The sequence below is a fragment of the Oryx dammah genome, unplaced genomic scaffold (genome assembly GCF_014754425.2).
Source record: "Oryx dammah isolate SB20612 unplaced genomic scaffold, SCBI_Odam_1.1 HiC_scaffold_5, whole genome shotgun sequence".
NCBI lineage: Eukaryota > Metazoa > Chordata > Mammalia > Artiodactyla > Bovidae > Oryx > Oryx dammah.
In genome coordinates, this window is record NW_024070189.1 from 103,985,993 (window position 1) to 104,056,934 (window position 70,942).

The 70,942-nt window shown below is 40.6% G+C and overlaps 1 protein-coding gene across 3 annotated transcripts; it reads right to left on the reverse strand.

Annotated features, from left to right (window-relative positions):
• Positions 1–19,943: 19,943 nt before the first annotated feature.
• Positions 19,944–46,550, reverse strand: LOC120864313 (zinc finger protein 354B). Of its 3 annotated transcripts, none has more exons than XM_040241300.1 (5): positions 46,343–46,550; positions 45,230–45,317; positions 42,018–42,144; positions 41,181–41,276; positions 19,944–22,061 (listed from the first exon to the last, which is right to left on the reverse strand). In XM_040241300.1, exons 2-5 carry the CDS (start codon positions 45,260–45,262, stop codon positions 20,482–20,484), a joined length of 1,836 nt encoding a protein of 611 aa, XP_040097234.1. In that variant the 5' UTR covers positions 45,263–45,317; positions 46,343–46,550; the 3' UTR covers positions 19,944–20,481. The 3 variants fall into 3 exon arrangements, with proteins under 3 accessions (XP_040097234.1, XP_040097235.1, XP_040097236.1); XM_040241301.1 differs by lacking the exon at positions 46,343–46,550 and adding an exon at positions 45,658–46,307; XM_040241302.1 differs by lacking the exons at positions 41,181–41,276; positions 42,018–42,144; positions 45,230–45,317; positions 46,343–46,550 and adding an exon at positions 28,902–29,137.
• Positions 46,551–70,942: the final 24,392 nt, after the last annotated feature.

Sequence of the window (70,942 nt, forward strand, 5' to 3'; positions counted from 1 at the left end):
TAGTCAAAGCTATGGTTTTTCCAGTAGTCATCTATGAATGTGAGAGTTGGACTATAAAGAAAGTTGAGCACCAAAGAATTGATGCTTTTGAACTGGAGTTAGAGAAGATTCTTGAGAGTTCCTTGGACAGCAAGGAGATCCAACTAGTCCATCCTAAAGGAAATCAGTCCTGAATATTCATTGGAAGGACTGATGCTGAACCTGAAACTCCAATCCTTTGGTCACCTGATGTGAAGAACTGTCATTTGAAAAGACCCTGCTGCTGGGAAAGATTGAAGGCAGAAGGAGAAGGGGACAACAGAGGATGAGACGGTTGGATGGCATCAGTGACTCAATGGACATGAGTTTGAGTAAACTTCAGGAGTTGGTGATGGACAGGGAGGCCTGGCGTGCTGCAGTCCATAGGGTCACAGAGTTGGACACGAGTGAGAGACTGAACTGAATATATATATTTTAATGCTACTCTCGCAATTTGTCCCACCTTCTCCTTCCCCCACTGTGTCCACAAATCTGTACTCTACATGTGCCTCTCTATTCATGTTCTACAAATAGGTTCATCAGTACCATTTTTATAGATTCTGTATATAAGCATTAATATCAGCCTGGTGCTCTGTGATGACCTAGAGTGGTGAGATGAGGGGGTGGGTGGGAGGATGGCTCAAGAGGGAGGGGACATTTGTATACTTATAGCTGATTGGCGCTGTTATATGTGGCAGAAACCAACCCAACATTATTCTCCAAATAAAAATAAAAACTTTTTAGAAAGTCATTTAAACTGGATACCAATTCTTTTTGAAAGACAAGGGTTGCATCCACTGAACTGTATAACATCAGAAGGTTAACACTATGTGTGTGTGTGTTTATATGTATCAGTTCAGTAAAATAATCCAGCCAGTCATTAACAATATAAACATGTTAATAGAAGCAACGATCTACAGGGGTTTGAAATACTCCAACAAAAGATATGAAACATACAAAGAAATAGGGAAGGAAGGCCTGTATGCTGGAAAATAAGCAGGGACCAGAAACTGCTTGTGAATAGGTGACAAATGAAACAGAAAAAGACTTCAAAATAGCTAAAAAATTACATTTAAAATGAAAAATTTACTAGAGTGTCTCAAAAAATTTGAACTAGTAGAAAAAATAATTAGCAAACTTAAATGTGGATTGATAATAAAAATTATGTAATCTGAGAGGAGAGAGGATGAAAGAAATTGAAAGGAGGCTCAGAAAACATGGGACATGGTTAAATACACAATGGGAGTATCAGGAGGATAGGAGAGAAGGGAACATAAAATCATTTTGAGGAAATCATAACTGAAAATAAGCCAAATTTATTTTTAAAAACACAATAATCTACACATTCAGGAAACTCAGCAAGTTCCAACTAAAACAAATGCAAAGAGAGCCACAGTTAGGTCCAACACACTAAAAAACTGAAAGCCAAAAGAAAAAAAAACATCCTCTTGAAAAACCACTTGTCACTTGTAGCAGCTAACTTCTCTTTTTTTAAATTAATTTTTTCTTTAATTTTTTAATGTTAAATTTTTTTTTAATGAATTAAGAAAAATGGTTTTTGACTGTACTGCTTGGCATATGGGGACTTAGTTCCACAAGCAGGGATTGAACCCACACCCCTGCAGTGGAAGTGCAGTCTCAACCAGACGACTGCCCGGGAAGCCCTGATGGTTATCTTCTTATCAGGAACAACAGAGTCTAGAAAACAGCGGGGTATTTGGAGAACTAAAGGAAACAACTGCACTCATCTCACATGATAGCAAAATAATGGTCAAAATTCTCCAAGCCAGGCTTCAACAGTATGTGAACCGTGAACTTCTAGATGTTCAAGCTGGGTTCAGAAAAGGCAGTGGAACCAGATATCAAATTGCCAACATCTGTTGGATCATTGAAAAAGCAATAGAGTTCCAGGAAAACATCTACTTTTGCTTTATTGACTACACCAAAGCCTTTGTCTGTGTGGATCACAACAAACTGCTAAAAATTCTTCAAGAGATGGGAGTACCAGACCACGTGACCTGCCTCCTGAGAAATCTGTATGCAGGTCAAGAAGCAACAGTTAGAACTGGACATGGAAAAACAGACTGGTTCCAAATTGGGAAAGGAGTAAGTCCAGCCTGTATACTGTCACCCTGCTTATTTAACTTCTATGCAGAGTACATCATGTGAATTGCTGGGATGGATGAAGAACAAGCTGGAATCAAGATTGCTGGGAGAAATATTAAGAACCTCAGATACACAGATGACACCACCTTTATGGCAGAAAGCAAAGACAAACTAAAGAGCCTCTTGAGGAAAGTGAAAGAGGAGAGTGAAAAAGTTGGCTTAAAACGCAACTTTCTGGGAAAAAGACCTACAGACATTTCTCCAAAGAAGGCATACAGGTGGATAAAAAACATGAAAAGATGCTCAATACTGCTCATTATTAGAGAAAGACAAATCAAAACAACGAGATATCACCTCACACCAGTCAGAATGACCATCATCAATAAGTTTACAAACAATAAATGTTGGAAAGGGTGTGGAGAAAAGGGAATGCTCCTGCACTCTTGGTGGGAATGTAAATTGATACAGCCATATGGAAGACGGTATGGAGATTCCTTAAAAACTAGGAATAAAACCACCATATGACCCAGCAATGCCACTCCTAGGCATATACCCTGAGGAAACCAAAATTGAAAAACACACATGTATCCCATTGTTCATTGCAGCACTGTTTACAATAGCTAGAACATGGAAGCAACCTAGATGTCCATCGACAAATGAATGGATAAAGACCTTGTGATACATATACACAATAGAATATTACTCAGCCATAAGAAGGAACGCATTAGAGTCAGTTCAAATGAGGTGGATGAACCTAGAACCTATTATACAGAGTGAAGTAAGTCAGAAAGAGAAAGAGAAATATTGTATTCTAACACATACATATGGAATCTAGAAAAATGGTACTGAAGAACTTATTTACAGGGAAGCAATGGAAGAACAGACATAGAGAATAGACTTATGGACATTGGGAGAGGGCAAGAGAAGGTGAGATGTATGGAAAGAGTAACATGGAAACTTACATTACTGTATGTAAAATAGATAGCCAATGGGAATCTGCTGTATGGCTCAGGAAACTCAAACAGGGGCTCTGTATCTACCTAGAGGGGTGGGATGGGGAGGGAGATGGGAGGGAGGTTCAAAAGGAAGGGTATAGATGTATACCTATGACTGATTCATGTTGAGGTTTTACAGAAAACAATAAAATTCTGTGAAGCAATTATCTTTCAATTAAAAAATAAATAAATTTTTAAAAAGAGAAAATAAGAAAGCTAAGATTGTGGCATCCGGTCCCATCACTTAATGGCAAGGAGATAGGGGAACAAGGGAAACAGTGAGAAACTTTATTTTAGGGGGCTCCAAAATCACTGCGGATGGTGACTGCAGCCATGAAATTAAAAGACACTGACTCCTCTTTGGAAGAAAAGTTATGACCAACCTAGATAGCATATTCAAAAGCAGAGACATTACTTTGCTGACAAAGGTCTGTCTAGTCAAAGCTATGGTTTTTCCAGTAGTCATGTATGGATATGAAGTTGGACTACAAAGAAGGCTGAGTGCTGAAGACTGATGGTTTTGAACTGGGTGTTGGAGAAGACTCTTGAGAGTCCCTTGGATTGCAAGGAGATTCAATCAGCCAACCCTAAAGGAAATCAGTCCTGAATATTCATTGGAAGGACTGATGCTGAAGCTGAAACTTCAATACTTTGGCTACCTGATGCGAAGAACTGACTCATTGGAAAAGACCCTGATGCTGGGAAAGGTTGAAGGCAGGAGAAGGGAATGACAGAGGATGAGATGGTTGGATGGCATCACTGACTCAATAGACATGAGTTTCAGGAAGCTTCAGGTGTTGGTGATGGACTGGGAAGCCTGGCATGCTGCAGTCCATGGGGATGCAAAGAGCTGGACATGACTGAGCAACTGAACTGACTGGTGGATGTTCAAAACCATCAATTCTTTGGTGCTCAGCCTTCTTTATGGCCAACTTTCATATCCATATGTAACTACTGGAAAAACCATAGCTTTGCCTAAACAGACCTTTGTCAGAAAAGTAATGTCTCTGCTTTTTGGTATGCTATCTACGTTGGTCATAGCTTTTGCTCCAAGGAGCAAGCGTCTTTTAATTTCATGACGGCTGTCACCATCTGCAGTGATTTTCGAGCCCTAGAAAATAAAATTTGTCACTGTTTCCATTGTTTCCCCAACTCTTTGCCATGAAGTAATAATCTTCGTTTGAAGGCATAATCTTCGTTTTTTGAATGTTGAGTTTTAAGCCATGTTTTTCACTCTTTTCTTTCACTTTCCTCAAGAGGCTCTTTGGTTTGTCTTTGCTTTCTGCCATAAGGGTGGTGTCATCTGCGTATCTGAGGTTATTGATATTTTCCCCAGCAATCTTCATTCCAGTTTGTGCTTCAGCCAGCCCAGCATTTCACATGATATACTCTGCATTTAAGTTAAATAAACAAGGTGACAGTATACAGCCTTGGTGTACTCCTTTCCTAATTTGGAACCAGTCTGTTGTTCCATGTCTTGTTCTTTTTTTATTTTTTTTCCATGTCTTGTTCTAACTGTTGCTTCTTGACCTGCATGCATGTTTCTCAGGAGGCAGGTTAGATGGCCTGGCATTCCCATCTCTATAAGAATTTTCCACAATTCGTTGTGATCCACGCAGTCAAAGGCTTTAGTGTAGTCAATGAAGCAGAAGTTTTTCTGGATTATGTTGCTTTTTCTATCATCCAACGGATGTTGGCAATCTGATCTCTAGTTCCTCTACCACTCTACTATTTGTATTTATCATTTCTATGTCTATATTCTTATGTATCTTTGTTTCATGTATCATTTTCTTAATATTCTTTTTATTTTGGCCATGTCAAATGGCATGTGGAATCCCAGTTCCCCAACCAGGTTCAAACTCAAGTCCCATGCATTGGAAGTACAGGATCTTAACCACTGGACTTCCAGGGAGTCCTCAGTTCAGTTCAGTTCAGTCGCCCAGTCATGTCCGACTCTTTGTGACCCCATGAATCGTAGCAAGCCAGGCCTCCCTGTCCATCACCAACTCCCGGAGTTCACTCAGAGTCACGTCCATCGAGTCAGTGATGCCATCCACCCATCTCATCCTCAGTCGTCCCCTTCTCCTCCTGCCCCCAATCCCTCCCAGCATCAGAGTCTTTTCCAATGAGTCAGCTCTTCGCATGAGGTGGCCAAAGTACTGGGGCTTCAGCTTTAGCATCATTCCTTCCAAAGAAATCTCAGGGTTGATCTCCTTGCAGTCCCAAGGGACTCTCAAGAGTCTTCTCCAATACCACAGTTCAAAAGCATCAATTCTTCGGTGCTCAGCTTTCTTCACAGTCCAACTCTCACATCCATACATGACCACAGGAAAAACCATAGCCTTGACTAGATGGACCTTAGTTGGCAGAGTAATGTCTCTGCTTTTGAATATACTATCTAGGTTGGTGATAACTTTTCTTCCAAGGAGTAAGCGTCTTTTAATTTCATGGCTGCAGTCACCATCTGCAGTGATTTTGGAGCCCCCAAAAATAAAGTCTGACACTGTTTCCACTGTTTCCCCATCTATTTGCCATGAAGTGATGGGACCAGATGCCATGATCTTCATTTTCTGAATGTTGAGCTTTAAGCCAACTTTTTCACTCTCCTCTTTCACTTTCATCAAGAGGCTTTTTAGCTCCTCTTCACTTTCTGCCATAAGAGTGGTGTCATCTGCATAGCTGAGGTTACTGATATTACTCCCGGCAATCTTGATTCCAGCTTGTGTTTCTTCCAGTCCAGCGTTTCTCATGATGTACTTTGCACAGAAGTTAAATAAGCAGGGTGACAATATACAGCCTTGATGTACTCCTTTTCCTATTTGGAACCAGTCTGTTGTTCCATGTCCAGTTCTAACTGTTGCTTCCTGGCCTGCATATAGGTTTCTCAAGAGGCAGGTCAGGTGGTCTGGTATTCCCATCTCTCAGAATTTTCCACAATTTATTGTGATCCACACAGTCAAAGGCTTTGGCATAGTCAATAAAGCAGAAATAGATGTTTTTCTGGAACTCTCTTGCTTTTTCCATGCTCCAGAGGATGTTGGCAATTTGATCTCTGGTTCCTCTGCCTTTTCTAAAACCAGCTTGAACACCAGGGAGCTCACGGTTCACGTATTGCTGAAGCCTGGCTTGGAGAATTTTGAGCATTACTTTACTAGCATGTGAGATGAGTGCAATTGTGCGGTAGTTTGAGCATTCTTTGGCATTGCCTTTCTTTGGGATTGGAATGAAAACTTCATTACTTGTCTATCTGTGCTCTCTTTTACCTCATTGAGCACCTTTAAGAAGGTCATTTTGAATTACTCTTCATATAATTCACAAATCTCTGCTTCTTAGGGCTGGTTAATGGAAATTTAGTTTATTCCTCTGGCTGTGCCATGTTTCCCGGTTCCTTTCTAGACTGTGACTTTTGTCAGATTGGTTATGGGGAAAAACAGTCCCCTCCTCAGTCTTTATGGGCTGAGAGCATATCTTCCAGTCTTTTGGGACTGGACAGGGGAACACTCTTATCAGTCAGCTGGGCCAGATATTCTGAGGGTGCCTCAAATATTTTTTAGGGACTCTTCTCTGAACTAGTGTGTATAATTTCCAAATTAAAGGAGCTTGCTGCTTCTTTTCTGGAGACCGTAATGTCTTGTTTCACCTGGTGTCTGTCTGTGGTACTTTTTTTTTTTCCCCCCTTTAGTTCAGTTCAGTTCAATCGCTCAGTGTTCCCCTTGGTTTTCAGCAATCCCAACTTGGTGTCCAAACTGCCATTCCAGTCACTGCTCTGAGCCAAGTGAGGCAGAAATCAGTCCCCTAGGCAAGACCCTGAAAAGTCAGACCACTGGATGTATAGTTTATTTTGTTTTTCTCTTTTTCATTCCTAGGGGAGAAGCTAAGAGTTGGGAATTTTTCTCCTGAATGTGTCTTGCCAATGCTTGGGGCAAAGGACATAGCTAAAGTGAGTAAAATGGCATCAATTTTATTCTCCAATACAATGTATTTCTTACTGGCTTTGTACTCACCTGGAGTGCTGCAACCTCTTAAATGCATTCTGCAGTTCTCAGAAAAGCAATTTGATCTATATCTTATTTAGTCAAAGTCTTTGTAAGAGAATGAAGGCCTGGATCTTCCTAGTTCATCATCTTACTGATGTGATTACCCTGGGCTCACAGATATTTTATTTCAGTCTTTGTACCTGTGTGGTTTCTGATGAAATATCTGCTTTCATTTGTTTGATTTTTTTCCCCTTTATAAGGGGTCATTCTTCTCCATAACCTCTTTTAAAAATTCCCCTTTCACTTCAGTTTCCAGAAGTTTAACTGTGAAGTATTGAGGTATGGATTTTTTTTTTTGGTTTAATGCTTTTAGGGGTTTATTCACCTTCCTGAGTTTGAAAGTTTACATCTCTTGCTAAACTTGGGAATTTTCAGCTATTACTGCTTCAGACTTTGCTGGCCTGTACTGTTTATTTTCCCACTTTTAAACTATGATAATATGAATGCTAGATCTTTTGCTACAGGTACAGGTACCTGAGAAGCTCTGTTCTTTCTTTTGGTTTTTTTTTTTTCTCTCTCTGCTATTAAGTTCTGCTGTTCTGTCTTCAAGTTTATAGATATTCTGTGCACTCTGTTCTGCTCTTGAGCACATGCAGTGTATTTTTAAAATTTAGGTTACTGCATGTTTTCAGTTCTAAAATTTCCATTTGTTTCTTATCTTTGCTGAGACTTAAATTTCTTCACTAAGACTCTATTTTTTTTTTTTTTGTTTCAAACATGTAAAAAATTGCTTATTGAAGAATTTTTAGGATGGCTGTTATAAAAATATTTGTTAAATTATTTTAACATCCTTGTCATCTAAGTGCTGCCTTTTTCATTTAAGTGATCTTCCTGGTTCTTGGTATGATGAAAGTTTCTTTTGTTGAATCCTTGAAATTTTGGGTATTATGTTACAAAACTCCTGATCTTATTTTAATCTTTAGCTTCAGCTGACTTGCTTTGATACCGCCATGGCAAAGGGAGAGGAAGTGCCACCTCAAAATGGCCATGTGACTCAGATCAGCTTTCCCATTTGCTCTCCCTAGAAACCTAAGGAGTTACGGGTCTCCTTTTTACTGTTATTGCTTGGTAGGGGTGGGGTTTCTGGCTCCTCACTAAGCCTTCACTGGCGTCACCTTGGCTGAGGCAGATGAGTGCCTGCTGTCTCCTATTTGTCCTCCAGCGGCGCTGTGGGGTGGGGCTGTGGCCTCATCACTGTTGGGCGGTGGGAAAAGCCCTAACCCAGCACTGGTGTGTGTGTGAGGTGGCTCAGTTCCCCAGGTAGTGTCCAATAACAGACTGCTGTGAAGATGGGTCGTTTATTACCATCCAGCATGGATGCATGTCCTAGCTCCTGGCCTTCTGTGACACCACCAGCAGAGGTTTATGGTCCCTCTTTACAGTCTTGTAAGGGTAGAAGTCTAGACTCTTCACTCAGCCATTGCTGGTGTGTGTAGTGATGCTTTTTTTTTTTGGGTGCTTTTTGGCTGGAGTAGAATGGTTATTATCTAAGAGTCATCTGTCTTGCTAGGGTATCCCTTTCCTGGTCCTTTGGCTAATGAAACTGAACACTTTGTTGGGGGTTTGTAAACTTTTTGTGTGTGCTGTATCTGGGTTCCTGATTCTTCAGCTCTAAATTTGGGATATAAGAGGCAAAACAATTGCCATATCATTCTTCTGGTCCTCCTGAGGTTCCTAGCAGGCCTATCCTCTTTTCTCCATTTTAAAGAATCTTCATATATGTATATATATAATGTACAGGGAGGTTAGGTGTACTTAGTGGGAAAATAACACAAAGTATATACCTGCCTACTCCGTCTCCCTGGAACAATTTTATTTTTAGATTGAAAAGTTGAGTTCATAATATATAAATTGATTATTTTATCCAACAATATATGCTAATACTGTTACTAATTAATGATGTTTGTGCCACAAAAATACATAGATGAATACTTAAAACTATGAGTTAATCTACACCACTCGTTGTTGTTGTTCGGTCACTAAGTTGTGTCTGACGCATTGCCACCCCATGGACACCAGGCTTCCCTGTCCTTCACTAGCTCCTGGAGTTTGCTCAAATTCATATTCATTGAGTTGGTGATGCTATCAAAGCATCTCATTCTTTGTCACTCCTTTCTCCTACTGCCCTCACTCTTTTCCAGCATCAGGATCTTTTCCAGTGAGTCGGCTCTTCACACCAGGTGGCCATAGTATTGGAGCTGCAACTTCAGCATCAGTCCTTCTAATGAATATTCAGGGTTGATTTCCTTTAGGATTGACTGGTTTGATTTCTTTGCTGTCCAATGGACTCTCGAGTCTTCTCCAGCATCACAACTCGAAGCAAATGTCTTTTAACTTCATACCTGCAGTGAATTTAGAGCCCAAGAATATAAAATATGTTACTGCTTCCACTTTTGTCCCTCCTATTTGCAGTGATGGGACCAGATACCATGATCTTAGTTTTTCAAATATTGAATCTTAAGCCAGCTTTTTCACTCTCCTCTTTTACCTTCATCAAGAGGCTCTTTAGCTCTTCTTTGCTTTCTACCATTAGAGTGGTATCATCCGTACATCTAAGGTTGTTGACATTTTTCTCAGCAATCTAGATTCCAGCTTGTGATTCATCCAGCCTGGCATTTTCTATGACATACTCTGCCTATAAGTTATATAAGTGAGTCTTCCCTGGTGGCTCAGATGGTAAAGCATCTGCCTGCAATGCAGGAAACCCAGGTTCGATCCCTAGGTTGGGAAGATCTCCTGGAGAAGGAAACGGGAACCCACTCCAGTACTCTTGCCTGGAGAATAAGTAGGGTGACAATATACAGCCTTGATGTAGTCAGTGAAACAGATGCTCTTCTGGAATTCCCTTGCTTTCTCTATGATCCAACAGATGCTGGCAATTTGATCTCTGGTTCTTCTGCCTTTTTAAATACAGTTTGTACATCTGAAAATTCTTGGTTCAGGTACTGCTGAAGCCTAGCTTGAAGGATTTTGAGTATTACCTTGCTAGTATGTAAAATAAGTGCAATTGTGTGGTAATTTGAACATTCTTTGGCATTGCCTTTCTTTGGGATTGGAATGAACACTGACTTTTCCAGTCTGTGGCACTGTGAAGTTTTCCAAATTTGATGACCTATTGAGTACAGCATTTTAACAGAATCGTCTTTTAGGATTTGAGATAGCTCAGCTGGAATTCCATCACCTCCACTAGCTTTGTTTGTAGTGATGCTTCCTAAGGTCCACTTGACTTTACATTCCAGAATGTCTGGCTCTAGGAGAGTGGTCACACCATCATGGTTATCCAGGTCATCAGACCTTTTTTGTATAGTTCTGTGAATTTTTCCCATCCATCTCTTCTTAATCTCTTCTGTTTCTGTTAGGTCCTTCTTATTTCTGTCCTTTATCGAGCCCATCTTTGCATGAAATGTTCCCTTGGTATCTCTGATTTTCTTGACAAGATCTCTAGTTTTTTTCCATTCTATTGTTTTCTTCTATTTTTGCATTGCTCACTTAAGAAAACTCTTTAAAAAAAAAAATCTCTGCTGGCTATTCTCTGGAATTCTGCATTCAGTCGGGTATATCTGTACCTTTTGTTTCTCTTCTTTTCTCAGTTATTTGTAAGGCCTCCTCAGACAACCACTTTGCCTTCTTGCATTTCTTTTTCTTTGAGATGGTTTTGGTCACCACCTCCTATACAGTGTTATGAATCTCCATCCAGAGATCTTTAAGTGCTCTGTCTACCAGATCGAATCCATTGAATCTATCAGTTCCACAGTAAAATCGTAAGTGATTTTATTGGGGTCATACCTGAATGCCCTAGTGTTTTTCTCTACTTTCTTCAATTTAAGCCTGAATTTTGCCATAGGGAGTTCATGACTTGAGACACAGTCCACTCCAGGTCTTGTTTTTGCTGATTGTATAGAGCTTCTCCATCTTCAGGTGTAAAGAATACAATCAATTCAATTTCAGTATTGACCATCTGGTTATGTCCACGTGTAGGGTTGTCTCTTGTGGTGTTGGAAGAGGGTATTTGCTATGATCAGTATGCTCTCTTGGCAATACTCTGTTAGCCTTTTTCCTGCTTCATTTTGTACTCCAAGGCCAAACTTGCCTGTTAATCCACGTATCTCTTAACTTCCTATGTTTGCATTCCAATCTCCTATGATGAAAAGGACATCTATTTTGGTGTTAGTTCTAGAAGGTCTTGTAAGTCTTCACAGAACTGCTCAACTTCATATTTCCCAGCATTAGTCATTGGAGCATAGACTTGGATTACTGTGATGTCAAATAGTTTGCCTTAGAAACAAACTGAGATCATTCTGTCATTGTTGAGTCTGTACCCAAATACTGCATTTTGGGCTCTTTTACTATGAGGGCTCCTCCATTTCTTCTAAGGGATTCTTGCCTACAGTAGTAGATATAATGGTCATCTGAATTAAATCTGCCCATTCCCATCCATTTTAGTTCACTGATTTCTAAAATTTCAATGTTCACTCTTGCTGTCTCCTGCTTGACCATGTTCAGTTTCCCTTGATTCATGGACCTAATATTCCAGGTGTCTACGCAATATTGTTCTTTACAGCATCGGACTTTACTGTCACCACCAGACTCATCCAGAACTGGGTGTGGTTTCTGCTTCAATCCAACCTCTCCATTCCTTCTGGAGCTATTTCTCCATTCTTCCCTAATAGCATATTGAACACCTATCAACCTAGGAGGCTCATCTTCTGGTGTTATATCTTTTTGCCTTTTCACACTTAATCTACACCATTAGGAACTATAAAGCAATATATGAAAAAGGTAGCATTTCTAGGATTTAAAAAGCCAGAGACTGTGTAACTTGAACCAGAATAGGGGTAGGAAAACATACAGATCTCTTCACTCTTTGTCCAATGCTCTCATGGAATGTTATCTCTCTCGAAAATAAAATATAATAAAACCTTACAAGCAGCTGTTGGAAGCTGTTTTTATAATCTGAAGAATACTGACCTACAATACAGAAATTTTATGTTATTTTGAAAGCATAGTGAAAGTTGCTCAGTCGTGTCCGACTCTTTGCACTTCCATGGACTATAGAGTCCATGGAATTCTCCAGGCCAGAATACTGGAGTGGGAAGCCTTTCCCTTCTCCAGGGGATCTTCCCAACCCAAGGATCGAACCCAAGTCTTCCACATTGCAGGTGGATTCTTTACCAGCTGAGCCACAAGGGAAGCCTAACTGCACCTTAATTTTAAAAAGTAAATTAAGTAAATTGTCAGTTTCAACAATTTTATCATCTGTGGTATTTAGCAAAATACCAGGACAATTGTCAGGCACCAAGAGTAGAGCTAGCCTCTGTTTTCTTTTTTTAACTTCTCATTAAACATTTTTTACAGACTCTCCTAAACTCATATTTCCAAAAGCTCATCTTTCAGCCAGTTTCTCAAGTCAGAAACTATCAAGTCATCTTTGAACCTTCTGCCACATCAGACATTCTTCCTAAAACAGGCTTCAAACTGGCCATTTGCTACACAGAAATATACACTGATTTAACATCTAAGGATCATATCCAAATCTTATACTCTCAGGTAGTATTTAACTTTTCTGATAACCTAACTCTAGCTTTCATTTCCAATACTACTTTTTCTTTTATTGTATCAGAAATCCTCTACATCAGCAAAGCTTGTTTCTCTGCTCGTCTCATCAAATGCTGCATTCACTCTCCTTCTCAGACTCTCGCTCTTATGGTACTCTTGTCCATGCCATCCCCTTCTTCTCTCTAGATGTTATAATTTCATCCATGCTTCAAATCTGGATGATAAAAAAATATTCTGCTCTGAGTTCTTAGAACACAATCTTGGCTTCTACTTCATTTGGCTTCTACTTATTAAAGAAGAAACCTGATCTTATAAACATGTACATGTAAATAATGATATGCCATGACCAAGTGGAATTTATTTTAGTAAAGCCAGCATTCAAGGGATTAGATCTAGTAAACAGTGTGCCTGAAGAACTATGGGTAGAGGTCCTTAATACTGTGCAGGAGGCAGTGAACAAAACCTTTCCAAAGAAAAGAAAAGCAAGAAGGTAAAGTGGTTATCTCAGGAGGCTTTACAAATAGCTGAAGAAAGAAAAGCAGCAAAAAGCAAGGAAGAAAGGGAAAGATACATCCAACTAAATGCAGAGTTCCAAAGAATAGCAACAATAGACAAGAAGCCCTTCTTCAATGAACAGTGCATAAAAATAGAGGAAAACAACAGAAGGGAAAAGACTAGAGATCTCTTCAAGAAAACTGGAACTATCAAGGGCACATTTCACCCAAAGATGGGCACAATAAAGGACAGAAATGGTAGAGATCTAATAGACACTGAAGAGATCTGATAGAACTTAATGATCTAATAGACTGAGATGAAAAAAATACATGGAAGAACTGAACAAAAAGATCTTAATGAACTGGGTAACTATGAGAGCCAGAGCCAGTATGTCACCCAGAGCCAGACATTCTGGGGTGTGAGGTCAGGAGTGCCTTAGGAACTGGTGCTGGAGAAGATTCCTGAGACTCCCTTGACCAGCAAGGAAACCAAACCAGTCAACCTTAAGGGAAATCAACCTTGAATACTCATTTGAAAAACTGATGCTGAAGTTTCAGTATTTTGGTCACCTGATGTGAACAGCCAACTCATTGGAAAAATCCCTGATGCTGGGAAAGATTGAGGGCAGAAGAAGAGGGCGTCAGAGGATGAGATGACTGGATGGCATCACTGATGTAATAGACATGAACTTGGGCAAATTTCAGGAAATGGTGAGGGACAGGGAGGCCTGGTGTGCTGCAGTCCATGGGGTCACAGAGTTGGACACAACTGGGCAACTAAATAACAATAACAGTGAAACACTGGTCAGTCAATATAATTATTTATTAAAAGTGTGAAGAGAAAAAAAATATTATCTCACTAAGTACAGAAAATAAAAATGAAAAAATACTACTCCTATTTATGATTAAAAGAAAGAGCACACTGGGAATACAGGGGTATGTTTCTATTCTGATAACAAATATATACAAAAAATTAAAAGTAACATCATTAAATGGGCATTCTTGGTGGCTCAAACGGTAAAGAGTCCACCACCAAGAGTAATGCAGGAGACTCAGGCTCATCCCTGGGTTGGGAAGACTCCCGAGGTTGGGGAGATTCCTTGGAGAACAGAATGGCTACTCATTCCAGTATTCTTGCCTGGCGGATTCCAAGGTTAGAGGAGCCTGGCAGGCTAAAGTCCATAGGGTTGCAAAGAGTTGGACACGACTGAGCGACTAACACTTTCACTACTTTTCAACATTGTACTGGTCTGTGCTATACAGTACTACCATGTAAGAATAAATTTTGATTTAAAATTAAATGTACTACAACTCAAAGAGAAAAATAAAATGGTCATTATTTACAAAAATTCAGACATAAATTGAAGAAACTAGGGAAATCCACTAGACCATTCAGGTATGACCTAAATCAAATCCCTTATGATTATACAGTGGAAGTGACAAATGGATTTAAGTGATCAGATCTGATAGAGTGCCTGAAGAGCTATGGACAGAGGTTCATAACACTGTACAGGAGGCAGTGATGAAAACCATCCCAAAGAAAAAGAAATTCAAAAGGCAAAATGGTCGTCTGAGAAGGCCTTACAAATAGCTGAGAAAAGAAGAGAAGTGAAAGGCAAGGGAGAAAAGGAATGATATACCCATCTGAATACCGAGTTTCAAACAATAGAAAGGAAAGATATGAAAGACTTCTTTTTTTTTTTTCACAGCATCATCTTTCAGGATTTGAAACAGCTCAACTGGGAAAGACTTCTTAAGTGAACAATGCAAAGACATAGAGGAAAACAATAGAATGGAAAAAACTAGAGCTCTTGTCAAGAAAATCAGAGATACCAAGGGAACATTTCATGCAAAGATGGGTACAACAAAGGACAGAAATGGTATGGACCTAACAGAAGTAGAAGAGATTAAGAAGAAGTGGCAAGAATACACAGAAGAACTATACAAAAAGAGTCTTAATGACCCAGAAAACCACAATGGTGTGATTACTCACCTAGAGTCAGACATCCTCAAGTGTGAAGTCAAGTGAACCTTAGGAAGCATCACTACAAACAAAGCTAGTAGAGGTGATGGAATTCCAACTGAGCTATTTCAAATCCTAAAAGATGATGCTGTTAAAAGTGCTGCACTCAGTATGTCATAAAATTTGAAAAACTCAGCAGTGGCCACAGGACTGGAAAAGGTCGGTTTGTATTCCAATTGCAAAGAGGGGCAATGACAAAGAATGTTCAAACTACACAATTGTGCACCACATTCAAAGCAAAATTGCACTCATTTAACATGCTAGCAAAGTAATTCTCAAAATCTGTCAAGTTAGGCTTCAGCAGTACATGAACCAAGAACTTTCAGATGTACAAGCTGGATTTAGAAAAGGCAGAGGAACCAGAGATCAAATTGCCAACATCTGTTGGATCATAGAGAAAGCAAGGGAATCCCAAAAAGTCTACTTCTGCTTCATGGATGAGACTAAAGCCTTTGACTGTGTGGATCTCAAGAGACGATGGAAAATTCTTAAAGAGAATATGGAATACCAGGTCATTTTACCTGCTTCCTGAGAAACTTGTATACAGATCAAAAGCAGTAGTTAGAACCAGACATGGAACAATGAACTGGTTCAAAATTGGGAAAGGAGTATGTCAAGGCTGTATATTGTCACCTTGCTTATTCAATCTACATGCAGATTACATCATACTATATGCTGAGCTGGATGAAGCACAAGCTGGAATCAAGATTGCCAGAAGAAATATAAATAATCTCAGATATGCAGGTGACAGCACCATAATGGCAGAAAGTGAAGAGAAACTAAAGAGCTTCCTGATGAAGGTGAAAGAGGAGAGTGAAAAAACTGGCTTAAAACTCAACATTCAGAAAATGAAGATCCTGGTATCTGGTACCATCACTTCATGGCAAATAGATGGGGAAAAAATGGAAACAGTGACAGATTTTATTTTCTTAGGCTCCAAAATCACTACAGATGGTGAGTGCAGCTATGAAATTAAAAGATGCTTGCTTCTTAGATGAAAAGCTGCAGAGACATCCCTTTGCTGACAAAGGTCCATCTAGTCAAAGCTATGTTTTTTCCAGTAGTCATGTACAGATGTGAGTGTTAAACCATAATGAAGGCTGAGTGCTGAAGAATTGATGCTTTTGAACTGTGGTGTTGGAGAAGACTCTCGAGAGTCCCTTGAACGTCAAGGATATCAAACTAGTCAATCCTAAAGGAAATCAACATTGAATATTCATTGAAAAGACTGATGGTGAAGCTGCAGCTCCAATCCTTTGCAACCTGATGTGAAGAGCTGACTCACTGCAAAAGACCTTGATGCTATGAAAGATTGAGGGCAGCAGGAAAAGGGGGTGACAGAAGATGAGATGGTTGGATAGAATCATCAACTCAATGGACATGAGTTTAAGCCAACTCCAAGCGATAGTGAAGGACAGGGAAACCCGGCATGCTGCAGTCCACGTGGTCATAAAGAGTCAGATACAATTGAGCGACTGAACAATTATGTTTGCAGAAAATTCCAAAGAACCTATAAACAAGCTACTGGATGGCATCACTGTGTCGATGGACGTGAGTCTGAGTGAACTCTGGGAATTGGTGATGGACACGGAGGCCTGGCGTGCTGCGATTCATGGGGTCGCAAAGAGTCCGACACGACTGAGCGACTGAACTGAACTGAAGAGAGAAAGTCAGTTTAGCAACATCACTGGATGTAAGGTCAATATATAAAAATCAATTGCATATTCATGTTCTAGTAATAAACAATTGGGGAATGAAGGTTAAAAATACTACTTACAATAGTACAGTGACTACGTCATGTCTCCTATGTTCTTTGCCATTACATGAAATTTTTCTCTGTGTTAATGTCATTCCATCTACTTTCACACACTTGTTGAACTCCAATTCTTTCCTGTCTCTGTTCAGGGTTAATCAGTCGTTTAAAGCATTTTTTCTTACCCTTTAAAGTACTTTTCCAACTCTATAAGCAAATTCACTTCTTAAAAAAACAAAACAAAACAAAAATTAACACAGATATCAAACATATAGAACAAATAAAAGTGGAGCTTTCTTACTGAAATGAGTACAGAGTAAACTGAGAATTATAACTTCCTAAAAAAGCTCCTAAGCACAGACTGAAACTCAAGATTTTTAAGTACCCAAAGATCCGAAAATTGCTACTATAGCCAACATCTTAAAAAGTGGAATCTTTCTCTGGCTTTATAGAAAATAAGATCAGCATATACAAATTCTTTCACTTCCAAGTCAAACAGAAACTTATTTGCATTCCTTTCTGTAGGCTTTTCTCTCCAGCCTAAGTTGAATTCTTCTACCTATGCTCTCATTCTCTCATAATATCTCAGAAAATCTGTTCCAGTGACCTCTTTAATTCACTCTCAACATGTGCATACATTGTTGCCTCAATTATTAACACAGAAATATTGTCATTTTCTCCCACTGAAATACAAACTTTTTTTAAACTTCCTGAAGTTCACATCTTCCATCTAACCTAGAATAATGTGGTGTCTGTTCACCCTGATTAACAGAAATTGTTCTTGCCAAGGTCTTCAACATGCTAGCTACTAATTCAAATTTCCTCTTTTATGTGATTTGTGGCACCCAACACTACTGAGATCCAGTTCTCCTTTGGGTTCACTGACTTCACTCCTCCAGCTTTTCTACCTCTGGGGCTATTCCTTTTCATGTTTAATTACTTTTCCTCCACCAGCTCCTTATTTATTGATATTTTTGTGGGTTTTATCTATGACCCCTGTTCCCCATTCTAATCTATACACTATGCTGGACAAATTCACACACGATGGTTTTGACTACCAATTCTGTATTTTACTCTGAATTCTAGTCTTCTGGGTCTAGACTTCTAGGCTTGTCTGTTCAGCTGTCTTCAACCTTTTAAACACAGTCTCTACACCTTATTGCTAGACCCACTTCCCTTATATAAAATCTTTCATTGGTATAGATTTCTGAATCAATTTCAAATGCTTTAGGATGGCAAGTAAGACTTTTGGTTCTGCCATCTTCTCAAGCTTCAACCTGTCATTCTCACCACTTAACAGATGTCCTACAAATGTGTCATGCTGTCACCCACCTTTATGCTTGCTTATGTGGCTCCCTCTCCTTGAAGTACTCATCTCACTCTCTGGAGAATTCTTCTTCTTCTTCCAAAACTAGGCTCAGACCTCACTGTCCCTAGTCCTTTCAGATTCCCTTGGTTAGGGCCATTCCTTCTTTATGCATCCAGCACAAAAACACAGTATTTGTGTTCTGTAACATAGTATTATTTTAACTTCTATTTCTCTGTGCAAACTACTTTAACACATTGTAATCTGCTTACTCATTTGTTATTCTCTTCAACTCCATCTTTTTGCCTGTCAAATCACGACTTCCTGAAGGCCTGTTCTTTTTCTTTTGTACGATTTCCAGTGCCTAGAATAATAGCTGGCTCACACTGGGGTTATGCATTTACTGAGTCAACTGTTTTTTAAAGGTTTAGAAAAATTTCCCATCTTTTATTTTCCTTTGGAGTCTGAGATTTTTAAAAATTAGAAAATCTTAAGTGGGGAAGACAGACTTTATTTCATGAAATTGATTCATTTTTAAGACTGCCACAAGTTCTTAGGACTTCTGCAGTGAACTAAAAAAAAAAAAAATTAATAGCTTTAAAGTGATTATCTAATCAAACTATATTTTTTCCTACTTAAATTAGCATGCTGTACAGAACAGAGCAAATACAGTTATATGATAAATATGACTTCAATGCAACAAAGAAAAATAATGCTGAAACAAAATTAGAAATTGTGTAAAAACTTGGGGACACTCTTAGGTGTAGTTTGGAAGTAACAAGAAAAATAAAGGAGGAAGAGAAAGTTATGACCAACCTAGACAGCATATTGAAAAGCAGAGACATTACTTTGTCAACAAAGGTCCATCTAGTTAAGGCTATGGTTTTTCCAGTAGTCATGTATGGATGTGAGAGTTGGACTATAAAGAAAGCTGAGTGCCGAAGAATTGATGCTTTTGAAATTTGGTGTTGGAGAAGACTCTTGAGAGTCCCTTGGACTGCAAGGAGATCCAACCAGTCCATCCTAAAGGAAATCAGTCCTGAATATTCATTGCAAGGACTGATGCTGAAGCTAAAACTCCAATTCTTTGGCCACCTGATGTGAAGCGCTGACTCATTTGAAAAGACCCTGATGCTAAGATTGAGGGCAGGAGGAGAAGGGGATGACAGAGGATGAGATGGTTGGATGGCATCACTGACTCAATGGACATGGGTTTGGGTGGACTCTGGGAGTTGGTGATGGACAGGGAGGCCTGGCACGCTTCCCTGTTCACGGGGTCGCAAAGAGTCGGACACGACTGAGCGACTGAACTGAACAGAGGGCGGGTTTTTTGGCCTCTTTTTTGATGAAAACTATGCACCAAGTTTGACAGAAATTTAGGAAAAGTAAGTTGCAGAGGCTGAGGTAGGTTGCAGTTTATTTTTATCTATTATTTGGTCCTTTGCTCTAAAAATGCATATATTTTAAGATTTTGTTTGGTATTAAAATGTTAGTTGTTAAGAGACATGGTATTAAGCTTATGCAATTGGTGTCTTTCTAATGAGAAATCCAGCACCTTTACACCCAGATTTTTTTCTGTTTACATGTTGCATATAGTGTATAACACTGTATAAAGAGACAGAAAAACCTCACATTTATCTTACAAATGGCCAAAATCAGTATTTTCAATTGTGATTTATTTGTCTCAAGATATTTTAAAAAGTGACTAACAGGTATTAAAGTATTCCACATATTTATTACACAGTCAAAGCTTTTCCTTAAAATTAAATAACTGATAATGACTAAATTAAAATTGAAGTTTTATCATATTCATTACATTTACTAAGTCATTCTCAAGTGTGTATACAGTTGTCCCATACTATCTGTAGTGGACTGATTCCAGGACCCCCCCACAGATACCAAAATCTGAGGATGATCAAGTCTTTTATGTAAAATGGCATAGAATTTGCATGTAACCTATGCACATCCTTTCATAAACTTTAAATCATCTCTATATTACTTGAAATACCCAATACAGTGCAAATGCTTATGAAAATAGTTGCCAGTGTGTGGCAAATTCAAATTTTGTTTTTTGGATATTTCTGAAAAAAATTTTTTTTTTAATTTTAAATTTGCAGTTATTTGAACCAGTGGATGTGGAACCCACAGATATGTGGGACCAACTTTATTCTCATGACCTTTGGTTTCAGGGTTTCACACATGCAAATCTACTTTGAAGGGGTCCTCTTCAATGTGAATTTTATAGTGGTTCGTAAGGGACGACCTCTGGCTGAAGAGTTTCCCACATGCATTACACTCATAGGGTTTCTCTCCAGTATGAATTCTTTGATGTGCAATGAGTGATGAGCTCTGCCTAAAAGTTTTCCCACATGTAACGCACACAAAGGGTTTTTCTCCTGTATGAATCCTTTGATGTTGAAGAAGAGCTGCGCTTTGCCCAAAAGATATCCCACATTCCAGACATCGATACGGTTTCTCTCCTGTGTGAATTCTGTGATGATTGCTAAGGGACGAGTTACACCTGAAGGTTTTCCCACACTCATTACATTTATAGGGTCTTTCTCCAGTGTGCATCCGCTGATGTTGAATGAGAGCAGAACTTTGTCTGAAGGCTTTCCCACACACTTTGCATTTACATGGTTTCTCTCCAGTATGAATTCGCTGATGAATAATGAGTGTCGAGTGGGAACTTAAGGCTTTACCACACTCATTACAATTATACAGTTTCTCCCCAGTATGAATTATTCGATGTCTATTAAGCCGTGAAATAGAAGTGAAACCCTTTTCACATTCATTACATCTGTAAGGCTTTTCTCCAGTGTGAATTCTTTCATGTTGAATAAGAGATGCACTCTGACTGAAGGCTCTCCCACATTCACCACATTTAAAAGGTTTCTCTCCTGTGTGAATTCTCTGGTGGTAACGAAGGGATGAACTAGACTTAAAGGTGTTGCCACATTCGTTACATAAATAGGTCTTCTTTCTCGGATGAATTCTCTGACATCCAGGTAGGTTGCAAGTGGATGCCTTCCTTCCTGGGTTATATTTGTGGGGATTGTCTTGAGCATGAATTTTTTGATGTATAAAAAGGGCAGACCTTCTGCCAAAGGACTTACCACATTCTTTACATTTGTAGGATTTTTCCACAGTATGTATTTTTACGTGTTTATAAAGGGATGCACTATGGCTGAAGGCTTTCCCACACTCTTTACATATATACGGTTTCTCTCCAGTATGAGTTCTTTGATGTTGAATAAGAGCTGAGCTTTGGTTGAAGGCTTTCAAACATTCATCACATTGAAATAATTTCTCTCCAGTATGGTTTTTCTGATGTTTACGAAGGGATGACTTGTGAATGAAGGCTTTTTCACATATGTTACATTTATGGCGTTTTTCTGCTGTCTTTATTTTCGATTGGTTAAGTACATTTGAATCCTGCCTGAAGCTATTTCTTTGTATTTCATATTTTGAGGGTGTTTTTTCTCTAGCAACCCTCTGTTGCTTAACAAACACTGATTTCAGGCTGAAATTTTGGCCGAAGTCATTATTTTTATGGCTTCTTTCTACAGTGAGGATTTTTGTATGGGTGACTGAAATTATTTGTAAACTTTCACTTTTGTCCTTCTGTTTCTTTATTCTGTCTTCATATATGCAGGGGTTTTCTGATATGAAATTCCATGGTTCATCCTTTTTGAGTGTTTTCCTTATTAGCCCCGAAAATGATGAGTCTTGAGTTTGAGTTGCCTTTGTGGTTTTAGGACTGCTCTTACATTCTGAAAAAAAATAAAAAAAGGAAGTGCCGATGATTCACACGATTAGCTGAGACTAAATGTATAGAAGGAATAAATATTAATGATATCTAAATAAAGCCTGGCTTTATGGATTAAAAAAGCACTAGGAAGGGGAAAACATAGGAAGGAACACTGTGTATATAAAACAATAATCAATGAGAGATGGTGTACTAGGATGAATAAAATAAGGGATCCTCATTTAAAGAAGGTGTGCACATACACATGACCAGGAGAATGGAGAGAAGGGATCAGAAGAGAAATATGAACTGGGAAATGCAGTCTAGCACCCGAAGCATATGACAGGCTCATAAATTATCTCCATGACATCATTCTCATTTCTGTAATTATTTCTAATCTTGAATATATTCCCTACTTTTTCTACATGTCAAACTTCTCTGTAGCCTTCAGATTCAGTTCCAATGTTGGCTCGTCTGTCACCCTTTCCTGACTCTGAGCCCAAACAATCTATTCCCCTTATTATACCACTTACCATAGTATCCCATAATATGTATTTAAGGGAAAAAAATGAGTATATCTAGAGAAAATGAGAAAGCCTTTAAAAATGCAGCACCATTAATAATAAACACATATAAGAAAACAGGAATTGAGAGATACTTCCTCAACAAGGTAAAGTAAATATACTTTAGTCCTAAAATCAGTATCTCATTTAATAAAGAAACTCTAGAGACATTTCCACCACGATCAAGAACAAGGCAAGGATACCAACTACCTTCATTTCTATTCAACATTATACTAGATGTATTAACCAGTACAAGCACACAAGCAAAGCCTTTGGCTTTGTGTATAAAGAGGCAGAGGATGACTAAAGAGAAAATTAAACTACTTCTATTTGCTGATGCTATTAATGCTACATCTAAAATTAAACCTCAGAGAATCAATGATAAAACTTGATCAGTGACATAGCAGGATATAAAATTAACATACTAAAATCAATAATCATTTATACAAAAATTGAGGGAAATAAATTCACAAGAAATATGAAAAACTTATATGAGGAAAAATTTAAAACAGTCTTGAATGACATTAAAGTATACCTGAACCAACAGCAAAACCTCTCCTATTCATGGATAAAAAAATAAATATAAAAATGTAAAGATATTAAGTTGCACATGTGTATGTGTGTATATAGATAGATAGATAGATATTTTAAATCCTGCAGGATTTCTCAACTTCAGCTGACATTTTATGCTGGATAATTCTTTGTTTTTCAGTGATCGCTTGTGCAATAGTACCTACTCTTTTCACCATTCTTACCCTCTCTCAAGTTGTGACAATCAAAAATATTTCTAGACACTGAAGCACTGAAATGATAAAATCACCTCTGGTAGCGAACCAATGGTATGGATGAAATAAAAATAACAGTAAGTTAATAAATGTTGAAACTGGGTGATAGATACACAGGAATTCCTTATACTATTTTCTCTACTTTCATATATGTTTAAACTTTTCTATAATAAAAGTAAAAATTAAATTTTTATTTTTTACTTTCTGTTAATTTCTTGCAAGAGGAGAGAGCAGGTTAATCTTTCCCCCCTTTATACCACGTATAATCAGGGAGAAATTAGAAAATACTTATATATGAATGAAAATGGAAACACAACTTACTAAAACTTATGGGGTGTAGTGAAAACAGTGTTAGGAAGAAAATTTAAAGCACTTAAAAACATAATTTACTACTTAAGGAACCAGAAAAAACAAACTCAACCCAAAGCTAGCAGAAGGAAGGAAATAACAAAGGCAAAAGCCTAATAACATAAAATAGGAAAACAATAGAGAAAAATCAACAAATCCAAATCAGTAATCTGAAAAGACCTAGATTTTTAATAAGCCTTTAGTGAGACTAAGAATAAAAGGGAAAAGACACAATTAGTAAAATCAGAAATGTGAGTGATGACATTACTACAGATTAAAATAAAAAGGATTATAAGGAAAAACTATGGATAATTGTATGGCAAAAAACTGGATAGCCTAGAAAATATGGGCAAATTCATAGAAACACAAAACCTACCCAAACTGAATTATGAAGTAGAAAATCTGAACAGATATATATCTAGAAAAGCAACTGAGCCAATAATCAAAACCTCCCAATAATAATTATAAAAAACAGCTCTGTACCAGATGGCTTTCAGTTCAGTTCAGTTGCTCAGTCATGTCTCTTTGCGACCCCATGAATCGCAGCATGCCAGGCCTCCCTGTCCATCACCAACTCCCGGAGTTCACTCAGACTCACGTCCATCAAGTCAGTGATGCCATCCAGCCATCTCATCCTCTGTGGTCCCCTTCTCCTGCCCCCAATCCGTCCCAGCATCAGAGTCTTTTCCAACGAGTCAACTCTTCGCATGAGGTGGCCAAAGTACTGGAGTTTCAGCTTTAGCATCATTTCTTCCAAAGAAATCCCAGGGCTGATCTCCTTCAGAATGGAGGGAGTCCAAGGGACTCTCAAGAGTCTTCTCCAACACCACAGTTCAAAAGCATCAATTCTTTGGCGCTCAGCCTTCTCACAGTCCAACTCTCACATGGCTTTACTGCCTACCAAACATTAAAGATCTAACACCCCTCCTTCTGAAATGCTTCCAAAAAACCAAAGGAGGCAGCAATACTTTCTAACTTATTCTATGAAGCCATCATTGCCCTGATAATAAAACCAGACAAAAACCCTAGAAGAAAAGAAAGCTAAAGATCAATATTTGTTACATATATTGATTTTAAAATCCTCAATAAAGTATTTGCAAAGAGAATTCAGCACATCAAAATGATTATACATCATAACCAAATGAAATTTATCCCTGGCATACAAGAATGATTTAACTTATGAAAACCAACTAAAGCAACACATCACATTAACAGAATGAAGACACAAAACCACACAATCATCTCAAGTGATATAGAAAAATGTACCTAACAAAATTCAAAATTCAACACTTTTTCATGATTAAAAAAAAAAGAACAAAATTGGGACTAGAGGGAAATTGCCCCAACACAATAAACACTATCCTTGAACCCACAATTAACATCATATTCAATGGCAAAAGACCATGATCTTTTCCTCTGAGATCAGGAACGAGATAAGGATGCCCATTTTTAACACTTCAACCCAGTATTAGAATTTCTAGCCAGAACAATCAGGCAAGAAAAATAAAGAGTATCTAAACTGGAAAGGAAGAGGTAAAATGATCTTAGTCACAGATGACATGCTCTTTTTTAAAATTTATTTTATTGAAGTACAGTTGACATATAATGGTGTGTTAATTTCTGCTATACCACAGTACTTCAGTTATCAGATGGTAAAGAATCTGTCTATAATGCAGGAGACCTAGGTTCAATCCCTGGGTTGGGAAAATCCCCTGGAGGAGGGCATGGCAACCCACTGCAGTATTCTTGCCTGGAGAATTCCCATGGACAGAGGAGCCTGGGATCGCAAAGAGTCAGACACAACTGAGCAACTAAGCACATAGCAAATACATATATTGGGTTGACCAAAAAGCTCGTTCAAATGTTTCTATAACATCTTATGGAAAAATCCAAATGACCTTTTTGGCCAACCCAACATATACACTCTTTTTCATATTCTTTTCCATTACTTATGGTTTACCACAGGATATTGAATATAGTTCCTTGTGTTATACAGTAGGACTTTGTTGTTTGTCTACTCTATATAATAGTTTGCAATAGATGACATGATCTTATATTCAGAAAATCTAAAGATTCAACAAAAAACTGATAGAATACACAAACTCAGCAAAGTGGCAGGATAAAAACATCTATACAAAATCAGTTGTGTTTTTATATTCTAACAATGAACAAGTCAAAACAGAAATAGAAAAAAGGATTTCATTTACTATAGCATCAAAAAGAATAAAATACTTAGGAATTAACTGAAAGGAAGTAAAAGATTTATACACTGGAAACTACAAACACTGTATAAAGAAGACAAAGGTAAATGGAAAAACATCAAGTATTTATAGATTATAAGATTTAATACTGATGTCAATACTACCCAAAGTGATCTAGAGATTAAATGCAAGTCCTATCAAAATTCCAATGCCATTTTTGGGCAGAAATAGAAAAACTCATGCTAAAATTTATATGAAATCTCAAGAGACCCTGAGAAGTCAAATAATTTTGAAAAAGAAGAACAAAGTAGGAATACTTCTCGATTTCAAAACTTACACAAAGTTACAGTATGGCAGCATCGTGGTACTGGCATAAAGGTAACACAGATCAATGGAACAGAACAGGAAGACTGAAAACAAACCTTCACATATAAGGGCTAATGATTTTTGACAAGGGTGCCAAGACTGTTTGTTGAAAAGATAGTCTTTTCAACAAATAGTGCTGGGAAAACTGGATATACACGTGCCAAAAAAAAAAAAAAAAAAGTTAGACCCTTCATGTGAGTAACACCATACACAAAATTTAACTCAAAATGAATATATGACTTAAATGTAAGACCTAAAACTATAAAATAGAAGAAAACATAGGGCAAAAGCCTCATGACTTAGGATTTACCATTGATTTCTAGAATAGAATACCCAAAACACAGGAAACAAAACAAAAAATAGACAAACAATTGTACTTCATCAAAATTAAAAGCTTCTGGGTGAATTCCTGGCAGTCCAGTGGTTAGGACTTGGCACTCTCACTATTGGGGTCTGGGTTCAATCCCTGGTTGGGGAACTAAGACTCCACAAGCTGACCAGTGTGGCCAAAATAAACAAATAAAAGCTTCTGTACATCAAAGAAGACATTAGCAGAATACAAACGTAAGACTAGGAAAAATATTTTCTAATTATATATCTGATAAAGGGTTAATATTCAAAATATATTAAGTATTCCTATAACTCAACAATAAGAAAAAAACAATTTAATTCAAAAATGGGCAAAGGACTTGAACAGACATTTCTCTATAGAAGGTATACCAGTGGACTCTAATAAGCACATGAAAAGATGCTCAATGTTAGGAAATAAAAATCCAAACCACAATATTCTACTTCACATTTGTTATTATGGTTAACAAACATATATGTGTGTGTTTTAATTATATATATAGAGAGATGGAAAGTAACAAATGTTGGCAAGGATATGGAGAAACTAGAACCCTTCTGAATTACATTGGTGATCATGCACCAGGTAGGAGAAAGAAAGCTTTGACTCAGTCTCTTTCAAAATCTCTGCTAATGCTTGAAACATCAAAAATTCCAATGTTCACTTGCCACCCCCATCATTCCAGTTTGGCTTTGAATGTAGCCACTTTACATGCCAACCTAAACACACTGTCATTCTCCCCTAAACTGACATATGGAGTCTGTTGAGCAGGTTGAATATGTCACTCAATTAAGGACTCTGGAATGTCTCTCATAACTCAAAAACTGGCCAGTGATCCAGCTTTAGAAAGCATCTCACTTCTGTGTATAAGAGAAGACATGCATGGTCCGTATCCATCTCACAGAGATGTGCAAACAGACATGAGTTAAGGGCATGTACTTTAATGTGGTTGATAATTTTAATCACATTCTGCAAAACGTTGTTAAGGTGACATTTTCCAGCTAGCCAGCATTTCTCTACGGATAACACAGTGAGTAGACTCACATTCAGAAGTGACCTCTTTGACGCAAGTACAATACTTTGCCAACAAAGGTCCGTCTAGTCAAAGCTATGGATTTTCCAGTAGTCATGTATGGATGTGACAGTTGGGACTATAAAGAAAGCTGAGTGCTGAATAATTGAAGCTTTTGAATTGTGGTGTTGGAGAAGACTCTTGAGAGTCCCTTGGATTGCAAGGAGATCCAACCAGTCAATCCTAAAGAAAATCAGTCTTGAATATTCTTTGGAAGGACTGATGCTGAACCTGAAACTCCAATGCTTTGGCCACCTGATGTGAAGAACTGACTTATTGGAAAAGACCCTGATGTTGGGAAAAACTGAAGGAAGGAAGAGAAGGGGACGACAGAGGATGAGATGGTTAGATGGCATCACTGACTCAATGAACATGAGTTTGAACAAGCTCTGGGAGTTGGTGATGGACAGGGAGGCCTGGCGTGCTGCAGTCCATGGGGTTGCAAAGAGGCAGACATGACTGACCAGCTGAACTGAACTTAATGAAACTAGAAAGCCATCTAGTGGCTTTCTGACCATCTAATAATGGTCTAAAGACATTACTATGGTCTCTGTGCAGTCAACCTTTCTGCTAAGGATAATCTGTATTCGCACCCCACCCCCCCAGCCCCAGCAACAGCATCAACACCTCAGTTCCACACCAGATCAAGCATTAGATTCTCATAAAGAGTGAGTAACCCAAATCCCTTGCATGAACAGTTCACAGTAGCATTCACATTATTATAAGAATCTAATGCCACTGCTTATCTGACAGGAGTTAAGAGCTCAGTCATGGCAGCCACTCTGTCCATGCATATACAGACACAAAATGACCAATTCCGCTTTCCTGATATGAAATCATTCTTGAATAGTTCTGCAGCTGTGATGTTGGTTGCCAACAAAAGTGCACATAACATATCCCCTTGCATATCCTCCTGAAAAATAGGTTGCACAAAAACAGGCACTGTTGTCCTGTTTTCAACATCGGTAGACTCATCAACCTGGACTGCGTACCACAGTGACTCATTAATCCTAACAACTGTGCCTCAATATCCTCTGCTGTTTCATCCATTTGTCTAGTTACAGTGCTAGCTGAAAGAGGAACACATGCCACCTTTTGAACTGCAGCCTCTCCTAAAGTTCATTACAAATGAACTTTAGCAGCAGACAGGATCAACTCTTCACCAACAGTAAGGGACTTCTTACCTTTAGCAATGCAGTTAGCCCTAAGAATGATGCTCAGTGCAGACACATTTGATGAAGTGGTGGCCTTCAGTAACTGCTTCTGTTCTTCATATTCACTTTCTTTTTTCCCCCTTTGAAAAACTCCAGAGACTTGCATTTTATTGCAGGGTGCTTGGTCTTCCTGCGGTAAAGCAGTTTCGAAGGTTTCGAAACTTTGTTGGATAGCCAGTCACCACATATTATACAAAGTGGGCTTAGAGAATGTGAATCACCTGTTTCAATAAACCTGTAATTTAAGTTGGACTCCTGGTATTCTGTTTAGCTTTTATTATTTATTTTTACTTTTGGCTGCTGGGTCTTCGTTGCTGTGCGCAGGCTTTCTCTAGTTGTGGAGACTGCAGGCTTCTCATTGCGGCGGCTTCTCTTGTTGTAGAGCACTGGCTCTATAATGCAAGGGCTTCGGCAGTTGAAGCTCTTGGGTTCCGGAGCACAGGCTCAGCAGTTGTGGCGCAAATGTTTAGTTGCCCTGCAGCATGTGGGATCATCCTGGACCAGGGATCAAACCAGTGTCCCCTGCATTGTAAGGTGAATTCTTAACCACTGGACCACCAAGGAAGCCCAATTTTCTTTTAAATGCAGCTTTATTTTTGTTGGCAGTCTTAGAGTCTTCTGCTGTCTCATTGTGTCTTTCCCCCTTTTCAAAGAAGCTCTTCAGTGATGTTTGTTTTTTACTCATTTGGCAAGGGTTACTTTGTGCGTTTATCAAAAATGTGACTGAGACAAGTGTGCAATAAGGGAAAGAGATGTGGATAGAAGTGATAAATAAAATAATGGACAGGCAATGGGTGGATTAAAATAAGTGTAAGATTCTGATTTAAAGCCCACCACTAGATGCAGCTGTACAATTCATCAACTCACTTGCCACTATAAAGCCTGCCACCAGATACATCTTACCTGTCACCTGCCACTCACTGATAGGGTTTTGATATCAGTCTTCAAGCAATTCATTTATTATGGTCTCTGTGCAGTCAAACCGCTCTGCTAAGGATAATCTGTATTTGCACCCGCCCCGCCCCAGCAAAAGCATCAACACCTCAGTTCCACATCAGATCAAGCATTAGATTCTCATAAAGAGTGAGCAGTCTAGATCCATCGCACGTACAGTTCACAGTAGCATTCACACTATTACGAGAATCTAATGCCACAGCTGATCTGACAGGAGTTAAGAGCTCAGATGGTAAATGCTAGCGACGGGGAGGTGCTATAAATACAGACGAAACTTCCCTTGCTCTCCTGCTGCTCACCTCCTGTCATGAAGCTTACCACTCACCTCCTGCTACCGGGACTCCTGCTCTGTAAGACACTAGGGATCCAGTAATGAAAAGAAATGTTTTGTTTTTTCCAGGAGCCTAGTTTAACATGAGAAACAAATTAATTCAACGTGCAATCAATGCAATATGTGATCACTTCTAGAACGAAAACAAAAGATAGAAACAGAAGCAAATGTGCGCTTTAAATAGTATCCAAACTATCCTTAGACAGTTGCAAATACAGGCAGGAGAGATGTTCAGGCAATAGTTACAGTTTCCCAGGATTTTAGGGGATTAGTAGTTTGCTAGTGGAAATTTAAAAACTGGATTTTCCCTTTTGTCAAAATGGAGATATGTGCTTTCCCACCCTTTTTCTTAGCGTATTATTTGAGAAAACTTTTATTCATAAATCATTTCTCTGTGCCTTTGATACGTATTTAAACTTGTGAAGCCTCTGTTAGCATTACAAACCAGCACTAAAAATTCTTGAGAGCTTGGGAGCCATCTCTTTGACATATAAACATCAAGAAACATAGTGATACTATCTTCCTGTCCTTGTGAAAGTTTAGCCTAGTGCTTAGTTCCAAACTGGCACTATCTGCTCATCATAGGATACTAGAAGTCTTCTTATCACTAGGACATATAGCCCAACTGCCTGGTGAATTTAGGATAAATACAAAAAAATGTATAGCTGTGTTGGCGTCAGTCCTCTTGAAAGTGAAAGTGTTAGTCGCTCAGTCATGTCGACTCTCTGTGACCCATGGACTGTAGCCTGCCAGGCTCCTTTGTCCATGGAATTTTCCAGGCAAAATTACTGGAGTGAGTCGCCATTCCCTTCTCCAGGGATCTTCTTAACCCAGGGATCAAACCCGGGTCTCCCACACTACAGGCAGATATTTTACCCTCTGAGCCACCAGGATGAAGACAAATGACAACTAACCTCAAGAACATGTATTCTCAAGAATATGTAATTCTCAGCTACATTAAAAAAGGGTGGTTTTTTTTTTGTTTGTTTGTGTGATCTCATCAGCAGGTTACCTATGCAATCTAGTTTAATTCTTATTCAATAGTGACAGTGTTTTCTGTCTTTTGGAGAGGATTCTGGGTTGGCAGGAGATTTAACAAAACTTTCCCCAATATTATATGAAGGGATAAGCATGAGAGTTGAAGGCAGAATCAGTATCTTTTTTTTTTTTAACCCAAAATAGGTTTTTGGCCTTATTTTCTAAAGCATTCCCCTGATTTATCCAATCATCAGTCAGATTCAAAGTTATATCTTAACGAAAATGTGATTTTAATTGGCACTTTCACAAGGCTTCTTGCGAACCAGAGACTGAGAGAATTAAAATCGGTATGCTGGGAATTATACATAACAGTATAATTATACATGGGTGTAGTACTGCACATTTGTGAACACCCTTTGTCTTACTGAAAAAAGAAATGCTGGTCTAGACAATGTTTTTGGCAATGTCAATTTAAAAAACTTTTTATTATGGAAAAATTTCAATATATATGAAAGTAAAGAGTATTGTACAATGCTTCAAAAACCACCAACACTTCATGTATAAGCTTCACTCCTCTTCCATCAGATGGACTAAAGCAAATCCCAAACATATCATCTCATCTGAAAATATTTCCAAACACATTTCTCAAAGGGCATTAAAAAAAAGGCAACAAAAAGCAAAACATTTCACAGCCAATGAAATTAACACTATTTACTAGTAGCATCTTATATACAGGCAGCATTTGAATTTCCCTGTGTGAAAGCCTTTGACTGTGTGGATTACAACAAACTGTGGAAAATTCTGAAAGAGATGGGAATACCAGACCACCTGACCTGCCTCTTGAGAAATCTGTATGCAGGTCAGGAAGCAACAGTTAGAACTGGACATGGAACAACAGACTAGTTCCAAATAGGAAAAGGAGTACGTCAAGGCTGTATAATGTCACTCTGCTTATTTAACTTATATGATATATGGCAAAACCAATACAATATTGTAAAGTAAAATAATAATAATAATAAAATAAAATATGAAAAAAAAACTTATATGCAGAGTACATCATGAGAAACGCTGGGCTGGATGAAGCAAAAGCTGGAATCCAGATTGCCGGGAGAAATATCAATAACCTCAGATATGCAGATGACACCACCCTTATGGCAGAAAGCGAAGAACTAAAGAGCCTCTTGATGAAAGTGAAAGAGGAGAGTGAAAAAGTTGGCTTAAAGCTCAACATTCAGAAAACTAAGATCATGGCATCCTGTCCCATCACTTCATGGCAAATAGACGGGGAAACAGTGGAAACAGTGTCAGACTTTATTTTGGGGGGCTCCAAAATCACTGCAGATGGTGACTGCAGCCATGAAATTAAAAGACGCTTACTCCTTAGAAGGAAAGTTATGACCAACCTAGACAGCATATTCAAAAGCAGAGACATTACTTTGTCAACAAAGGTCCGTCTAGTCAAGGCTATGGTTTTTCCTGTGGTCATGTATGGATGTGAGAGTTGGACTGTGAAGAAAGCTGAGTGCCGAAGAATTGATGCTTTTGAACTGTGGTGTTGGAGAAGACTTTTGAGAGTCCCCTGGACTGCAAGGAGATCCAACCAGTCCATCCTAAAGGAGATCAGCCCTGGGATTTCTTTGGAAGGAATGATGCTAAAGCTGAAACTCCAGTACTTTGGCTACCTCATGCAAAGAGTTTACTCATTGGAAAAGACTCTGATGTTGGGAAGGATTGGGGGTAGGAGGAGAAAGGGACGACAGAGGATGAGATGGCTGGATGGCATTACCGACTTGATGGACGTTAAGTTTGAGTGAACTCCGGGAGATGGTGATGGACAGGGAGGCCTGGTGTGCTGCAGTCCATGGGGCTGCGAAGAGTCGGACATGACTGAGCAACTGAAATGAATTGTCTCATAAATTTTTTAAGTCAGGAAACAAGGTTCATCTACCTTGGTTGGTGAACTCTTAAATCTTTTCTAGTTATTAGATTATAAATGTAATTTGTAATCTGGTGAAGTGAAGGTCATTTCCCTTCCCAGAAAAATATCTTAACCTGATAAAGAGCATCCACAACAACCGAGTGCTAACGTTACACTTGGGCTTCCCCAGTAGCTCAGTGGTAAAGAATCTGCCAATGCAGGAGATGGAAGAGATGTGGGTTCTATCTCTGGGTCAGGAAGATCCCTTGGAGAAGGAAATGGCAACCTACTCCAGTATTCTAGCCTAGACAGTTCCATGGACAGATGAACTGGATAGGCTACAGTTCATAGGTTCACAAAGAGTCAGATATGACTGAGTGACTAAGCACACACATCGTTATACTTAATGGTGAAAGGCTGAATGCTTTATACCTAAGATGTGGAACAAGGCAACCATGTCTGCTCTCACCACTCATAATCAGAATAGTACTGAAAGTCTACTTAGTACAACATGGTAAAAAAATGAAATAAAAGGTATACAAATTGGAAAGGAAGAAATAAAACTATCCCTATTTGTAGATAACAGTACAAAGAAAATTCCTCGGAATCCACAAAACATTTTCTAAAACTTTAAGACATTTAGGAAGGTCACAGGATAAAGACAAACATACAAAAATCAGTACTATATCTACATACTATGGACACATGGGCACTGAACTTATATTTATAGTACCATTTATAATTACTCAAAAACACTTAAGTGTAAATGTAACAAAATATATACAAGACTTGTATTATGAAAACTATGAAACATTGATGAAAGAAATTAAATAAGGGCTAAATGGGGAATTCCATGGTGGGTCTGTGGTTAGGACTCAGCACTTTCACTGCTGAGGGCCCAAGGGCCAGGGTCAATCTCTGGTCGGGGAACTAAGGTCTCACAAATCATGTAGCATGGCCAAAACCAAAAACAAAATAGAACTAAATACACGGTTCAGTTCAGTTCAGTTCAGTTCAGTTCAGTCGCTCAGTCGTGTCCGACCCTTAGCGACCCCATGAACTGCAGCACGCCAGGCTTCCCTGTCCGTCAGCAACTTCCGGAGTTCACTCAAACTCACGTCCATCGAGTCGGTGATGCCATCCAGCCATCTCATCCTTTGTCGTCCCCTTCTCCTCCTGCCCCCAATCCCTCCCAGCATCAGAGTCTTTTCCAATGAGTAAACTCTTCGCATGAGTCTGGCCAAAGTACTGGAGTTTCAGCTTTAGCATCATTCCTTCCAAAGAACACCCAGGGCTGATCTCCTTTAGAATGGACTGGTTGGATCTCCTTGCAGTCCAAGGGACTCTCAAGAGTCTTCTCCAACACCGCAGTTCAAAAGCATCAATTCTTCGGCACTCAGCTTTCTTCACAGTCCAACTCTCACATCTATACGTGACTATTGGAAAAACCATAGCCTTGACTAGATGGACTTTTGTTGGCAAAGTAATGTCTCTGCTTTTGAATATGCTGTCTAGGTTGGTCATAACTTTCCTTCTAAGGAGTAAGCGTCTTTTAATTTCCTGGCTGCAATCACCATCTGCAGTGATTTCGGAGTCCCCCCAAATAAAGTCTGACACTGTTTCCACTGTTTCCCCATCTATTTCCCATGAAGTGATGGGACCAGATGCCATGATCTTCGTTTTCTGAATGTTGAGCTTTAAGCCAACTTTTTCACTCTCCTCTTTCACTTTCATCAAGAGGCTTTTTAGTTCCCCTTCACTTTCTGCCATAAGGGTGGTATCATCTAGATATACCATATTCATGGAGTGGAAGATTCAGCCTAGTAAAGACCTCAATTGTCTCGAAATTTACTTGGTTTACTAAAATATCTCTGCATGTAGATATAAATAAGATTATTCTAAAATTTACATGGAAAAGCAAAGAAACTAGAATACCTAAAGCAACTTTGAAAAGGAAGAATAAACTAGGAATAATCAACCTACCCAACATTAAAGCCTATACATAGCTACAGTAATCAAAACTGTGTGATGTAGGTAGAGGGAAAGACACACAGATCAGTGGAACAGCAGAGAACACCTAGAAATAAAGTCACAAATGTGCTCAACTGCTTTTGGACAAAGATATAAAAGAACTGAGTGAAAGAAGACAGCTTATTCAACAAATAATGCTGGGACAACTGACTGTCCACCAGGAAAAATAATGAATCTTGACTGAATCCTACATCTAATACAAAAATTAACCCAAAAGAATCACAGAGATAAATGTTCAGTGTAAAACTACAGCACTTTTAGAAAAAAACACAGAAGAAAATCTGTAAGATCTAAGGATAGGTAAAGGGTTCTTAGACTTGCCTATGAAAGGACAGTTCATAAAAGGGAGCACTGATGAACTGGAGCTCATCAAAATTAAGACTCATTCTTCAAGAGACACAGTGAAGAGGATGAAAGGGGAAACTAAAGACTAGGAGAAAATATTTGCAAACCACATATCCATCAAATGACTATGATCCAGAATGTATTAAAAAAAACTCTCAAATCTCAACAGCAAAAAACCAAACAATACAATTAGAAAATGTTTAAAAGATACAAACAGACATTTCAACAAAGAAGATATACAGATATCAAAAAAGCACACAAAAAATATGTGAAATGTTATTAGAACTTAGGAAAGTGTAAGTTAAATTATAGGTATAATTGGGTCTCCTGCATTTCAGGCAGATTTTTTACCATCTGAGCCACCAGGGAAACCCCGTATATACCTATCAGAATGGCTAAACTAAAAGTAGCAACAACACAAAATATTGGCAAGGATACATAGGAATTGAATCATACATATGCTGCTGCATTGCTGGTAGAATATAAATTGGAACAGCCACTCTGGAAAACAATTTGGTTGTGTCTTCAAAACCTAAACATGCAACTACAACATGACCCAGCAATTATACTCCTGGGCATTTATCACAGAGACATGAAGATTTTCTTTTGTACAAAAACCTGAACACAAATGTTTTTAGCCATGTAACTTGTAATTGTCAGAAACTGGAGACAATCTATATCTTTGAACAAGTGAATGGTTATATAACTGTGGTATGTGTACTTTACAAAAACCTATTCAGCAATCAAACAGAATGAAATACTGATACAAGAAACTACTTTAAAAATTTTCCAGAGAATTATGCTGAGTGAAAAGAAAAATCCTAAAATGTAACATACTGTATGACCATTTAAATAACATTATTGAAATGACAAAATTACAGAAATGGACTAGGAGTTACAAAAGAGAAAGAACAAGGGGAGATGAGAAGCAGGGACAAGGAATCAGAGGAAAGTGGGTGTGTCTAATAATGGGCAAGTCGTTCATGCAGTCGTTAACTGGAAACTGACTTGGACCAGGCACTGTTTTAGGTATTGGAGAAACAGGTACAAACGAAACAGACAACCCAGCACAAGGGAGTTTATAATTCAGAGACAGGGAAGATTATAAATAAATACTTACTATTTTGCAGTGATAAGGACTCTGAGAGAAAATAACACATGATGAGGGGATTAAAACAGATGGGAGAATGCTGCAAAGGGTGTGGCGGTAAGGGAGCCCTCCTATACTGCTGGTGGGAATATAGACTGGTGCTGCCACTACGGAAAACAGCGTGGGCGTTCCTCAAAACAACTAAAAACAGAGGTGCCATGTGATCCAACAATCCCACTCCTGGGCATATGTCCGGAAAAAACTGTAATTCGAACAGATACACACACCTGAAAGTTCACAGCAGCACCATTTACAATAGCCAAGGCATACTAACAACCTAAACGTGCATCAGAAGAGGGAAGGATAAGGAAGATGTGGTATATATACACACTACACAATGGAATACTATTCGGCCATTTAAAAGAATGAAATTATGCCATTTGCAGCAACAGGAATGGACCTAGAGATTATCATACTAAGTCAAGTAAGTCAGAAAGAGAAAGTCAAATACCACATTATATCACTTACATGTGGAATCTAAAATATGATGCAAATAAATTTATTTGAGGCAGAGGAACCAGAGATCAAATTGCTAACATCTATTGGATCATAGAAAAAGCAAGAGAATTACAGAGAAACATGTGTTTCATTGACTATGTTAAAGCCTTTGACTGTGTGGATCCCAACAAACTGTGGAAAATTCTTCAAGAGATGGGAATACCAGACCACCTGACCTGCCTCCTGAGAAACCTGTTTGCAGGTCAAGAAGCAACAGTTAGAACCAGACATGGAACAACAGACTGGTTTCACATTGAGAAAGGAGTATATCAAGGCTGTATATTGTCACCATGTCATATGCAGAGTACATAATGCATAATGCCGGGCTGGATGAAGCACAAACTGGAATCAAGGTTTGTGAGTGCAGCCAGGAGAAATATCAATAACCTCAGATATGCAGATGATACCACCCTCATGGCAGAAAGTGAAGAGGAACTAAAGAGCCTCTTGATGAAGGTTATAGAGGAGAGTGAAAAAGTTGGTTTAAAACTCAGCATCAAAAAACTTGAGATCATGGCATCTGGTCCCATCACTTCATGGCAAATAGATGGGGAAACAATAGAAATAGTGACAGACTTTATTTTCTGGCTCCAAAATCTCTCTGGACAGCTCCAGACAGTTGTACTTTCGTTCAATTTAATCCAACTAAAGCCTAACTCAGAAAGGGGGACTCCTCATGGATCAGAGGCTGTCAAGGCGAACAGAAGGGCAACAATTCCTCCTCCTCTCCCTCTGATCTTTCATGCCAGGCTCAGCCCACGCCTGGCAGTGGGGCTGACGCCTCTCCTAGCTCTCTACTGCTTCCCTACTAACTCAGTTCTCTGCTTATTTTGTGGTCATCTTCAGCTGTTCCCACAAGATTAGTATGTTTCTCCCAAATGACAGCTACAAAGAGAGACAAGTGTGGTTCTGACCTCAAAAGATCTCACCTTGGATGGGGAAGTAAGCACTCTCCTAAAGATGTGGGCACCTTAGGAATCGAGACAGCCTGCCTCATAGCTCGTCTCACTCACTCACTCACTTCAGTTGCTCAGTCGCATCCAACTCTTTGTGACCCCATGAACCACAGCACGCCAGTCCTCCCTGTCCATCACCGACTCCCGGAGTCCACCCAAACCCGTGTCCATCGAGTCGGTGATGCCATCCAGCCACCTCATCCTCTGTCGTCCCCTTCTCCTCCTGCCCCCAATCCCTCCGAGCATCAGGGTCTTTTCCAATGAGTCAACTCTTCGCATGAGGTGGCCAAAGTACTGGAGTTTCAGCTTCAACATCAGTCCTTCCAATGAACACCGAGGACTGATCTCCTTTAGAATGGACTGGTTGGATCTCCTTGCAGTCCAAGGGACTCTCAAGAGTCTTCTCCAACACCACAGTTCAAAAGCATCAATTCTTCGGCTCTCAGCTTTCTTTACAGTCCGACTCTCACATCCATACATGACCACTGGAAAAACCATAGCCTCGACTAGACGGACCTTTGTTGACAAAGTAATGTCTCTGCTTTTTAATATGCTGTCTAGGTTGGTCATAACTTTCCTACCAAGGAGTGTCTTTTAATTTCATGGTTGCAATCACCATCTGCAGTGATTTTGGAGCCCAGAAAAATAAAGTCAGCCACTGTTTCCCCATCTATTTGCCATGAAGTGTCTGCTGAGCCCCAATTCCACATCTTGATGGGTCCACTGACTCATTGGGACCTGACAACAACCTAAGACAAGTCCTACCACATCTACGCCAGGTGGCTCCAGACTGGTTGCAGGCTGATCCTTGCAGAATATAAGCCTGAGCCTGTGGCCAGGCTACTTCAAGTCCTCAGAGGCTGTGACCAGCTCTCAGGCACAGACCAGGTCCCGTGATAGGGCTCCCAGCTCAGCGGGATCTGGTCCCTCCCCCTTTCTCCCTGCTCCCACCTTGACACACCAGCTTCCTTTCTCTGGACTCACACACCCCCTCTGGACGCGTCTCACATCTAAGGGTCTTCCTTGGGAAGCACCGCCCCTCCTGATCCACATTCTCACAGAGTTCCCGTGGCTCCTCCCCCACGATCCCCACCAGAATCTGTCATCCCACACTCCTGCGTGCACTTAGTCTCCCCCTCAACTGAGCTCTGCCAGGGCAGGACCTGTGTCCTTCTGTCTAAGGTCGCACCGCTGTTTATCATGGGACAGGAAAGCAGTGGATGAGGGTTTGAACTTGGCTCTCCCAGAGCCCCAGCCTCCCCAATTCAACAGCTGCCAGTCCCCGATTCTCAGGACAGCCACCTCTGCCATCTCTCTCCTCTGGTGACTGCTTCTCTGGCTCAGCCACAGAATCTTCTTTCTTAACCCACGTCGTGAGCGTTGAGGTTTCCTGGAACACTGACCTCTCCTCCATTCCCCCACCTACTCAGCTCAAGGCTTTAAAGGCTTCTCTCACATTGATGGCCCCTTGACCTCCCTGCTGAGTTCCAAGCCCTAATCCTTCTATAACTGTCCACTGCTGACCTCTACCCATATTTCGTTCACATCTCAAATGAAATCTATCCCACACTGAACTCATCATATACCCTTAACAAAGGGGGCCCTCCTCTTTCCTCCTGAACCCACTACACATGCCTTCTTCCAGGTAATGTCTTGCCTACCTTATGCAATAATCTCTAGGAGGTTCCCACCTCTATTTTTTTCTCACTGCAAATCTAAGCCCAACAATGTCTCCAAAGTGACTATTCTTATTAAATTCAAATTACATAATTAAGGACTTTATGGATATATTTTGTGAAAGTTCTAATAAAATTAAATGTAAATAAAGTCCCCTTTCATCATGCCCATTCTTGATCCCAGTCCACATGTAACTAGTGTCCCCTGAGTGTTTTTTAAGCACTTCAGCACATATTATGCATGTGGACAAACATGCATAACACCAGGGGCTTCCCTGGTGGCTCCGCTGGTATAAAGAATCCTCCTGCAAAGTGGGAGACGTGGGTTCGATCCCTGGATTGGGAAGATGCTTTGGAGAAGGGGACGACTACTCACTGCAGTATTCTGGCCTGGAGAATCCCATGGATTGTATATCCACAGGGTCACAAAGAGTTGGACACGACTGAGCTACTTTCACATGCACGCATGTAGACAAACACCATGTAATTTTCCTTACACGTAAATGGTGACATGTTACGATCATGCTCTGTAACTTGCTTTAGCTTCTCACATGCCTTGGAGCTCAGCCCACACCAGGGCTCCTTTCTAACTGTGGTGCTGCGTGCAAACACAGGGACCCACCTCAGGATGTTTAAAGAGTCTTAGACTCAGGCCAGTCTTTCCAAAATATCAAGGACCATATAATTCTTCAACTTAAAATGCTTGACTTGGGGCTTCTCTGGTGGCTTCTCTGGTAAAGAATCAGCCTGCCAACGCAGGAGACACAGGTTCAATCCCTGATCCAGGACGATCCCACACGCCAAGGAGCAACTTGGCCCGTGAGCCTCAAACGGCTGAGCCTGTGCTCTGGAGCCCGGGAGCCACAACGAGAGAAGCCACGGCAGTGAGCAGCCCGAGCACGGCAACTAGACAGCAACCCGCACAGCAGCAAAGACCCCGCCCGGCCACAAACAATAAGCAAATACATAGAGCTATCAAAAATTCTTACATTATTTCCAGTCAACCATAGACAGTTCTCATCTTTAAGAACTGTACCAAAGCACCGTAGTGTGGCCCCCACCCAGCTTTCCAATCTATTTCCTTTCTCATCTCTTTCTTTTCCTATAACGCTGGCCTTCAGTCAGAATGAATCAGCTACAGTTCCTGAAATACACTAAGTCTGCTGAATGAATACATGAACATGTAGCCCTTCTCTGAAACAGGAAAGAATAAGAAAAAAGATCCTGAGAGATTCACCTGTGAAGTAACTGTAAGAGAAAAAGAGGACACTTGTGACTGGGGGCCTTAGCATTCCTTCTCCATCATTTCTTGAGGACTGAGAACTTGGAGAAAGTCCACTGACCAACATCTCCAAGTCTCACATCCACTCATTTACCAGACTGTTGCTTGCAGAGATTCCCCACCCACTCACCTAGAGAGGAACCTCCAGGGCTTTCTTTCTCTACCTTCCAGGGATCTTCTCCTTGCTGCAACAGGGAGATCACTTCAGGTTTGGAAAATGGGAGTCCTGCTCACAGCAAAAAAAAAAAAAAAAAAGGACAAAAAAATAAAAACAACAACAAACTCAGTCTTGACACAAAGAGGTAACTGGTTCTGAGTGGAAACTGAGAAGATGATGCAAAGAGCTTCTGTGGGGTGCTCAAGCTATGCCCCTATGATGTACAGGAGCGGGTTAGGGAAAAAGCAAGGGACTTGTAGAACCTAACAATGGAATAATTAGTTACATGTTAGGGAAACACAATGAACACGCAGCCCTGAAATAGAGTACCATTAGCTTTCTGTAGAAAGAGAAATGTGTGAGATGTCCAGACTAATATCTATAAACAGGTATCTATGGAAAGGATTATGTAACAGGTAGCTTGTTTAAAATGAGAAAACACTATCTAGCTCCCTTTAAAATATGGATTATATGGTGTTCATCTGGCTGGAAAAGAAAACGGGGAAAGCCAAGTGGTGGGTCAAAGAAGGGGGATGAAGGATGCTCTCTGCTTAGAAATGAGCAAACACATCATAGTGGGAATGGCTTGAACTATGAGGGAATTTCTAATGTGCAGCTCTGTAGACTGTTCCATCCATGAGGCACAAGGCATCCATGCTTATTAGGAAAAATTTTTCAGATTTATTCTTGGAGATCCAATTTGTACAGTGCTAAGGCAAAATTCAGCTGAAATTTTGATGATCCATGGCTTTTATCCAGGGATTTGGGTGTTGAATTATCCCAATTTCCGATCAAAGGAAATGTCCTTACCCAGTGAGACAAGGTTACTATAGTTCTCCAGCATCACATCTTGGTACAAGTTTCTCTGAGAAGGGGCCAGCTTTCTCCACTCATCCCGTGTAAAGAGCACAGCCACATCTTCGAACGTCACTGACACCTGTAGAGACAAGCCATCCCAGCTCACCCAGGACCACCCGTCACACAGGGTGACGGCAGCAGCAATGGGAAGTAGTCAGGTTACCATGAAACGCTTTTATATTATTCTAGGTTCTGAAAGGTTCAAGTCACTTGTTTAACGAACACGTGATTTGTGACAAATATATACTGAGTAGCATGAAGTCTGAACCATGCCCTGTGTTAACCACAGAGATGTGTGGAGGTATTAAGGCCATTAGTAGGAATGTTCATCAGAATACTCTTCCTTAAGGCAATTCAATAAAACATATTAAGAGCGTTAAAATGTTTATACTCTTTAAGTCTCCAATTTACTGTATTTCTTTGATAATGAACCATGCAAAAAAATGCGCACACAAGGACATTTATTACGGTGTTAGTAACAGCAGAGAAATGTAAACAACCTAAATAATCATTGACAAAGGCTGGGTGAAATAATTTAAGGCATTATCTGTGTGCTCTCTGAAGCCTGAGGACAATAGTGGCAATTAAAATAGCTATCATTTATTGAATGCTTTCTTCGGGCCAAGTACTATTCTTAGAGCTTTATATTAATCTTTAGTGTAAATCTTTTATCTTCATGACAACCTTGAGAAGAAGGTACTATTATTATCCTCATTTTACAGGAGAACTCACAGAGAGGGGAGGACGTCTGTCTAAAGTCATAAAGCTGGTCAGTGGTAGTGCTGGGATTGCAATTTCAGGTGCATGTCTAAGGCTCCATTCGTAACACTCTGTAAAAGGCCTCTCAAAATCTACCAAATAATTAGTAAGTAACCGAAATACTGCACACAATGTACTGAAAACCGAACCAAACTTATATGAAAGGTTCAGATGTTACCTATTATCACGTCAATATAAAGTACTATGCAATCATTAAAACTGATGGTATAAGTTAACAATGCTGACTTAAAAAGACATTCATGATAATGTTAACTACAAAAAGCAGGTTATGTATCAGTATGTATAGTTTGTTCCCATTTTTGAAAAAAATTAAATATGTACATAGAAAATGATGCTGAGAGATAGATAACAAATGGCTCACAGCAATTATCTCCAGATGGTGGGGTTTTTTTTTGCATACATGGAAAAAATATATACACAAAAGCACACACATACACACATCTATACACATATGTACATATACAAGCATATATACATACACACATATATATGTGCATATTTTGCACATATATCTATAAAGTTTTTTGCCACAATTACACAATATTTTTATGGTAAGATGAGGCATTAAATTAATATTGGTGAGGAATACAAGAAATGATCTTTGCTGTCAAAGAATTTACAATTAAACTAACAGACAAGAAAAGTGCATGAATTTGAACAACAAAAGAAAATGTGTAGCTGAATATGACCGCACATCATTTACATTAATCCTTATTTTAGAGACGAGGAACACAAGATCCAGGGCAGTTAGGATTCCAAGTCACATACTCTATTAACGGCAGAGACAGGATGATAACTAGTCTCCTTTTAACACAGCACTTGGTATATTCTCTCTCTGACCCTAAAACATCCCATCACTGAGTTTTACATACAAGTCCATGCAGCAGGTGAGGTTAGGGAGAAATGTCATATAGGGACGGAGAAGATTCTGGGCAAGAGAGCAGCTTGACTTTGTTGGAATGGGATGTGAAAGCCAAGCAGTTCTAATATACAAAGGCAGGTCCTAGCCATTGCCTCAGAATATCAATCACCACATTTCATGGCTTCAACATCACGTACACAGAGCTCTGGTAACACAGGGTCTGGGCCTACTCTGCATTCTGAGAAATGCACCAGAGGAACGGCTGGACAATAACCAGCATGAACTGAGAGGCCAGACATACCTGGGTTTGATTTCAGGTCACTTGACTTCTTTGAGCATCAGTTCCCTCATATGTAAAATGGGGTAATAACTGCTGCGCTGTTATGAGAGTGAGAACAAAGGTAAAGCCCTCGGGATATTCCCTAGCAACATTAACTATCAATATTATTGTTAAATGAAAATGAGTAAAAATTGACAGTATTTTCTGGGTCCGAAAAACACTGCAGTCATTTCTATCTACCAACAGTAATGGTATCGTGGACTAGAATGATACTGTTCAGCTACCACAACCACCACCTGCTGAACATCTTTGATGTGCCCAGACCCGATTAAAACAATTTCCATGCTGTAATTTCACTTGATCCTCTCATCTACCCTATGAGGCAGGCATGGTTGCTACTCTCATTCTATAGCTGAGGAAACTGAGGCACAGGGAGATGCAGATGCCTAAGGCCTATAAATGGCAACAGAGGATATGGTTCAAAACTGGCTGTCTAGCTTGAAAGCCCCACTTCTAACTGTACACCCTGTATACCTTGACTCTCCACTGCTGATATCCCACAAAATCCTCCCTGCCACTTCCTGAAGAGTCTTCTCTCTGCTCTTGAAGTCAAAGGACCTCTCCATTTATGTTCCCTCTGACATGGTTAACCTGGATGGGAGCCCCACCTTCATTTCCACAGCATAAACAAGAAAATAGTAGGTCAAGATCAGCTTTCAAGAGAGTGATAGAAGCAAGATACATGATCCAGAAAGTTAAAAGGGAGGAAAAAAACTAAAAACTATGGACTGGGAAAAACCTGGGAAAGATAGCCTGAGGATTCTCAGGGGTGGAAAGAAAAAGAAAAGCATTCTGGCCAAGAGTAGGGAGAGGGACAGGAATGAGCAAAGGGGCCAGGCCAGAAAGGAACACTGCCAAGTGTCCATGTTTGTTTGTTCTGACCTCAAGTGATATAAGACGTGTGGCATCTTACCTAATTAGTAATCACATGGTGAGCTGAGATTAATGAATAAAAGAGTGTCTACCAGGAAAACAAAAGAGAAACACTAGATATGGATTGCAAGGTTGAAAGTGAACATTCCCTATGGAATCCACCATCCACCTCCGTGGGCCAGCTCTTCAAAGAGAAAAGGATATGGGCTCCAAATCCTGGTGAAGATTGTATTAGGGGGAGAACTCCAGTTTGAAGATTAAAAAGAAAAATCTATTTGTCTATAAGACTTCAGAGGGCAATGAACTCACCTGAGACCTTGCTTCCCTCTGTTCGGCAGCCATATCCTCTTTCTGAGCAGTTTCTCTTGGGGATGGGTGAAGTCTCCAGAAGTCAGATCTGAGAGAAGAAAAAGGGAGCCAGGAGGAAGCCCCTTCTCTTTCCACCCCTCAGAATCAGCAGCTCTGAAACCTTTACATTCCCTGAGAATGATACCTTGTGCCCTCAGAGAAGGACCTAGGAATAGACAGCGCCAGAGAGCAGGGTTGGGTCATCCTGTTCCAGGCCCAGCTCTCTCCCTGACTCAGAGGAAAAGGTCCTAGGACTCTATCAGCAGTAGTAGCAGCTCCTTGAGCCTCACCCAAGTGTCGGGCACTAAATGAATCATTGAGCACAGTTGGCACTGTCAACCCCCCATTTTATAGATCAGGAAACTGAGGGCAGAGTGGGAGCAACTTACCCCAGGCCACACAGCCAAGGGAGCGTGGCACCAGGATTCCAACCACAGCTGTCTACAGAACACACGCTTTAACCTCCCTGCGTACACGTGACAACTTTTCTCCATCCAAGTCTTCCCACCCAGCTCCTCCCCCTCCTGTCAAGGAAACAATTTCCAGATTTTTCTAGAAAACCTGCTTCCGGAAGGGAGCACATCAGCTCTCCTAAAGCGGGGAGCAGGCTTGACGGAGGAGGCACAGACAACCGAAGACCGGGATTCCAGTCCTGATTCTGCCACTGGGGAAAACCAAGTGACTCACTTCTCATGCAAAACAAGCCTTTCACTAAGGAGGGCAGTGGCGATGTTAGGGGAAGGAAGTACTCTTCACTTTCACTGCCGGCCCGGAGCAAATTAAAACGCCAGCAGGAGCCGTGCAGGTATCTCTCTGGGAACAGGTCGGGAGAAAGCAGCAGCGGGGGCAGAACCCGGCGAATGGGGAGTTAGTGCTCGACTTGGCGGCGGTCAGGGCACATCTGTGGGAGGCGGTGGTGCCAAGAAGACAGAGCCGGTGGCGCCCCGCCCACGGCCCGCCGGCACCCACGAAGAACCCGCTCTCGCCTCCTGGGCCTCTGCCCTGCGCCCCGACGCAGCATCCTCCCGAGGCCCGGTCCTCCCTCCTGCATCCCGCCGACACTCCGCCGCTCACCTCGCCCAGGCCTCCGGGGGTTCCGCGGGCAGCAAGTGTTATGCTCCGGAACTGACACGGCCAGACAGCTGCTTCAGGTAGGGACTTGTCCGAGGTGCTGCTTGGGTCGACCTCACGCCGGGAGGCCTTTCACGCCAGCGGCAAAACCCACGCAGGTCCGGGACCCTCAGGGGCTATCGCTATCCCCTCTGGGAAATGTAGTCTACACCAGAACCCAAGGATTCTGGGAAGTGTAGTTCTTCGTAACTGTCTGCCAGGAGAGGCCGGGCTGAGTCTGTCCTATGCCCAGACGCATTCTGAGCTAATGCTGGTGCTTCCTGGGCCGCTGGGTCGTGAGTTCCTGCTTCTTCCTGGAGGAAGCAGTTTTGCCAGGATAGTATCGTGTAGCTCTGCATCTTTGTAAATGACAGTAAGGCAAGTAGACAACTGACAAGAGCAAACCTATTTTCTCTTCAGTCTTCCAACAAGTATATTGAGCACCTGTTGGAGATAAGCCCTACCTCAGTGAGCAAAACAGAGATCACTGCTCTGGAGAACTTTTTTCTGGGTCAGGGGTCGGGGAAGGAGGGGTTGCAGGAAGGGAAACCCCTTCCAGGGCCCAAAAGAGGGCTCTTGTCTAACACTTGGAAATGATATGTCCAAGGAGACACATATGCTGACAAAGCAAGAGACTTTATTGGAAAAAGTACACTGACTTGACCCCCCAGCCCCACAGAGAGCAGTAAGGTAAGGGAACCCAGGAGAACTGCTCTGCCATATGGCTCACTGTCTCAAGCATTATGGTAATGGGGGATTACTTTCCAGATTGTCTTTGGCCAATTATTCTGACTCAGAGTCCTTCCTGGTGGTGTACACGTTGCTCAGCCAAGATGGATACCAGGGAGAAGGATTCTGGAAGATGATCGGACATGTAGTGTTTCCTTTTGACCTTTCCCGAATTCTTCTGGTTGGTGGTGGCTTATTAGTTGCTGTTCTTTACTAGGACCTCCTCCTGTCGTGAAATAACTCATGCAAATAGTTACTATGGTGCCTGGCCAAGGTGGGCGATTTCAGTCAGTTTGCTTTCCCTAACAGAGAGATTGAGCAGACAAGAAGTCATGAACAAAATTATATAGCATTTTAGAAAATAAGCATTATGGGGGAAAGCAAAAGAAAAGAACAGTAGGAAGAATCTGCAGCAGGTATGGAGGCAGGTTGCAGCAAGGAATAGGGTCACAAATACCACCCTTTGTTAATATAGCAGGAAACAATCTTGATAAGGTAGAATAAGTATCCTTCCGTAAGTTCTTTTTTTTTTATTGAAGGATAATTGCTTTACAGAACTTTGTTGTTTTCTGTCATACCTCAACATGAATCAGCTATCGGTATACATGTATCCCCTCCCTTTGAACCTCCCTCCCATCTCCCTCCCCATCCCACACCTTTAGGTTGATACAGAGCCCCTATTTGAGTTTCTTGAGCCATACAGCAAATTCTCATTGGCTATCTATTTAACAGGTGGTAATGTAAGTTTCCATGTTACTCTTTCCATGCATCTCACCCTCTCCTCCCCTCTCACCATGTCCATAAGTCTATTCTCTGTGTTTGTTTCTCCATTGCTTCCCTGTAAGTAAATTCTTCAGATCCATTTTCCTAGATTCCATATATGTGCATTAGAATATGATATTTATCTTTCTCTTTCTGACTCACTTCACTGTGTATAATAGGTTCTAGGGTCATCAACCTCATCAGAACTGACTCAAAGGAGTTCCTTTTTATGGCTGAGTAATATTCCATTGTGTATATGTACCACTGCTTCTTTATCCATTCATCTGTTGATGGGCATCTAGGTTGCTTCCATGTTTGAGCTATTGTAAATAGTGCTGCAGTGAACCGTGGGATACATGTGTCTTTTTCAACCCTGGTTTCCTCAGGGAATATGCCTAGGGGTGGGATTGCTGGGTCATATGGTGGTTTTACTCCTAGTTTTAAAAGGAATCTCCACACCATCTTCCATAGTGGCTTCTATAAGTTCCTGTTCAACTGTCTTGACTATGCTCAACTCAAATGAATAACAGTCATCATGACAACTTATAAATAAAAATGCTGAGACTTTGATGGGATTCTTTGAATCCTTGAATCTACTTGAGAAAAAATATTATCTAACATTATTGATTTTAATAACCCATTACCATGGTATAGCTCTCCTTTTATTTTGGTCTTATTTAGGTCTCCCTATATTTAGGTCTCCATGTTTTTTCTCCATGGCAGTATTGCATATTTTTGTGAGTTTTATTTGAGGATGTTACATAATTTTTGACCCATTCATGGATGACAGCCTTGTCGTGGTGAAGGAGTTTGCATAACTCAGTGAAGCTATGAGCCATGCTGGGCAGGGCCACTCAAGACCAATGGGTCATAGTGGAAAGTTCTGACAAAACATGGTCCACTGGAGGAGGACATGGCAACCCACTCCAGTACTATTGGCAAGAGAACCCCATGAACAGTATGAAAAGGAAAAAAGATATGACACCAGAAAATGGGCCCCACAGGTCAGAAGGTGTCCAGTGTATTACTGGGAAAGAGCAGAAGGCAGTTACTAACAGCTCTAGAAAGAATGAAGCAGCAAGGCCAGAGAGGAAACAACATGCAGTTGTGGATGTATCTGGTGGTGAAAGTAAAGTCTGATGCTGTAAAGAACAATATTGCATAGAAACCTGGATTGTTAGGTCTATGAATCAAGATGGATTGAACATAGTCAAGCAGGAGATAGCAAGAGTGAACACTGACATCTTAGGAATCACGGAACTAAAATGTACAAGAATTAGTGAATTTAATTCAGATGACCATTATATCTACTACCATGGGCAAGAATCCTTCACAGGAAATGGAGTAGCCCTCATAGTCAACAAAAGAGTCCACAATGCAGTACTTGGATGCAATCTCAGAAATGAGAGAATGATCTCAGTTCATTTCCAAGGCAAACCAATCAACATCAGAGTAATCCATATCTATGTCCCAGTCACTAAAGAAGCTGAGGTTGAACAGTTCTATGAAGACCTATAAGACCTTCTAGAACTAACACCCCAAAAAGATGTCGTTTTCTTTATGGGGATTGGAATGCAAAAGTAGGAAGTCAAGAGATACCTGGAGTAGCAGGAAAATTTGCCCTTAGAGTACAAAATGATACAGGGCAAAGGCTAACAGAGTTTTGCCAAGAGAACATGCTGGTCATAGCAAACACTTTCTTCCAATAACACAAGAGGTGATGCTACACATGGACCTAATCAGATGGTCAGCACCAAAATCAGAATAATTATAGCCTCTGCAGCCAAAAAGGAGCTCCTTATTTGAAAATTCAGACTTACATGGAAGAAAGTAGGGAAAACCTCTAGGCCATTCAGATATGACCTAAATCAAATCCCTTATGATTATACAGTGGAGCTGATGAATAATTTCAAGGGATTAGATATGGTAGAGTGCCTGAAGAAATATGAACACAGGTTTCTAACATTGTACAGGAGGCAATGCCCAAAACCACCCCCAAGAAAAAGAAAGGCAAAGTGGTTGTTTGAGGAGTCTTTACAAATAGATGAGGAAAGAAGAGAAGCAACAGGCCAATGAGAAAGGTAAAAGTATACCCAACTGAATGCCAGAATTCCAGAGAATACCAAGGAGAGAAAAGAAAGGCTTCTTAAGTGGACAATGCAAAGAAATAAAGGAAAACAATAGAATGGGAAAGACTAGAAATCTCAAGAAAATAGAAACAGTAAGGACCTAACAGAAGAAGAGATTAATAAGAGGTGGCAAGAATATACAAAAGAACTATACAAGAAAGGTCTTCATGACCTGGATAACCACGATGGTGTGTCACTCACTTAGAGCCAGATATTCCAGACGGTGAAGGCAAGTGGGCCTCAGGAAGCATCACTACAAACAAAACTAGTGGAGGTGATGGAATTCCAGCTGAGCTAAAAGATGATGCTGTGAAATTGCTGCTGTCAATATTTGTCAGCAAGTTTGGAAAACTTGGGAGTGGTTACAGGACTGGAAAGGTCAGTTTCCATTCCAATTTTCCAAAGAAGAACCTCTTGGTGAAAGAGGAGAGTGAAGAGCTGGCTTAAAACTCAACATTAAAAAAACCTAAGATCATGGCATCTGTGGTGACCCAGGGATGAAAGAGTAAATAAAACCAGGGAGGGTCTTGAAATGCAGGAACAGAAAAACCAGACCCTTATTATCCTTCCCTCCCCCATGTTGTAACTGTTAACAGATTTCAGGTCCTCCTGAGCATTATAACCTGTCTCCCCTCTTACCCCATAGGGAGGAGGTATTTCCTTACTCTTCCCTCCAACCAGTATATGTGCCTCATCCAATCAGCAAATAGCCCTCAAGACCTCATCCCACTCCTTGTACCCTGAGTATAAAAGTGAACTAAGGACCCCTGTTCAAGGTCGGTTCTCCCTTGAGCTGGCCCCAGTTCTAACAGTGCCTCCCACTCTAATAAACTTTATTTCCTTCTCATTCTGTCTCATGTCTGGAAATTCTTTTCTGACCCACATCTGGACCACGACATTTTTGGTGGCCCATACGGGGACCTTGGGGCCTCTTCCCTCACCTCCTTTCTCGTAGGGACCCTCTGTGCACAGGCAAGTGCTGTGGAAGCAACTGAGGAACTCTGGCCAGGGTTACCCTCTGGTGTGTTCCAAAGGCCCCACTGCTAACTGTGCCCAGTAGTTGCCACCCAAACGGGTGAGGGTCTCTCCTGTGTCTTTTTTCCAACTGAGGACCAGGCCAACCAATTTTGTGTGGGCACGGGTGAGGCACTTAAAAGCCATTAGGGCGCCTGCCACACGAAGACTCCCGTGTGAGGATAAGGGGGACACAGAATGGATCAGGCCACAAGGGCACCCGCCCGCAGCAAGACAGTTTCTGTGTGCCATGTCAGGCACATAGTGATTGAAGGAAAACGGAGACCATTGTCCCCTGGCCACCGCCTCCCCAATAGGATTGAAGGCAGATTCCTCAGCCTTCTTCCCTGTCACTTTCACTTCTTTCCCTTTCAGTCCAGATTGATTTACAGGAGCCTAGGTGTTGCCTCTGAGCCATCCCAAGAATGGCTTCCACGTTTCAAGGAATTGCCAGTGAGTCACCCGGTTGCTCCCAGGAATCTCTATCTGTCTCTGCACAGGTCACAGGTGCTGTCTTTCTCTGCCCAGGTCACATGGTACCTTAGCCGCATGGTTCTCAGGGGTCACCTCTCACTGTCGGATGCGACTTGGGACGGTTGGCCATTGTTGTGCCATTAGTCACATGGAGAGATCCCTGGAACAAAAGGGATGCCTGTCTGTCAGCCAGTGTTTCTCAGTACCCACATTCTACGGCAGATAGGCTAAGAGTGGATTCTGGTATGTCTTGGGAGCCTCTCTCAGACTCATCCCTCGGCTACATTCTCAGAAACTGGAAATTTTTGACCCTGCAAAAGCCCTGGCCCAATACAAACTGCTGCTGCTGCTAAGTCACTTCAGTCATGTCCAACTCTGTGCGACCCCATAGACGGCAGCCCACTAGGCTCCTCTGTCCCTGAGATTCTCCAGGCAAGAATACTGGAGTAGGTTGCCATTGCCTTCTCTGAATACAAACTGGGAGACCCCCCAAAAATGGCCTCTGAGTGGCATATTATCTTTTGCCAAAAGCAGGGAAAGGACTCAGAATTTCCTTACATTCAGTCCTTCATGGTCCTCAGTCAGAATCTGGATTTGAGGGACTCATGCCGCATGTGTCTTTCTGTTGCCTTCCTATCACCTGTCCCCCTCTGTCTCTCTCCATCAGATTTCCTAGATGACCCCTACTTGACCTTGCATATCCACATGGTCTCTAAGAAAGGATTCTGAGGTTCCCTTTGGTCCAGGTCTTTCTCCTATATTCAAAAGCCTGAAGGATCAAAAACTTTGCTTATGTATGCTTATCTCTCAGGTGGGGAGGGAACCAAGTTTCCCCCACTCCTGAACATCCTAAAGAATTCCCTTCTAACTACTGCTAAGAGTGGGGAAGGATCAAGCCTCCCCCTTCAAATTCCCTTAATCCTTCAGATTCTTCTGATGGAACAAAGACCTCACTTCCCACCAGAGGGACAATCCAAGATTTTTATCAGCTGATCTGCCCCTGATATCAGAGTCAATTTGAGGACTATTTGGTCTATGACTTAGGTATAAAACTATGACTATAGAAAGGAAAGATGATTTTTTGACACAGGATGGCCATGATATTCTTTAGACTCTGGAGAAAACTGGCTAAAGTGAAAGTTTTTTTCCTTCAAAACTGAAAAACCAGTCTTTTTGCATATGCAGTTAAAAACAACTAGCTTGACAAAAGGCTTGTCTAGGGAAAAGCTTGACGTTAACCCTTTCCATGTCCTTGAAATACACAGCCCATTTTACCTGAGACCTCAGCCTTGGGCAAATTAGCACTTCAAGCCAAAAACAAAAAACAAAAAAACACAAAAACAAGGGTTCAAAGAGACATTTTAGATCTCAAGCGGAAAACTATGAGATCTCTGTCTGTCTGTCTGAGTTTATGTATGTCTGTGTGTGACTTTTTTATAATAATACTGCTGAAGTTGTAAATGAGTTCTAATTTAATTGGCCTAAGAAAAGTAGTTCTCTTTTGCCAAGAGAATGCACTGATCATAGCAAATACCCTCTTCCAACAACACAAGAGAAGACTCTACACATGGACATCACCAGATGGTCAACACCAAAATCAGATTGATTATATTCTTTGCAGCCAAAGATGGAGAAGCTCTATACAGTCAGCAAAAACAAGACCCGGAGTTGACTGTGGCTCAGATCATGAACTGCTTGTTGCCAAATTCAGACTCAAATTGAAGAAAGTAGAGAAAACCACTAGACCATTCAGGTATGACCTAAATCAAATCCCTTATGGTTATACAGTGGAAGTGAGAAATAGATTTAAAGGACTAGATCTGATAGATAGAGTGCCTGATGAACTCTGGAATGAGGTTTGTGACATTGTACAGGAGACAGGGATCAAGACCATCCCCATGGAAAAGAAATGCAAAAAAGCAAAATGGCTGTCTGAGGAGGCCTTACAAATAGCTGTGAAAAGAAGAGAAGCAAAAAGCAAAGGAGAAAAGGAAAGCTATAAGCATCTGAATGCAGAGTTCCAAAGACTAGCAAGGAGAGACAAGAAAGTCTTCCTCAGCGATCAATGCAAAGAAATAGAGGAAAAGAACAGAATGGGAAAGACTAGAGATCTCTTCAAGAAAATTAGAGTTACCAAGGGAACATTTCATGCAAAGATGGGCTCGATAAAGGACAGAAATGGCATGGACCTAACAGAAGCAGAAGATATTAAGAAGAGCTGGCAAGAATACACAGAAGAACTGTACAAAAAAGATGTTCATGACCAGGGTAATTACAATGGTGTGATCACTCACCTAGAGCCAGGCATCCTGGAATGTGAAGTCAAGTGGGCCTTAGAAAGCATCTCTACAAACAAAGCTAGTGGAGGTGATGGAATTCCAGTTGACCTATTTCACATCCTGAAAGATGATGCTGTGAAAGCGCTGCACTCAGTATGCCAGCAAATATGGAAAACTCAGCAGTGGCCACAGGACTGGAAAAGGTTAGTTTTCATTCCAATCCCAAAGAAAGGCAATGCCAAAGAATGCTCAAACTACCGAACAATTCAATTCATCTCACATGCTAGTAATTAATGCTCAAAATTCTCCAAGCCAGGCTTCAGCAATATGTGAACTATAAACTTTCATATGTTCAAGCTGGTTTTTGAAAAGGCAGAGGAACCAGAGATCAAATTGCCAACATCTGCTGGATCATGGGAAAAGCAAATGAGTTCCAGAAAAACATCTATTTCTGCTGTATTGACTATGCCAAAGCTTTGACTGTGTGGATCACAATAAACTGGAAAATTCTGAAAGAGATGGGAATACCAGACCACCTAACCTGCCTCTTGAGAAATCTATATGCAGATCAGGAAGCAACAGTTAGAACTGGACATGGAACAACAGACTGGTTCCAAATAGGAAAAGGAGTACGTCAAGGCTGTATATTGTCACCCTGCAAGGCTGTATATTGTCACCCTGCTTATTTAACTTATATGTAGAGTACATCATGAAAAATGCTGGGCTGGAAGAAGCACAAGCTGGAATCAAGATTGCCAAGAGAAGTATCAATAACCTCAGATATGCAGATGATATCACCCTTATGGCAGAAAGTGAAGAGAAACTAAAAAGCCTCTTGATGAAAGTGAAAGAGGCAAGTGAAAAAGTTGGTTTAAAGCTCAACATTCAGAAAACGAAGATCATGGCATCTGGTCCTATCACTTCATGGGAAATAGATGGGGAAACAGTGGAAACAGTGTCAGACTTTACTTTGGGGGGCTCCAAAATCACTGCAGATGGTGACTGCAGCCATGAAATTAAAAGACGCTTACTGCTTGGAAGGAAAGTTATGACCAACCTAGATGGCATATTCAAAAGCAGAGACATTTCTTTGTCAGCAAAGGTCCGTCTAGTCAAGGCTATGGTTATTCCAATGGTCATGTATGGATGTGAAAGTTGGACTGTGAAGAAAGCTGAGCGCCAAAGAATTGATGCATTTGAGCTGTGGTGCTGGAGAAGACTCCTGAGAGTCCCTTAGGACTGCAAGGAGATCCAGCCAGTCCATTCTAAAGGAGAGCAGTCCTGGATGTTCTTTGGAAGGACTGATGCTAAAGCTGAAACTCCAGTACTTTGGCCACCTCATGCAAAGAATTGACTCATTGGAAAAGACCCTGATGCTGGGAGGGATTGGGGGCAGGAGGAGAAGGGGACGACAGAGGATGAGATGGCTGGATGGCATCACTGACTCAATGGACATGAGTTTGGGTGAAGTGCAAGAGTTGGTGATGGACAAGGAGGCCTGGCGTGCTGCAATTCATGGGGTCGCAAAGAGTCAGACACGACTGAGCGACTGAACTGAACTGAAAGAAAAGCGCTTACAAATCAGACAATACTAAATAGAAGAGAAATTAACCTAAATGAATTTCAGATTTTCGTGAACTGGGGTATTTTCAGTATTAAATATCTAATATTAATATTTGTTTGCTAATCTAATATAGACATGTCTAAGAGTCATTGGTTTCCCTGATGGCTCAGATCATAAAGCGTCTGCCTGCAGTGTGGGAGACCCAGATTCCATCCCTGGGTTGGGAGGATCCCCTGGAGAAGGAAATGGCAACCCACTCCAGTCCTCTTGCCTGGAAAATTCCATGGACTGAGGAGCCTTGGTAGGCTATAGTCCATGGGTCGCAAAGAGTCGGACACGACTGAGCAACTTCACTTTCACTTTCAAGAGTCATTAAACATAGTATTTTCATTGTGCCTATGTTTATTATAAGTTAAATATTGTTATATTGTTATATATGTTACAAGTTTGTCAGCAAAGAAAGTAAGTTGAGTGAAGAAACTTTTTAAAGAGAAAAATATAAATGAGACAAGAGCTTTTAAATTATTAAGAATAATTATACTTTAGAAATGTCTGTCTAAAATAGTCTCTTCAGATTGGGGTAACTTGAATTTCTAGGGTTGTGCTAAACTAAGTGATGGAAGTTTATTGAATAGTTGCATCATTTCTAAATAAAATAAGATTCTGAAACATTCATTACTGAACACTAACTTCCTTTTACAGAGAAACTGGTGATTTTGGACTATTATTGAATAATGTTTAATGCCATCCTGAGATGTTCTCTAAACTTTTTTTTAGAATTTATCACTGGTATTTATGTTCACCAATCTATAGAATGCTGATATAAAGGTCAGTTCTTGGTTGCTTAAGGAAAGTAGGATGTATGTTTTCAGTAAAGAAGGTATGATGAATGAAATTACATTTTATGAAGAGAAAAGGAAGTAGGTCTGACTTACAGATGGCAGTTTCAGGATGGGAGAACAGAGTAATGGGTACAGAAAGTGATAAGGTTTTATGGAAAGTGGACCCCAAAAGAAGAGATTTGGGCATAAATGCAAGTTTTATTGAGATGTTGAACTGCCTTTGATAATGGATTTTAAGTTTCTTTACTTCTAAAGTGATCTGTTCTGTGTTTACCTTTGAAATCTTCTTTGTTACTTTGGCTAAGTGAACATATTTTTTCGCAATGATCTATATGATTCTATCTGACTGAGTGTTATATACCCTTTCGATATTTATCCACAAAACTTCCTAAATAACTTGATTTCTAGCTAACTTTGGGATGCTTCAGAGGGCCCCTGAGACATCCCAAAGAACTATTAAACTACCTGGGTTCATTGGACATGTTAAATTACATGGGAAGTACTGTTGAAGGGGTGATAAATTTTCTCAGAGTATATTGTATGGTTGATGTTACTAATATAGATATCTTAGAAATTATGTGAAATTCATGAAAATATGATATGTCCTGGTAAAATGTTGTCAGTTATAATTCTAGTTATCATGTTAAAGTGTTACAAGTCACAGCAATGACCAGGTTACTTTGTCAATTACAATTTAATCAGATTTTAAACCTGCCTTCTATGGTTTCACTCTGATGCCTTTGCAAGAATACTGCTATTTCAAGATTTATGGAAAAGACTTTTCTAAGATTAAGTGATTAACAAATTTTGTTTGTTGTCTGGTAAACAGGTAACAGACAGGAGTTTAGTCTACTCTCTATATTAAGAGAACAAAGTTTTCTTAGAAAGCAGCTTTTGATAACAGATTATTAATTTCTTTGCCTCTAAGTAGTTTATATTTGTTTTTAAAATCTTTTGTTACTTTGGTAAACTAAATAAACATTATTTAAGATTATGGTACATGTAGACAAAGCTTATTCTGCTTCTACAAAAAAATAAGCCCTCATGGTTAGACTTTTGCTATCCTGATGTCCTTAAAACATGGCAACAGTCTACTCCTGAATTGGGGAATTAAAAATGGGTGAACAGTAGCTGTAAATCAAAGCGTTAGGGCTATGGGAAATCCAAGACGGCCACTTGGCTTTTCCCGGCTCCCTGACAAATCTGATTTTTATTTGATGGGTTAAAGCCTTCCCTGGCTACAGGGTTAATGCCCTCATAATGAAAAATTATGTTTCACTGAATGTTAAGTTTTGCTAATTGTTAAACTAAGTTTCTAGTTTTGTTAATTAAGGTCTAGTGTTTACTAAGACTCACTTCTGAAATAGTTCCTTGTTGTTATGTTATATTGATAAAAGATTTAATAAAGTTATTAAGGACACTCTAAGTTTGTTTCTAAAGCTTATCTCAGTAACCAATCTTCAGATAAAGATCAGATGCTCCATGATGTACAACCTGGAGATTAACACCAGGCTGTAGTCATTTAATATGCCAGCAAATTTGGAAAATTCAACAGTGGCCACAGGACTGGAAAAGGTCAGTTTTAATTCTAATCCCAGAGAAAGGCAATGCCAAAGAATGTCCAAACTACCACACAATTGTGGTCATCTCACATGCTAGCAAACTAATGCTCAAAATTCTCCAAGTCAGGCTTCAACCATATGTGAACTGTGAACTTCCAGATGTTAAAGCTGGATTTAGAAAAGGCAGAGGAACCAGACATCAAATTGCCAACATCCACTGGATCATGGAAAAAGCAAGAGAGTTCCAGAAAAAACATCTACTTCTGCTGGATAACAAGAAACTGTGGAAAATTCTGAAAGAGATGGGAATACCAGACCACCTGACCTGTCTCTTGAGAAATCTGTGTGCAGGTCAAGAAGCAACAGTTAGAACTGGACATGGAACAACAGACTGGTTCCAAATAGGAAAAGGAGTACGTCAAGGCTGTATATTGTCACCCTGCTTATTTAACTTACCTGCAGAGTACATCATGAGAAACCCTGGGCTGGATGAAGCACAAGCTGGAATCAAGATTGCTGGGAGAAATATCAATAACCTCAGATATGCAAATGACACCACCCTTATGGCAGAAAGTGAAGAAGAACTAAAGGGCCTCTTGATGAAAGTGAAAGAGGATCATTGTTACCATCTTTCTAAGTTCCATATGTATGCATTAGTATACTGTATTGGTGTTTCTCTTTCTGACTTACTTCACTCCATATAATAGGCTCCAGTTTCATCCATCTCATCAGAACTGATTCAAATGCATTCTTTTTAATGGTGATTCATGTCAATGTATGGCAAAAACCACTACAATGTTGTAAAGTAATTTGCCTCCAATTAAAATAAATAATTTTAAAAATAAAAAACTAAAAAAAAAAAGTGAAAGAGGAGAGTGAAAAAGTTGATTTAAAACTCAACATTCAGAAAACTAAGATCATGGCATCTGGTCCCGTCACTTTATGGCAAATAGATGGGGAAACAGTGGCAGACTTTATTTTGGGGGGGGCTCCAAAATCACTGCAGATGCTGACTGCAGCCATGAAATTAAATGATGCTTACTCCTTGGAAGGAAAGTTATGACCAACCTAGACAGCATATTAAAAAGCAGAGACATTACTTTGCCAACAAAGCTCTGTCTAGTCAAAGCTATGGTTTTTCCAGTGGGCATGTATGAATGTGAGAGTTGGACTATAAGGAAAGCTGAGTGCACAAGAATTGATGCTTTTAAACTGTGAGACTGGAGAAGACTCTCGAGAGTCCCTTGGACTGCAAGGAGATCCAACCAGTCCATCCTAAATGAGATCAGTCCTGAGTGTTCATTGGCAGGACTGATGTTGAAGCTGAAACTCCGATACTTTGGCCACCTGATGTGAAGAACTTACTCATTTGGAAAGACCCTGATGCTGGGAAAGATTGAAGGCGGGAGAAGGGGATGACAGAGGATGAGATGGTTGGATGGCATCACTGACTCAATGGACATGAGTTTGGGTGAACTCTGGGAGTTGATGAGGGACAGGGAGGCCTGGCCTGCTGCAGTCCATGGGGTCGGACTTGACAGAGAGACTGAACTGAACTGATAGTCGTTTAACAAGTGAAGTCAGATGACCTGGGGGTATACTGGACTATACCTAATGAAAGTTATTGACTAAATTCTTGCTTATGACCTTACTAATAACTGCTAGCTATAGTATTTTGTATGTTGCTTGTTTCAGAAGATTGTTTCTTACATTACTAAATGTGTGACTGAGCCTGTGATAAAATGTTGATATGCTATTCCATATGAGATCAACGATTGTAATAATTTAACTCTAGATATGGGAAGAAGCAATAGGAGGGAATATTTTCCTGGACCAAGAGGCTAGTAAGACAGGTGTGGTGCAAAGACTTTTGCTGCTTTCAAGGCCTGGTCTAGTAACAGCACATTGAGTGGCCTGTCAACGGAATCTCCAGTAGACCTGGGAGTGAGCCTTCCCAGCACTGTGGGATACAGTGGCCATGAAATGCCCCCAAAGCATGGTCAGATATGTGGCTATGAAGGGACCCTGCTGACTGGAAGTTGGCACTGGCCAGCTGCCTCTACAAAGATTACATCATGACGACTGCAAACTACTGACCTTCAACACCCCCTAAAAGGAGTTCAGAGTGGAGATCAGAAATAAGGCACTCTGTGCTCTGGGAAAAACTCAGAAGAACCGGCCTTCAGATAATCAGATGTTTTCAGGTAAAGATTCTATGAGCCCAGATTCTTGTATCTTCTTGTATCTAGAGAAACATGAATGTCACAAACCACTGTCTGGTCTTGGTTCCCCTGGCTAACCCCTGAACAGTTTTTCTTTTCTTTTCTTTTTTTTTTAGTTTTTCTACTTCTATTAATCGTTGGGCCGTGTACCTTTAACTTTCTTGTTAAACTTGTTTCTTCTCAAATACAACAAATCTCCAAGTGGTAGTACGACAAGAATATTCCTTGACCAACATCTAGACAATGCTGAAAAAAGCTGCCTTATCATTCCATGGATTCTCCCTCCTTAAATGCACCTTGACAGAGAGCAGGCAAAGGGAACCCAGAGCCCCATGATGCCCCTATACAGCCTGAAGAAGTCAGAGCGGTCATTGCCCTTTTTCCTTTGAGACTGGGTTCTCAAATGTCTGAGAAGGGAAATAGGTAGATAGTTAGACATGAGCAGGGTATCAATAGGAGCCAAAGAATTGGCCCTAAAGATAAAGAGAGGGGGAATGTGGTAACCCAAGGACGAAAGAGCAGATAAAACCAAAAAGAGTCTTGGAATGCAGGAACAGGAAAACCAGACCCTTACCATCCTTCCCTCCCCCGTGTTGTAACTATTAATGGATTTCAGGTCTCCTGAGCATTATAAACTGTCTCCCCTCCTACTTCACAGGGAGAAGGTATTTGCCTTACTCTTCTTCCCTGGTGGCTCAGATGTTAAAGCATCTGCCTGCAATGCGGGAGACCCGGGTTTGCTCCCTGGGTCGGGAAGATCCCCTGGAGAAGGAAATGGCAACCCACTCCAGTATTCTTACCTGGGGAATCCCATGGAAGGAGGAGCCTGGTAGGCTACAGTCCACCGGCTTGCAAAGAGTTGGACATGACTGAGCGACTTCATTTTCACTTTCACTTTCCTTTCACCCAGTATATGTGCCACATCCAACAGCAAATGACTTGTAAGTCCCCTATCCCACTCCTTGTACCCTGAGAATAAAAATGAACTAAGGACCCCTGTTCAAGGTCAGTTCTCCCTTGAGCTGTCCCGCTGTTCTAACAGCGTCTCCCACTCTAATAAACTTTATTTCCCTCTTATTCTGTCTCATGTCTGGAAATTCTTTTCCAATCCATGCCCAAACCATGACAGCATCCAGTCCCACCACTTCTTGGAAAATAGGATGGGAAAAATTGGGAACAGTGACAGACTTTATTTTCTTGGGCTCCAAAATCACTGCAGATGGTGACTACTGTCACGAAATTAAAAGACTCTTGCTTCTTGGAAGGCAAGCGATGACAAACCTAGACAGCATATTAAAAAGCAGAGACGTCAATTTGCTGATAAAAGTCTGTATTGTCAAAGCTATGGTTTTTCTAGTAGTCATATATGGATGTGAGAGTTGGTCCATAAAGAAGGCAGAGGGCTGAAGAATTGATTCTTTTGAATTGTGGTACTGGAAAAAACTCTTGAGAATCTCTTGGACTGCAAGGAGATTGAAAGGTTGTTGCTGAGCCATGAAAGATGCTGGGATTCTTGGCCTTTGGAGGAGAGGAATTTGATCCGGGGCCAGTGACAAGGCCTGATCACTCAGAGTTTCTGTGTAATAAAGTTTTATTAAAGTATAAAAGATATAGAGAAAGCTTCTGACATAGACATCAGAAGGGGGCAGAAAGAATGCCTCCCTGCTAGCCTTTAGCAGTATGTTATAAACCTATCAGCAAGCTGCTAATTAGAGAAAGGAAATATCTCAAAACTCAGAGTGGCACAGACCCCTCACCCACAACATGCATTTTGAGATAACATTGGCACAAGGTGAGTTGTCCCAGGCCATAAAACGATTGACGTGGCTCTTGAACAAAGGCAGGTTTCCAAGCAAATACATAGTTTCGTGAATATAGATTAGGAGAACAATTGTATGAGTAAAACATACTGGTTTGTTGAGCCCTTATAGGTTGAGTCTTAAGTGAACCGACTTCGTGTCGGACTCTGTGTGACCCCATCGACAGCAGCCCACCAATCCCCCGTCCCTGGGATTCTCCAGGCAAGAACACTGGAGTGGGGTGCCATTTCCTTCTCCAGTGCATGAAAGTGAAAAGTGAACGTGAAGTCTCAGTCGTGTCCGACTCTTAGCAGCCCACCAGGCTCCTCCGTCCGTGGGATTTTCCAGGCAAGAGTACTGGAGTGGGTGAAGAAAGGCAGAGTCTAGGGTAAAGACATAGTTCATTAACATAGCTTAAGAAAAACATTTCCATAAGAAAAACGCATTGGTCAGCTCAAGGTCTGAGAAAAGTTAAGTTCAGGTGGAACCAGGTGTCATCATGGCAACACAGAACTTTAAGAGAAACCTCCTTTTAATTTTGTATAGAGAAGGGAAAAAATCTGACACTTGTAATTTGTTTCCTCCTGCTGCTTAAGAGAGAGATAAAAAATGTCTGACACTTGCAGCCTATTTCCTCAGTTTGGAGACCTCTAGCCTTCCTGCCTGTTACACTCTCAGAGATCAAACCAGTCAATCCTGAAGGAATCAACCCTGAATATTCACTGGAAGGACTGATGCTCCAATATTTTGGCCACCTGATGCAAAGAGCTGAATCACTGGAAAAGACCTTTATGCTGGGAAAGATTGAAAGCAAAAGGAGAAGAGGGTGGCAGAGGGTAAGAGAGATAGCATCACTGACTCAATGGACATGAGTTAGAGTAAACTCTGGTAGATAGTAAAGGAAAGGGAAGCCTGGCGTGCAGAAATCAAGAGAGTTGCAAGGAGTCAGACACAACTAGGAGAGTAAGCAACATAACTTTTGATGCTATTGTAAGTGATATCTTTTTAAGTTTCATTGTAAACTACTGGTTTTATGTATAACTTACTGCCTAAAGTCTTATAAATTCCAGTAATGAATTTACTGTGTGTTTCAGATTTTCTGTGTAATGTCATATAACATGTGAATGATAGTTTTGCTTCTTTCACAAAACTTTTGCTTCTTTCGTATTTTGTTTCTTTCAGTTGCCATACTGAGTGGGCTGTAGTTTCTAGAACTGAGAGAGTAACAGGCAGGAAGGCTAAGGGCCCCAGTCAGAGGAAATAGACTGCAAATGTCAGACATTTTTAATCTCTCTCTTAAGTGGCAGAAGGAAACACACTACAAGTGTCAAAGACTTTTTTTCCCTTCTCTATATGCAATTAAAAGGAAGTTTCTTTTAAAATTCTGTGTTGCCATGATGACACCTGGTTCCACCTGAACTTAACTTTTCTCAGACCTTGAGCTGACCAATGCGGTTTTTCTTACGGAAATGTTTTTCTTAAGCTATGTTAATGAACTTTTACCCTAGACTCTGTTTTTCTTCAAGTCCATTCTGCCCAAGACTCAGAACTGATAATGGCTCAACAAACCAGTATATTTCACTCATGGAAATGTTCTCTTAAGCTATGTTAATGAAACTGTATTTGCTTGGAAATTTGCCTTTCATCAAGATTCATGTCAATGGTTTCATGGCCAAGGATGACTCACCTTGTGCCAATGCTATCTCAAAAAGCATGCTGTGGATGAGAGGCCTGGTGCCACTCTCTGAATTTTGAGACTTTTCCTTCTCTAATTAGCACCTTGCTAATAGGTATATAACTTCTTGCTAAAAACTAGCAAGGGGGCACTCTTTCTGCCCCCTTCTGATGTCTGTCAGAAGCTTTCTCTCTTTTATAGCTTAATAAAACTTTATTACACAAAAGCTCTGAGCAATCAAGCCTTGTCACTGGCCCCAGATTGAATTCCTCTCCTCTGGAGCCCAAGAATCCTGGCATCTTTCACGGCTCATTGCAACAACCTTTCAGAACAATGTTAATATAAAAGAGTCAAAGTAGAGGGCCATCAGCAAAAGTTGACTCAGCAGGGAACTCCAAGCCCATATCCCCCCAACCCATGTAAACATAAAGAACAACCAGAAACTAACTAAAATAACCATATGAAAGCTCTGGAAAACAGTAAAAGATCTACGAAGGAAAAAAAAAAAAAAGAAAACTCAGTTAAAGAGAAAGCCACATTTGAAATCATGGGAAATTTTGTGGGTTTTACTTATCCTTGCCCCATCCCTGTCTCATTTTAGCAAAATCTTTGCCTGGAGTAGCCAGTTCCCTTGCTCCAACATAGTGGGAACCAAGGAGCTTTTATTGTAAAGTTCCACCCTGTCTGTAGGCTGCCCAAAGTACTGGGCTCTGTCCTGTCTATCTCAGAACACAGGTGAGGAGAAGTGGCAGGCACTGCTCATGGAAGATGTGGGTGAACTACCCATAGACACTCGGGGCAAGACATTAAGGATAGAAACATAAGACAGACCATCTAAAACTCTGAGGAGAGGCTGTGGTTGTCCCTGTTCAGTTACTAAGTCGTGTTCAACTCTTTGCGACCTCATGGACATTAGGACATTTGCACATTAGGATCCTCTGTCCTCCACTATTTCCTGGAGTTTGCTCAGATTCTTCTTGATAGATACAGTGATGCTATCTAACCATCTTATACTCTGCCACCCGCTTCTCCTTTTGCCTTTGTCTTTCCCAGCATCAGGGTCTTTTCCGATGAGTCAGCTCTTTGCATCAGGTGGACAAAGTATCGGAGCTCAGCAACAGTGTTTCCAATGAATATTGAGGGTTGATTGCTATTAGGAGTGACTGGTTTGGTCTCCTTGCAGTCCAAGTGACTCTCAAGAGTCTTCTCGAGCACCACAGTTTAAAAGCAACTATTCTTCCACACTCAGCCTTCTTTAATGACCAGCTCTCATATTCATACACAACTATAGGAAGAACAATGGCGTTGACTTATATGGACCTTTGCCAGCAAAGTGATGTCTCTACTTTTTATTATACTGTCTAGTTTTGTCGTAACTTTCATTCCAAGGAACAGTTCATTCTCTCAGTTGTGTCCGACTCCAGGTAGCTCTTGACTTCCTACTTTTGCATTCCAGTTGCCTATAATGAAAAGGCCATCTTTTTTGGGTATTAGTTCTAGGAGGTCTTGTAGGTCTTCATAGAACTGTTCGACCTCAGCTTCTTCAGTATTCCTGGTTGGGGGCATAGGCTTGGATTACTGTGATATTGAATGGGTTGCCTTGGAGATGAACAGAGTTCATTCTTTCATTTTTGAGACTGCATCCAAGTACTGCATTTCAGACTCTTTTGTTGACTATGATGGCTACTCCATTTCTTCTAAGGGATTCTTGCCCACAGTAGTAGATATAATGGTCATTTGAGTTAAATTCACCCAACCCAGTCTGTTTAAGTTCACTGATTCCTGAAAGGTCGATGTTCACTCTTGCCATTTTCTGCTTTACCACTTCCAATTTACCTTGATTCATGGACCTAACATTCCAGGCTCCTATGCAATATTGCTCTTTACAGCATATAGACTCTACTTCCATCACCAGCCACATCCACAACTGGGTGTTGTTTTTGCTTTGGCTCTGTCTCTTCATTCTTTTTGGAGTTATTTCTCCACTCTTCTCCAGTAGCATATTGGGCACCTACCCACCTGGGGATTTTGGCTTTCAGTGTACTATCTTTTTGCCTTTTCATAAACTGTTCATGGGGTTCTCAAGGCAAGAATACTGAAATGGTTTGCTATTTCCTTCTCCAGTGGACCATGTCTTGTCAGAACTCTCCACCATGACCCGTCCGTCTTGGGTGGCCCTACATGGCATGGCACATAGTTTCATTGAGTTAGACACGGCTGTGGTCCATGTGATCAGTTTTTAGTAGTTTTCTGTGATTGTGGTTTTCATTCTTCTGCCCTCTGATGGATAAGGATAAGAGGCTCGTGGAAGCTTCCTGATGGGAGAGACTGATTGAGGGGAAAACTGGGTTTCCCTGATATCTCAGTTGGTAAAGAATCCAAGGATCAAGTGCCTTTTAATATCATGGGTGTATTCACCATCTGCAGTGTTTTTGGAGCTCAAGAAAATAAAGTCCTTCACCATTTCCAATTTCTTCTCTTCTATTTTCATGAAGTGATGGGACCAGATGTAATGATCTTCATTTTTGAATGTTGAGTTTTAAGCCAACTTTTCCACTCTCCTCTTTCAACTTCATCAAGAGGCTCTTTAGTTCCTCTCCACTTTCTGCCATAAGAGTGATGCCATCTGCATATCTGAAGTTATTGGTATTTTTCCCGGCAATCTTGATTCCAGCTTGTGCTTCATCCAACTGGGCATTTCACATAATGTACTCTGCATAGAAGTTAAATAAGCAGGGTGATGATATACAGCCTTGACATACTCCTTTCCCAATTTGGAGCCAGTCTGTTGTTCCATGTCCAGTTATGACTGTTGCTTGTTGACCCACATAGAGTTTTCTCAGGAGGCAGGTAAGGTAGTCTGGTATTCCTGTCTCTTAAGAACTTTCTATAATTTGTTGTGATCCACATAGTCAAAGGCTTTAGTGAGTCAAAGAAGCAGAAGTAAATGCTTTTCTGGAACTCCTTTACTTTCTCCATGACTCAGCCAAAGTTGCCAATTTAATCTCTCGTTCCTCTGCCTCTTTGAAAACCAACTTGTACATCTGGACATTCTTGGTTCACATACTGCTATCAGTTCAGTTCAGTTCAGTCGCTCAGTTGTGTCCGACTCTTTGCAACCCCATGAATCGCAGCATGCCAGGCCTCCCTGTCCATCACCAACTCCCGGAGTTCACTCAGACTCACGTCCATCGAGTCAGTGATGCCATCCAGCCATCTCATCCTCTGTCATCCCCTTCTCCTCCTGCCCCCAATCCCTCCCAGCATCAGAGTCTTTTCAACTCTTCCCATGAGGTGGCCAAAGTACTGAAGTTTCAGCTTCAGCATCGTTCCCTCCAAAGAAATCCCAGGGCTGATCTTCAGAATGGACTGGTTGGATCTCCTTGCAGTCCAAGGGACTCTCAAGAGTCTTCTCCAACACCACAGTTCAAAAGCATCTATTCTTCAGTGCTCAGCTTTCTTTATAGTCCAACACTCACATCCATACATGACTACTGGAAAAACCATAGCCTTGACTAGATGGATCTTTGTTGGCAAAGTAATGTCTCTGCTTTTGAATATGGTATCTAGGTTGCTCATAACTTTCCTTCCAAGGAGTAAGCGTCTTTTTATTTCATGGCTGCAGTCACCATCTGCAGTGATTTTGGAGCCCCCAGAAATAAAGTCTGACACTGCTTCCACTGTTTCCCCATCTATTGCCATGAAGTGATGGGACCAGATGCCATATCCTGACTCAAAAAAATTTGAGCATAACCTTGTTAGCATGTGAAATTAGTGCAATTGCATGGTAGTTTGAACATTCTTTGGCATTGCCTTTCTTTGGGATTGGGATGAAAACTGACTTTTTTCAGTTCTGTGGCCACTCATGAGTTTTCCAAATTTGCTGACATATTGAGTAGAGCAGTTTCACAGCATCATCTTTTAGGATTTGAAATAGCTCAGCTGGAATTCCATCACCTCCACTAGCTTTGTTCATTGTAATGCTTCCTAAGGCGCACTTGACTTCACAGCCCAGTATGTTTGGCTCTAGGTGAGTGAGCCAAGTCATTGAGACCTTTCCTGTATAGTTCTGTGTATTCTTGTCACCTTGTCTTCATCTCATCTGCTTCTCTTAGGTCCTTACATTTTCTGTCCTTTATTGTGCCCATCCTTGCATGAAATGTTTCCTTGATATCTCCAATTTTCTCGAAGGCGTCCCTAGTCTTCCCCATTCTATTGTTTTCCTCTGTGTCCTTACATTATTCATTTTAAAAGGCTTTCTTATTCCTCCTTGCTATTCTCTGGAATTTTGCATTCAGTTGGGTATATCTTCTCCTTTCTCCCTTGCCTTTTGCTCCTCAGCTATTTGTAAAGCCTCCTCAGATAACTACTTCGCCTTCTTGCATTTCTTTTTCTTGGGGATGGTTTCAGTCACCAACTCCTATGCAATGTTAGGAGGTGCTGTCCATAGTTCTTCTGGCACTCTGTCTACCATAACTAATCACTTGAATGTATTGTCACTTCTGCTGTATAATCACAAGAGATTTGATTTAGGCCAGACCTGAATGGCCTAGTGGTTTTCCCTACTTTCTTCCATTTAAGCTTGAATTTTGCAATAAGGAGTTCATGACCTGAGCCACAGTCAACTTCAGGTCTTGTTTTTGCTGACTGTATAGAGCTTCTCCATTTTTGGCTGCAAAGGACATAATCCATCTGATATTCATATTGACCATCTGGTGATGTCCATGTGTAGAGTCTTCTCTTGGGTTGTTGGAAAAGGGTGTTTGCTATGACCAGTGTGTTCTCTTGACAAAACTCTGCTAGCCTTTGCCCTGCATCATTTTGTACTCCAAGACCACACTTCTCTGTTACTCCAGGTACCTCTTGACTTCCTACTTTTGTACTCCAGTCCCCTATAATGAAAAAGACAACTTTTTTTGGTGTTAGTTCTAGGAGGTCTTGTAGGTCTTTGTAGAATTGGTCACCTTCATCTTCAGCATCAGCGGTTAGGACATAGATTTTCATTACTGTGATGTTGAATGATTTGCCTTGGAAACAAACTGAGATCATTCTCTCATTTTTGAGATTGCATCCAAGTATTGCATTGTGGACTCTTTTGTTGTTATGAGGGCTACTCCATTTCCTGTGAAGGATTCTTGCCCATGGTAGTAGATATAATGGTTATCTGAATTAAATTCACTAATTCCTGTCCATTTTAGTTCACTGATTCCAAACATGTCAGTGTTCACTCTTGCCATCTCCTGCTTGACTATGTTCAATCCATCTTGATTCATAGACCTAACAATCCAGGTTTCTATGCAATATTGTTCTTTACAGCATCGGACTTTACTTTCACCACCAGATACATCCACAACTGCATGCTGTTTCCTCTCTGGCCTTGCTGCTTCATTCTTTCTGGAGCTGTTAGTAACTGCCTTCTGCTCTTTCCCAGTAGTACACTGGACACCTCATGACATGTGGGGCCCATTTTCTGGTGTCATATCTTTTTTCCTTTTCATACTGGTCATGGGGTTCTTTTGGCAAGAGTACTGGAGTGGGTTGCCGTGTCCTCCAGTGGACCATGTTTTGTCAGAACTTTCCACTATGACCCATTGGTCTTGAGTGGCCCTGCCCAGCATGGCTCATAGCTTCACTGAATTATGCAAGCCCCTTTGCCATTACAAGAGTGTAATCCATTAAGGGGTGACTGCGACTAGCCTTGGGAAATCAGTACATTTAAAAGCAGCTGAGAAAGCAACACAAGGCCCAACCAAGATTCATGTCCACAGGAGACATAAAGGGATCTTAAGTTTTCACTTCCATCTGATTCTTAGGCTGAGAGCAAGCCAGATAATCAGTAAAGGACTTCTCTATCACAGATCCAGTCTGAAAAGACTGGGAGGGGTGACTAATTTCTTGTTTTGCTCCATTTGTTTTTTTTTTTTTCCCCCCAAGGGTAGTTGCTTTACAAAGTGTGGTGGTCTCTATCATATATCAATATGAACTGGTCATTTTATCAAAGGGCAGACACACTGCAAACATAACCACAGAAAACTAGCCAATCTGATCACATGGACCACAGCCTTGTCTAACTCAATGAAACTAAGCCATGCCATGTGGGGCCACCCAAGACGGATGGGTCATGGTGGAGAGGTCTGACAGGATATGGTCCACTGGAGAAGGGAATGGCAAACCACTTCAGTATTCAGACCTTGAGAACCCCATGAACAGTATGAAAAGGCAAAATGATAGGATACTGAAAGAGGAACTCCCCAGGTCAGTAGGTGCCCAACATGCTACTGCAGATCAGTGGAGAAGGAATCAAGGGAAGGAGCCAAAGCAAAAACAGCACCCAGGTGTGGATGTGACTGGTGATAGAAACAAGGTCTGATGCTGCATAGGAACCTGGACTGTTAGGTCCATGAATCAAGGCAAATTGAAAATGGTGAAACAGGAGATGGCAAGAGTGAATGTCAACATTCTAGGAATCAGTGAACTAAGATGGACTGGAATGGGTGAATTTAACTCAGATGACCATTATATCTACTACTGTGGGCAAGAATACCTTAGAAGAAATGGAGTAACCATCAGAGTCAACAAAAGAGTCTGAAATGCAGTACTTGGATGCAATCTCAAAAACGACAGAATGATCTCAGTTCATTTTGAAGGCAAACCATTCAATATCACGGTGATCCAAGCCTATGCCCCAACCAGTAACACTAAAGAAGCTGAAGTTGAATGGTTCTATGAAGACCTACAAGACCTTTTAGAACTAACACCCAAAAAAGATGTCTTTTTCATTATAGGGGACTGGAATGCAAAAGTAGGAGGTCAAGAAATACACAAGTAATAGGCAAATTTGGCCTTGGAATATGGAATTAAGCAGGACAAAGGCTAATAGACTTTTGTCAGGAGAACGCACTGGTCATAGCAAATACCCTCTTCCAACAACACAAGAGAAGACTCTATACATCACCAGATGGTCAACACTGAAATCACATTGATTATATTTTTTGCAGCCGAAGATAGAGAAGCTCTATACAGTCAGCAAAAACAAGACTGGGAACTGACTGTGGCTCAGATCATGAACTGCTTATTGCCAAATTCAGACTCAAATTGAAGAAAGTAGAGAAAACCACTACACCATTCAGGTATGACCTAAATCAAAATCCATTATGGTTATACAGTGGAAGTGAGAAATAGATTTAAGGGCCTAGATCTGATAGATAGAGTGCCTGATGAACTATGGATGGAGGTTCATGACATTGTACAGGAGACAGGGATCAAGACCATCCCCATGGACAAGAAATGCAAAAAAGCAAAATGGCTGTCTGAGGAGGCCTTACAAATAGCTGTGAAAAGAAGAGAAGCAAAAAGCAAAGGAGAAAAGGAAAGATATAAGCATCTGAATGCAGAGTTCCAAAGACTAGCAAGGAGAGATAAGAAAGCCTTCTTCAGCGATCAATGCAAAGAAATAGAGGAAAAGAACAGAATGGGAAAGACTAGAGATCTCTTCAAGAAAATTAGAGATACC

What these genes read in the sequence shown, in the direction of transcription:
- LOC120864313 (XM_040241300.1), bottom strand. Translation starts at nt 45,262, where the DNA reads ATGGCTGCCGAACAGAGGGAAGCAAGGTCTCAG. An exon ending in TAGTAACCTTGTCTCACTGG is followed by an intron (nt 41,277 to 42,017) that starts GTAAGGACATTT and finishes TGCTGTGAGCAG; the next exon opens with GACTCCCATTTTCCAAACCT. An exon ending in CCCTGGAGGTTCCTCTCTAG is followed by an intron (nt 22,062 to 41,180) that starts GTGAGTGGGTGG and finishes ATTTTTTTTCAG; the next exon opens with AATGTAAGAGCAGTCCTAAA.